The sequence below is a fragment of the Lepisma saccharinum genome, chromosome 5, assembly GCF_977018435.1.
Source record: "Lepisma saccharinum chromosome 5, izLepSacc3.1, whole genome shotgun sequence".
NCBI classification, from domain to species: domain Eukaryota; kingdom Metazoa; phylum Arthropoda; class Insecta; order Zygentoma; family Lepismatidae; genus Lepisma; species Lepisma saccharinum.
Window position 1 is genome coordinate 32,426,485 of NC_139233.1, and position 72,089 is coordinate 32,498,573.

At 38.7% G+C, this 72,089-nt stretch overlaps 2 long non-coding RNA genes across 3 annotated transcripts; both read left to right on the forward strand.

Moving 5' to 3' along the window:
• The first annotated feature begins 18,908 nt into the window (after positions 1 to 18,908).
• LOC145988281 (uncharacterized) lies at positions 18,909 to 30,491 on the forward strand. The gene is made up of 3 exons (XR_014441728.1): positions 18,909 to 18,973; positions 28,899 to 28,972; positions 29,926 to 30,491. It is a non-coding gene; the product is annotated as an uncharacterized LOC145988281 (long non-coding RNA).
• Positions 30,492 to 35,197: 4,706 nt separating this feature from the next.
• LOC145988282 (uncharacterized) lies at positions 35,198 to 47,820 on the forward strand. Of its 2 annotated transcripts, none has more exons than XR_014441730.1 (4): positions 35,198 to 35,294; positions 44,346 to 44,422; positions 44,977 to 45,095; positions 47,611 to 47,820. It is a non-coding gene; the product is annotated as an uncharacterized LOC145988282 (long non-coding RNA). The 2 variants fall into 2 exon arrangements; XR_014441729.1 differs by lacking the exon at positions 35,198 to 35,294 and adding an exon at positions 43,265 to 43,316.
• Positions 47,821 to 72,089: the final 24,269 nt, after the last annotated feature.

Sequence of the window (72,089 nt, forward strand, 5' to 3'; positions counted from 1 at the left end):
GAACCTATTTTCCGGATCAATTTAAATGCTGTCCAGGAACATATTTTACGGATCAATTTAAATGGTGTCCAGGAACCTATTTTCCGGATCAATTTAAATGCTGTCCAGGAACCTATATTCCGGATCAATTTAAATGCTGTCCAGGAACATATTTTCCGGATCAATTTAAATGGTGTCCAGGAACATATTTTCCGGATCAATTTAAATGGTGTCCAGGAACCTATATTCCGGATCAATTTAAATGGTGTCCAGGAACCTATTTTCCGGATCAATTTAAATGCTGTCCAGGAACCTATATTCCGGATCAATTTAAATGCTGTCCAGGAACATATTTTCCGGATCAATTTAAATGGTGTCCAGGAACATATTTTCCGGATCAATTTAAATGGTGTCCAGGATCCTATATTCCGGATCAATTTAAATGGTGTCCAGGAACCTATTTTCCGGATGAATTTAAATGCTGTCCAGGAACCTATTTTCCGGATCAATTTAAATGCAGTCCAGGGACCTATTTTCCGGATCAATTTAAATGCCGTCCAGGAACCTATTTTCCGGATCAATTTAAATGCTGTCCAGGAACCTATTTTCCGGATCAATTTAAATGGTGTCCAGGAACCTATTTTCCGGATCAATTTAAATGCTGTCCAGGAACCTATATTCCGCATCAATTTAAATGCTGTCCAGGAACATATTTTCCGGATCAATTTAAATGGTGTCCAGGAACCTATTTTCCGGATCAATTTAAATGCTGTCCAGGAACCTATATTCCGGATCAATTTAAATGGTGTCCAGGAACCTATCTTCCGGATCAATTTAAATGCTGTCCAGGAACCTATATTCCGGATCATTTTAAATGCTGTCCAGGAACCTATTTTCCGGATCAATTTAAATGCTGTCCAGGAACCTATATTCCGGATCAATTTAAATGCTGTCCAGGAACCTATTTTCCGGATCAATTTAAATGCTGTCCAGGAACCTATTTTCCGGATCAATTTAAATGCTGTCCAGGAACCTATTTTCCGGATCAATTTAAATGCTGTCCAGGAACCTATTTTCCGGATCAATTTAAATGCTGTCCAGGAACCTATTTTCCGGATAAATTTAAATGCTGTCCAGGAACCTATATTCCGGATCAATTTAAATGCTGTCCAGGAACATATTTTCCGGATCAATTTAAATGGTGTCCAGGAACCTATTTTCCGGATCAATTTAAATGCTGTCCAGGAACCTATATTCCGGATCAATTTAAATGGTGTCCAGGAACCTATTTTCCGGATCAATTTAAATGCTGTCCAGGAACCTATATTCCGGATCATTTTAAATGCTGTCCAGGAACCTATTTTCCGGATCAATTTAAATGCTGTCCAGGAACCTATATTCCGGATCAATTTAAATGCTGTCCAGGAACCTATTTTCCGGATCAATTTAAATGCTGTCCAGGAACCTATTTTCCGGATCAATTTAAATGCTGTCCAGGAACCTATTTTCCGGATCAATTTAAATGGTGTCCAGGAACCTATTTTCCGGATCAATTTAAATGCTGTCCAGGAACCTATATTCCGGATCAATTTAAATGCTGTCCAGGAACCTATTTTCCGGATTAATTTAAATGCTGTCCAGGAACCTATTTTCCGGATCAATTTAAATGCTGTCCAGGAACCTGTTTTCCGGATCAATTTAAATGGTGTCCAGGAACCTATTTTCCGGATCAATTTAAATGCTGTCCAGGAACCTATATTCCGGATCAATTTAAATGCTGTCCAGGAACATATTTTCCGGATCAATTTAAATGGTGTCCAGGAACCTATTTTCCGGATCAATTTAAATGCTGTCCAGGAACCTATATTCCCGATCAATTTAAATGGTGTCCAGGAACCTATTTTCCGGATCAATTTAAATGCTGTCCAGGAACCTATATTCCGGATCATTTTAAATGCTGTCCAGGAACCTATTTTCCGGATCAATTTAAATGCTGTCCAGGAACCTATATTCCGGATCAATTTAAATGCTGTCCAGGAACCTATTTTCCGGATCAATTTAAATGCTGTCCAGGAACCTATTTTCCGGATCAATTTAAATGCTGTCCAGGAACCTATTTTCCGGATCAATTTAAATGCTGTCCAGGAACCTATTTTCCGGATCAATTTAAATGCTGTCCAGGAACCTATTTTCCGGATCAATTTAAATGCTGTCCAGGAACCTATATTCCGGATCAATTTAAATGCTGTCCAGGAACATATTTTCCAGATCAATTTAAATGCAGTCCAGGGACCTATTTTCCGGATCAATTTAAATGCTGTCCAGGAACCTATATTCCGGATCAATTTAAATGCTGTCCAGGAACCTATTTTCCGGATCAATTTAAATGGTGTCCAGAAACCTATTTTCCGGATCAATTTAAATGCTGTCCAGGAACCTATATTCCGGATCAATTTAAATGCTGTCCAGGAACATATTTTCCGGATCAATTTAAATGGTGTCCAGGAACCTATTTTCCGGATCAATTTAAATGCTGTCCAGGAACCTATATTCCGGATCAATTTAAATGGTGTCCAGGAACCTATTTTCCGGATCAATTTAAATGCTGTCCAGGAACCTATATTCCGGATCATTTTAAATGCTGTCCAGGAACCTATTTTCCGGATCAATTTAAATGCTGTCCAGGAACCTATATTCCGGATCAATTTAAATGCTGTCCAGGAACCTATTTTCCGGATCAATTTAAATGCTGTCCAGGAACCTATTTTCCGGATCAATTTAAATGCTGTCCAGGAACCTATTTTCCGGATCAATTTAAATGCTGTCCAGGAACCTATTTTCCGGATCAATTTAAATGCTGTCCAGGAACCTATTTTCCGGATCAATTTAAATGCTGTCCAGGAACCTATATTCCGGATCAATTTAAATGCTGTCCAGGAACATATTTTCCGGATCAATTTAAATGGTGTCCAGGAACCTATTTACCGGATCAATTTAAAAGCTGTCCAGTAACCTATATTCCGGATCAATTTAAATGGTGTCCAGGAACCTATTTTCCGGATCAATTTAAATGCTGTCGAGGAACCTATATTCCGGATCAATTTAAATGCTGTCCAGGAACATATTTTCCGGATCAATTTAAATGGTGTCCAGGAACCTATTTTCCGGATCAATTTAAATGCTGTCCAGGAACCTATATTCCGGATCAATTTAAATGGTGTCCAGGAACCTATTTTCCGGATCAATTTAAATGCTGTCCAGGAACCTATATTCCGGATCATTTTAAATGCTGTCCAGGAACCTATTTTCCGGATCATTTTAAATGCTGTCCAGGAACCTATATTCCGGATCAATTTAAATGCTGTCCAGGAACCTATTTTCCGGATCAATTTAAATGCTGTCCAGGAACCTATTTTCCGGATCAATTTAAATGCTGTCCAGGAACCTATTTTCCGGATCAATTTAAATGGTGTCCAGGAACCTATTTTCCGGATCAATTTAAATGCTGTCCAGGAACCTATATTCCGGATCAATTTAAATGCTGTCCAGGAACCTATTTTCCGGATCAATTTAAATGCTGTCCAGGAACCTATTTTCCGGATCAATTTAAATGCTGTCCAGGAACCTATTTTCCGGATCAATTTAAATGGTGTCCAGGAACCTATTTTCCGGATCAATTTAAATGCTGTCCAGGAACCTATTTTCCGGATCAATTTAAATGCTGTCCAGGAACCTATTTTCCGGATCAATTTAAATGCTGTCCAGGAACCTATTTTCCGGATCAATTTAAATGCTGTCCAGGAACCTATTTTCCGGATCAATGTAAATGCTGTCCAGGAACCTATTTTCCGGATCAATTTAAATGCTGTCCAGGAACCTATATTCCGGATCAATTTAAATGCTGTCCAGGAACATATTTTCCGGATCAATTTAAATGCAGTCCAGGGACCTATTTTCCGGATCAATTTAAATGCTGTCCAGGAACCTATTTTCCGGATCAATTTAAATGCTGTCCAGGAACCTATTTTCCGGATCAATTTAAATGGTGTCCAGGAACCTACTTTCCGGATCAATTTAAATGCTGTCCAGGAACCTATATTCCGGATCAATTTAAATGCTGTCCAGGAACATATTTTCCGGATCAATTTAAATGGTGTCCAGGAACCTATTTTCCGGATCAATTTAAATGCTGTCCAGGAACCTATATTCCGGATCAATTTAAATGGTGTCCAGGAACCTATTTTCCGGATCAATTTAAATGCTGTCCAGGAACCTATATTCCGGATCATTTTAAATGCTGTCCAGGAACCTATTTTCCGGATCAATTTAAATGCTGTCCAGGAACCTATATTCCGGATCAATTTAAATGCTGTCCAGGAACCTATTTTCCGGATCAATTTAAATGCTGTCCAGGAACCTATTTTCCGGATCAATTTAAATGCTGTCCAGGAACCTATTTTCCGGATCAATTTAAATGCTGTCCAGGAACCTATTTTCCGGATCAATTTAAATGCTGTCCAGGAACCTATTTTCCGGATCAATTTAAATGCTGTCCAGGAACCTATATTCCGGATCAATTTAAATGCTGTCCAGGAACATATTTTCCGGATCAATTTAAATGGTGTCCAGGAACCTATTTTCCGGATCAATTTAAATGCTGTCCAGGAACCTATATTCCGGATCAATTTAAATGGTGTCCAGGAACCTATTTTCCGGATCAATTTAAATGCTGTCCAGGAACCTATATTCCGGATCATTTTAAATGCTGTCCAGGAACCTATTTTCCGGTTCAATTTAAATGCTGTCCAGGAACCTATATTCCGGATCAATTTAAATGCTGTCCAGGAACCTATTTTCCGGATCAATTTAAATGCTGTCCAGGAACCTATTTTCCGGATCAATTTAAATGCTGTCCAGGAACCTATTTTCCGGATCAATTTAAATGGTGTCCAGGAACCTATTTTCCGGATCAATTTAAATGCTGTCCAGGAACCTATATTCCGGATCAATTTAAATGCTGTCCAGGAACCTATTTTCCGGATCAATTTAAATGCTGTCCAGGAACCTATTTTCCGGATCAATTTAAATGCTGTCCAGGAACCTATTTTCCGGATCAATTTAAATGGTGTCCAGGAACCTATTTTCCGGATCAATTTAAATGCTGTCCAGGAACCTATATTCCGGATCAATTTAAATGCTGTCCAGGAACATATTTTCCGGATCAATTTAAATGGTGTCCAGGAACCTATTTTCCGGATCAATTTAAATGCTGTCCAGGAACCTATATTCCGGATCAATTTAAATGGTGTCCAGGAACCTATTTTCCGGATCAATTTAAATGCTGTCCAGGAACCTATATTCCGGATCATTTTAAATGCTGTCCAGGAACCTATTTTCCGGATCAATTTAAATGCTGTCCAGGAACCTATATTCCGGATCAATTTAAATGCTGTCCAGGAACCTATTTTCCGGATCAATTTAAATGCTGTCCAGGAACCTATTTTCCGGATCAATTTAAATGCTGTCCAGGAACCTATTTTCCGGATCAATTTAAATGCTGTCCAGGAACCTATTTTCCGGATCAATTTAAATGCTGTCCAGGAACCTATTTTCCGGATCAATTTAAATGCTGTCCAGGAACCTATTTTCCGGATCAATTTAAATGCTGTCCAGGAACCTATTTTCCGGATAAATTTAAATGCTGTCCAGGAACCTATATTCCGGATCAATTTAAATGCTGTCCAGGAACATATTTTCCGGATCAATTTAAATGGTGTCCAGGAACCTATTTTCCGGATCAATTTAAATGCTGTCCAGGAACCTATATTCCGGATCAATTTAAATGGTGTCCAGGAACCTATTTTCCGGATCAATTTAAATGCTGTCCAGGAGCCTATATTCCGGATCATTTTAAATGCTGTCCAGGAACCTATTTTCCGGATCAATTTAAATGCTGTCCAGGAACCTATATTCCGGATCAATTTAAATGCTGTCCAGGAACCTATTTTCCGGATCAATTTAAATGCTGTCCAGGAACCTATATTCCGGATCAATTTAAATGCTGTCCAGGAACCTATTTTCCGGATCAATTTAAATGCTGTCCAGGAACCTATTTTCCGGATTAATTTAAATGCTGTCCAGGAACCTATTTTCCGGATCAATTTAAATGCTGTCCAGGAACCTATTTTCCGGATCAATTTAAATGCTGTCCAGGAACCTATTTTCCGGATCAATTTAAATAGGGTCCAAGTTCCGTATTGAAATGAAACAACACGCAACTTGAACAGCATTTAAATTGTGCGAGAAAAAAGGGGTTCCGGTGCTGATACGGAACCCAATAGAACCCATTATACTTGTTGTGTTCCGGAGCCTTGAACAACCCTGCATACAGCACCATGTGGGTACCCAGACTCTTCCAGGGGGAGGAAGGGGAGGAAGACAAGTTGTTTTATTTTTTCAGGGAGAGCACGGAATATAGCCTATTGATGAAGTATTATGAGCAAAGTTAGGGAATAGGCTCGTTTAATGCTCTCGTTACACAGTTCATTAACTTGTCGATTCCGTCGACTGCCTCTAAGTTATCCCAGGAATGCGCTGCATCTCCTAATGCGATGCACGTACTCTGACAAGTTATGGACACTACTTGTAGATTCGTCTAGGACAGCACTCATCAAGAACAGCGGGCAGGTATGATAAGTGTGGACAGAGCATTCTCACTCAGTTATAACTCATCTTTCTCTTCATTAACCGGGGTGGGTCCCTTTACAGTAATTATGAACCTTAAACCTCTTGTTTTATAATTTGCTACATCCCAGTGACTCTAGATCCCGATGATTGAGTCACACTTCATGGTGAAGATGCTTTGGCTTTTCTTGTAATTTTGTACACTCCCGTGCAAAATTGCTCTAAATTCCAAAAAAAATTTCCCAGCCCCCAGAATTTAACCTCACCCGTCGAAACTTTTTATAACGTTCCAAACTCAAAGAACAATTACATAATGCTAAGAGTATAGTTCGAAATTGTGGCAATACTTTATTTTGAATTATTTGATTGATTGCTTTCGTTAATTTCTCTTCGCTTTTGTGCAACTTCTAATCGCGAAGATGAGGACGAGTGATGATATAATGAATTTGATGAAGGGACACTCACAAACACCCACACCCAAGACGGGATTCGAATCCGGGAGCCTTGACGTCGTAGCATGCTGTGAAGGCCGGCTTGAGTTACTAAAAAAATTGAATAACATTAATCTTACTTTCCAATGTGAAAAGAACAATGAACCAAGTGAAAATTTTCACCACTTGTTTTCCAGGGCAAGAAATAAAGAGAAAGGAAGACAAGAAAAGAAAGATAATAGTAATAGAAATAAAGAAAAAGAGAAAGAAAGATAAGACAAAAAGAAATAAACAGACAGAGAGACCGTAGAAAAAGAAAGATAAAAGAAGCAGAAAGAAAGAAAGAGATAGATAGATGAGAGAAAAAGAAAGATAAAAGAGAAAGAGAAAGAAAGGAGAAAAGGAGAAAGAAAGGTAAAAGAAACAAAGAAAGAAAGAGGAAGGCAAGAGAAACAGAAAGAATGGATGAGAAAGAAAGTTAAATTAGAGGAAGAAAGACAGAGAAAGAGAAAACAGAGAGAGGAAGAATGGAAAGGCAGAGAGAGAGAGAGAGAGAGAGAAAAGAGGCAGAAAAGAGTAACAGCAAAGAAGAGAAAGATAGAAAGAAGGAAATAGCTGAAGAAGAAGAGAGAAAAGGGAAAGAAAAAGTGAATATAGAAACACACAAAGAAGAGAAAGAGAAAGGGAAAAAGTGGAAAAGAGAAAGAACGAACGATAGAAAGGACGAGAAAGAGTGTGAATCTTGCAGTCATAATCACCGAAGCAGAGTCCATTTACAGCAAACAAGAAAGACTATATCACCAAGAAGAAATCTCTTCCTTCCCTCTGTCTCCTCACTCGCTTTTTAACTGCCACCATCACCGCATGCCTGGATAGGCAAACGTTGGAAGAACCTATTCTGTTCATAGCAACACAATAAAAAACAAAATATGCAAATTCATCATTTTCAACACTGACCCATTTACTAACGATGCACAGGCTAGTGCAAACATTCATTATCATGTCATCAAACACGCAACATATCACGAAAAGAATCGCGAACGCAAATCATCGTGCGAAAACACAAACAACCAACAATCATATAATGTTTTAAATATCCAAATTAATCTGCGCATTTCTTCCAGCACGTTAAAGGACAAAGGCAAGCTCGTGCGAATTTCCTGCTCGGAAACGGAAGGGTACACAGCGCACTCTGGGCGTGGGAAACTTTCTTCAAACGACGAACAAACATACTCACACGTCCTACAAAGGACTGTGATGTAACGGGAAGAAAAGGCAACTTCGCCTTGTCTACCAGCTCTAACGTGTGGCGCACGCCTTGATTGTAAAGAAGCAGCTGATTGGCAACACGCCACCTGTCGGTTTCTTGACAGAGTTAACAAGGTTTCAACATCAAGGCTGGCTATACAGTGAGACGGTGGAGTTATCAATGACGTCATGTTCGCACACACAAAAAAAAAAACATTCATTCAAAATAATTGTATTGCAACACTGTTGGCTACTTTCTTTGTTTTCGAAAATCTTTGGAAACATCATTCGAATTTCGGAATGGACACTCTTCTCTAGAAAATAAGACGACCTTTAAAACCGGATTGGTAGTCGAGCGCGTTAAGCAGTTCCCCTGTTAAGAAAAGTGAAAAAAAAATACGATATTTCAAGAATATATTTCATTTTATTTGATGCAGTAAATGATAATATCAAAACATGGTTCTCTAAAAACGTTTTTTCTCAGTGCTCAGGTAAATTTTGAAAGATTTCTGTCGACCGGTTTTCGAAACAATCGTGACCAAAGTTATTCCATAAGCTTACAAATTTAAGTAAAAGAAAGCAATTGCTTTAAGACTAGCAGAATCTAAGAGCAGCAGGACAAAAGGATACTCAAGATGGTATTAGTTTTCATGTCTTTCTTGCATTGTTTCTTCCAGACGGTCAAGAGCACCTACAGTGGGGCACAGAGGGTTAATTGCCCCCTCGATTTAAAATTTTATCGGGAGTTGGCCCTGGGCGCAGAACGATCTAAATTGTACAAAAATGTAAAAGAGAATGCCGAGGCGCCCCATGAATTTTTTTGCGCCCCATTAAATCAATATTGTTCTCAGTTTGCAAAAGATTGGAACTAAAATTTTTCTTGCTCGCTTCGCTTGCAATTTAATTCTTTTCTGTAATGTATTGTAAATTACTAATGAGAGAGAGAAAGAGAGGAGAGAGAGAAAGAGAGGAGAGAGAGAAGAAAGAAGAACTAAGAACTTCAGACTTGTAATCAAGGGGTCCAGGGTTCGATTCCCGGTGGATGCACATAGTGGTTCGGATCCCACTTTAAACTGTATGTCCAGTCCCGATTAGCCTTATTGTGCATAAAGTGGACTTAAAACAACAAATCAATCCAATCGAAGAACTTCAGACTGTTGCTGCGACACAGTTTTGTCTTAAATGCATAAACAATTGTTCGGAGGAAATGAAGCGCGCACATTTCAGAGGCAAATTATATCATTTTTGCTGTTGGTTTGTTATGGGGAGGATGAATTGATTATGTAATGTATTTAATATATATACACACACCCCCTCAATGCAATAAAACTAAAATGAGGTTTTTCTTTCCCGACTGAACTTTCATCAAAGCTTTTGCCCTACCTAATCAGAGGGTCTGCGCACGCCCATGATTATTTTACGCGAACCCAGTGCTGGAAGTGGGAGAAGGAGAAAGCGACGCATAGGCGTAGTTAGGTAGTGGCTAGGGGGGCTAAGCAACCCAGAACCAGCCATTAGCCCCCCAAACGTATGTGACATATGCATAAAATAATGAAGGAAAGAGAAACTGCACACAAGAATTAGAAAATTCTCATGAAACTTTCAAGTGTTACTCTTGTGGCGTGGTAGTCACAGATAAGGAAAGAATTTGAAATTATGCTAGTTTCCAAGTCTTTTGTGTGTGTTGCACCGCGTCACCAATTTGTATGCAGATGTGCCGGGTTTATTTGGATTTTTCATTGCACGAAGGCGGTCCAGGTGAAAGTTGCGTTCAACTCTCATGGTGATGGGCGAATCTTGTGAATCACTTCTACCAGAGATGCTGCTCTGGGAATGTCAGGTATATCTTGGAGTCTCTAGATGTATTCATTCTTCTGGAGGGAAGAAGCTTATTTGTTGTTTCAAGTAACCCACAGGAAGATTATCGTGGAAAGATACGTGCTTATGCTGGTTCCATAACAGCAAGAAATGTTAATAATCTTTTGGAAATTGAAAATTATCGGAAAATTATTATCACATGTGACAGAATGATCATTCCTTTAACGCAGAGTTTATTAATAGTAAAAGCCAGGCGTCGAGGAAACAAGCTTAGACTATTGAGTTAAAGAATGCATAGGCAAAGTGATCACATAAAACCTGCTTCGAATGTCATAGTCGGAATTCTTTTGAAGTCACTTGGCCAGGTTTATATAAAAGTTATTTGGTCCACGATCCTCATTTACGAGTCTAGTTTTCAGGGTAATTAAATAATATTTCGCCTATAAATAGCAACTTTCTACATCCTTCATGCCATCAATTATTAGTGCATGTTCTTTTGTTCAATATTTTGCTTCATTCATACCTTGTTTTCAGGCACAAATGGTAATTCGTTTAATAAAAAATGATTTCATCATTAACCCTACATAGAGACCAAGAATAGAGACCTATCGCGAAAATTCAGTAACTTGCGAGGTTCTCAATTTTGTAATAGTCCGTAATTCTTCATCTCCCGAATTCACTTCTTCAATTGACATTTCTTAAGATCCGAAAGTGTCATAATACTTATAGTGTTCCAGTTTAATGCACTTAATGTCAGAGTCCCATATAAAACTACACATTATTTCGTTAGCTTTTTTGTATTCTTTGATACGTCGCTGCTCATTAAATGTTGGCAAAACTTATACGTTGCTGTTCATTCTCATTTGGATTCTGATTTTCCAATAGGTGGTACTGGACTATAATCTGAATAAACTAAACTTAGAATGGCATTGGTTCCTGTTTGATTAGATATTAAGCACAAGGGCACCCGCAGAGGGGCTGGAGATATCTGTAGAGACTTCACACAAATAAAAGTTTGAAATTGTAGCGTGAAAACATGGACGAGGGGTGCCGTGAAAGAGAGTGCCTATGCAAATTATCCTAGTGGTGGGGATACTATATGAGAATTCTCTTAACTGAGGAAAAGCATCACCTTACGCTTCCTCCGCTTTACGTACTGCTGCCCCCCCCCTAAGAAAAATCCTGCGGGCGGCCTTGGTTAAGCAATTAACGTCCAATTATAATAATGCATAATATATTGGTAAAAAAGAAGATCCGCATGTGAGGTTTAAATGAATTGAAACTAATTACAGCATACTAAATAGTATTCTGGGGAGCTCTTTGTAAACATTTATATTATTAAGACAGCAAACCAACTAAGTTCGTCTCCTCTCTAAGTTCATCTTACTTTTCTTGCATAGAAATTAAGGAAATTTAATTTTTTACTATTCCATTGCCTAAGTAGATTGTGCTTTTAAATGCCTTGCAGCATTATAATTTGCTCAGTACCATGAACACAGGATTACCCATCACATATTAAAATTATACCTTCTTCATTTTTTTTAAAAAATGTGTTCTTTAATAACTTTGTATCCATTTATAATAGCGTATTTATTCCTTTTAATTCCATTTCTTTTGGATAACATCATGTGAGGATCACCTGTCTCCCAAGGAGAATGCCCGTGATGATTTTTGTAATGGATGAAAACATGAATACAGTTAGCCCCAGCTAGCCCCCCCCCCCTTTTCCCTCCCTCAACGGACGTGCAAAACTACGCCTATGACGCGACGGGAGGTTCTCCTCTAGTTAAGAAAAGTTTTCATAAAGCATCACCCCACTTATCTTTGTGGGCCAGAAATTCTCACTTCGAATACTGGACAACTCAGAGCAGAATGTTAAATGAACTGTTTACTTCTACATGCTGTAATGTACTCTTGGCTTAGAACTTGTGAAGAAACTTTCGAAATTCAACTATACTTTGTTGGCATAAATTGTTGACGTTCCTCCAAGATCAGAGATTATAACTTTCTTCTAAAATTGCACCAAATTGCTAATCTGCTCTTAATCTCAGATGTTCAATTGTTCGTTTATCCATCAGGGAATTGATTAAGGATCGTCAGCGCCATCTATTGACCAAGTGCTTATTTACAAGATCTTTGCCTGTCGACGGACAACTTGCGTGGTATTATCTTTGCATTCGACTGTACCATCGTCCTGTAAATATTGAGACAGTTCCTCGACACAGCCCTTTAGATTAACTCGTCTCGCTTTCTCTTGGGAGGACCTCGAGAGGGCTGTTGTGATTCAGATCACGCAGCAGCTACCTGAATGCACCTGACACGGGGATGCCTTGGAAGCTCAAGGTGACCCGCGGCGAGCTTCAAAGGGTGGGTGAGACATTCCTCCGCAGCCACCACAATCACGTAACCCTCCGGGTTGATCACCCAGACATTTTTCTTTTTTGGTTCCCCACTCGTCGCTCCCCCGGGCTTCCAGTTCATTCAAGCTCCTCTTCACTTTCTCCAGCTCAAGTCAAAATGGAAGTTTACACGATAGTGGATATCCTAGTACCACAGATAAGGGTATATATACACCCTTATCTGTGGCAGTACCCAGCAACTCATTGCTTGACTTAAACGTGACTTTACTATTTGCCGCCCGGTGGATGAACTTGAGTGGCGTAATCACGAACTCGTCACCGAAAGTTCCGGGTTCGAATCCAAGATTTCTGGGCATCCCTTCATCAACTTCATCCTCATCGTCGCTATTTCCCAAAAGTGGCGCTGTAAAGTTATATAAAAAGCCTTGGTATGTCTGAATATGTTCGATACCAAAGCAATTTTGACTTAAATCAGGGGTGTCGAAACTTCTTTTCTATATATGGCCAGTGAATGCTTGAAGATCAGTCGTGGGCCATATTGCATTATATTTACATTGGAGACCATACCTCAGAATAAATGCAGCGCCCAGGACGAGAATAGAACTTGGCGCACCCTGCAAACCCCCCCCCCCCCCCACACACACACATACACAGTTGGGACAAATGTTCTTATTCTTCTAGTTTACATGGCCTCTCCGATGGCGCAGTGGTAGTGTCGTCGCCTTGTAATCAAGGGGTCCCGGGGTTCGATTCCCGGTGGAGGCACATAGTGGTTCGTAACCCACTTAAAAACTGTAGGTCCAGTCCTAATTAGCCTTACTGTGCACAAAGTGGACTTAAAACACCAACTCAACCAATCAATCAATCAAATCTTCTAGTTTACACTCCTGTTTAATATTCACGTGCAAACAGCAACCCTTGACCAACGAGAGGAATCCATAGCAAAATGATCTTCAACGAAACTTTTTTTTTTACTTCTTTCCGTTTCCAATATGCCCATACGCATACCATTATTCACATCTCATTTCTTTGTTTATTTGATTTGTTGTGTCCACTTTACGCAGATATAGGCTAATCGGGGTAGGCCTACAGTTTAAAGTGGGATCCGAACCACTGTGCAATGTGCATCCACTGGGTATCAAACCCAGGACCTCTTGATTACAAGGCGACGACGTTACCACTACGCCAACGAGGAGGCCCGGTCATAATTCGTACCGTGCATATAACAATATAATGCAATAACGATTTTTAAGCAATGAGCTTAATTCGGCTGTAGCGAAGCGAGCAAGGACATTTTTAGAATATTTATTGACCAACCAACAACAATATTAACAATTTCAGAGGGTGCTGTGATGTCTATTCTCTTCCAGGGGGCCAAGATCGACGACCCCCCACTCCTCCTAGATACAGAGTAGTTTACTACAATTACTGATTTTACATAGTTTTTCTGCCACTTTTGGCTAATCGCGACGATGAGGATGAATGACGACAAGATGCAACTTATGGAAGGACAATGACAAAAGACAACACATGCCCCGCCACAGAAAATTGTTGCGTATTTCCTGCGAGTCGAGACGCCAGAGCCTCGCTAGCCTTCAAAATGCAATCCACGGTGTACTATTTGCCTTCCGAAACGATCGCCCCTCTTACACTTGTAGTTGACTACAGTATATCTCTCGAACGACTTTAGTAATGACTACACAACTGACTCGATTTTGCTTCCACCGCCCTACTTAAAATTACGCACGATATTACGTAAAACAGCGACGTTTAATCCAGGCCAACCAGGCAAGACCGTACAGGCTCACTATCAACAGTCCTTGTGCCACTGGAGCACACAGCGTTGGGTCACAACCATCATCGTAACATTCGCCACAATAACGCGCCTTCAGTGGCAAAATCTCAGGCCATTAGTCACACAAAACTTACGTCCTTCGTAGTGTCACGCAAGAAGCAAGTGATCAACATGATCCTCGTAATCTGTTCCCTTATGGCAAGAACTTACGACAACGAGAGAACTTTCGAATTTGTTTTCTGTAGCGTACAGTCCAACCTAAACGCACACAGCACATAATTGCAGAGCTAACTCACTAACCTGTGTTTACCCTCATATTACGAAGACTGTAAGACGGAGAGAATTTTTAAAAGTCAAGGAAGTAAAGAGATTAAAGGACATGCTCTTCCTTCACTGATGTAACGTTTGCGAAACATATATTTTCCACTTCAATTTCAATTTACAACCTAAATTATTTTTAGTATTTTATAAATCATCATTTTCGTACTTTGATAAGTTAACGACACTATCTATCTATCTGCTTCACTGGCGTACCCAGGGGGAGCTGTGGGTCTACAGATCTTCCCGAAATATTGAGAATATCAACATTTTCGAATGAAGGCAGTACGGAACTCGAGAAACCCAAAGTCGTCAAATCAATGCTCACTTTCCTTAAAATGGCCTCTGTTTACTATTTTTGTATTTTAACAACTTTTGAAACGATGGTTAAAAACAGTGAATGCAAAATATTTCATAGTTATCCCGCGTCTACCTAGAAAGAAGCTATGTGATATCCACTTTTACAACCCCAGTCCCTTCCGAAAAAATAAATCCTGCCTACGCTAGGGTCTTACGTTCATAACAACAATGGTGACAAATTATTAGATGAATTAATATGCAGATAGATATAGTACAGGGTGGTCACAAAGTGGGCGTAGCCCCCCTTTTATTTTCGACACTACGATGGTAATAGTTGGATTACTTGATATGAACACATACTCTGGGACTTCTTGGAGGCCCTTCAGAACGTCACCGCCCAGAAAAAGGTCTTATTCACAATTGCATCGCGAAGTGTGCCACAATATGGCACAGGGTTCGGTCGTGCTACGAAAAAGACGGTCTCCATACCGATGTTCCGGACACTTAAACCACCAGGTATGTGTTCATATCAAGCATTCAACCATAACCATCGTAGTGTCGAAAATACAGGGGGGTACGCCAACTTTGTGACCTCCTTGTATGTTAGTATACTACAATGAATACTTTTGCGTCGCAATTAGTACATAAAACAAATACATTTAATTATTTATCAAATAATATAAACATATAAAACATATATTCTGCTGCTTGTTTTGGTAATATATTTTTGTTTATATTTATTTCTGTTAGGCTCATGTGACTAATGTTCAAAGTGCAAATTAGCACATATTTTATTACCGTACTTTAAAATACTCAAAATAGTTCACACAACGACCGCTCTGGATTTTGAAAATATTTTGTGTTTGTTATATTTTCTCAGCATTGATTGATTGATTGATATTATGGACTCATCAGGCCCCTAACGAGAAATTAAAATATCTCTGTTAAATACTTCCTTACTCAATTCTTATAAACGCATTCATTCATTATTCAACAAGACCTAAAATTATACTGTCTGTGAAAACTTAGATCTCCTCACCTAGGTTAAAAGCTGATGCTGTAAAGGAGCACTCAACACACCAAAGGACAAACCCAGGACAACACAACCCCACAGATGATTATCTTGGCCGAGGGTTCAGGCGCCAGAGCCTCGTCGGCCTGCAAGAAGCAGTTACCGGGGTGTATTAGGTACAAGTGAGGTTGACGTTTTGGTACCTTCGCAAAGAGTCACCCCAATTTCTCAGTATTTGTACACTGAACAAATATGTTGTGTATGTGTGTATATTTATTTGTTCATGATGCTACTTTTAAACGTCTAATTAGATTCTCTGTCGTTCTTGCGATAAGAAGGTTTTACATTTCGTGAGTTTTAACTCCCAAACATCCCTTTCCGCTAAAGTACGGTCGCCTTAAAACATGGTTGTTGTTTTTTTTGTCTGTGATAATAACTGTGTTGAATGCATGCTTACAGGAAAGAGGTTACATTATGGGATAATCAAACAGTCCATCTTCCTCTTCTTTTAGCCAGAGGTAGGCCGCATTCCAGACAGAGGGTGAGTCTAAAAGTGGGTCAATAACTCTCCTGCTGTAGTTTTGAAGTTATCTGAAATTTACGAGAATCTACAGAATTTTCCTCTCGCTTTTTTAAGCATCAGGGATCTGTGTTAAGAGCGATTCGAAAACGACTTTGTTTCTATCAACTGACTTTGACAACCTTGACAAGCAAAGTTTATTAAGTTTAAACATTCAAAATACTCTTCAAGAACCTCATGCACTTTGAAATACACTGTGGAACACTGCCTTCGTGCTTCCTTTTTCTTTACCAGTTACGGAACGCCAATGCCCAAATTGTGCCATGAGTTATCTGGCAACACTACAGAACAATTCGCGAACTACAACACACTCCCAAAAATCCACCAATAAAGAAACAAACAAATGTAACAACTATTTTGAAGTAGTACTAATTATTCAAAGGCCCAGTGTTATGCTCATCACAATGGGATATTTATCCTATCCTAGCGAGAGAAATAAAGTCTCACAAAGTCTGGTGACGTCATGGCTTCGTGATGGCCAGGCAAGCCAAGTGGCGCTGTGGCACAGGTGACCCAAGACCAATTCAGCGCCCACGGGGAAAAAAAAAAACCATTGACATATTTGCTTACTGTTACGGCATAATTGACAAGATCATGCTGAAATCAACGTCACTTTTAATTCTAAAGTCGCACAAGAGGGGAACAAACTAGTCCACTAACATGTCCAGACACCGATGTTGATAAACAACAACAACACAAAAATAAAGGATCAAACAACCCTCTTCTGTCACATGTGGAGGGTTGTGTTACAACCCCTTGCAAAAGTGCGACATTTCCTTCGACCAAAACACCACATTTCATGATCCAGAAGCACTATCACATTCGTCAGAAAAGATAACTTTATAGCGCTTTGATACTCTGTCAAGCACCTGAAGCATTTTGGAACGAACATTACCCCTCCCTCCTCTTGAACATGTGAAGGTCGATATAAGCGCACCTTTAAGCAGTTTCCCGTATTAGTTTGCACTGTCGAACGAGAGATATTCTTCTGCTCTGTTTAAATGTCTACCGCTTCTTACCTTATCCTTTGCACTAACTGTGGAGTTGAGTTATGTTCCGAACAGAAAAATGCTTGTTTCGGAGGAGCATCCCGTTGAAAACGCTTCGAGAGGTCAGTATACGCACTTCAGTATTCTTTCCTGTTTCATGCACCCAACCGTGATTTATCCACGCACCCCAACATCCCCAAAATTTCATCAACATTCCCATAATTTTTTTCGATAACACGTTCTTCAGGAGCGTAATCAGAGGTTTTAGCTAACGTTTAGTTTATTGTGTGAATTATAATTTACATAACGGTAAATGAACCATTTATATTTATTGACTAAGACAACTATGGATGGAAACTCAAGGCTCTAAAGCGTACATAAACTATCTCTGATTTCGAACTCTCCGTAAGATGGCAGGTCAGACGTTTCAACTTATTTTAATCATTACTAAAATCTAGTAATGACTTCAAATTTAATTGGTCTGATTAGTTTCTATAACGAATATTAATTTTCTGATCTATTACTAATGTTGTTAAATCTTTCTGTCTTGAAACTACCCTGCTTCGTAATTAAACGATTATTTTAAAATTCATAAAAATCCGACAAATGTGATTTTTATCCAAAACATTTGTAAGGAAATGCCAAATGGGTAAATTCCCATGGAAACATGTGTTGCATTTTGTTTATAAAAACTAGAAAAATATAGTAACTTGAGGGTTAGGCAGAGTTATGAAGTTGCATGAAATTATTTAGATCCCAAAGAAGGTAAGAGAATCGTTCAGGAGTGTAGCTAAGATTTCTTTCGCGAAAAAAGATTAAAGATTAAAAAAAATATCCAACCGGAGAGGGAATTCGCCCTTATCCCCCCCTTTACAAATACCACTAACTTACCATTGCTAAAGATTCGTATTTTTAGTTTTGTTATTTAGCGTAGCTTTTCTACCACTTTTGGCGCATTGCGACGATGAAAATGAACGATGATGAGATTAAACTGATGAAGGGACACTAACAAATAAACCCGTGCTCACATCAGGATTCGAACCTGGGATCGTCGAAGGCGAGGTCACTTTCACTACAATGAATCGTACAACACACATAACATTAACGTACGATTTACACACACGTGTCCAAAATATCCAAGATAAACAAATGAATTATGATGTTTAGGTACGGCAGATGTTCAAAATAATCACCTAACAACCTGAAACACTTCCCCACCCCATCCTCCAATTCCATCTCTACGAGCATAAAAATTCCTTGAACTCCTCCAGCCCTTATCCGAAAAGAAGGATAACGAAAAAATGGCTTCTTCCTCACTTTCACCTTCTCAAGGGCAGCCAGAAGAAAGCTCCCGAATGAAGGGATATAAAGGGGTGGAAAAGCTGTCTCGCGTGTTTTGTTGACCCGCCACACATACTAAAGAGTGTTTGAAGGAGCAAGCATGGCATCCCGTGTGAGGGTAAGTGATCATCTTTTATTTTCCACTTCGAGTATGAATGGTACCGAGACGAGACAAAACGAGACCGAGGCTTCAAGTTCGAGATGTGGAAACTTGCTTATTGTGCGATATTTTTAGTGTAAATTTCACGGTGACATTGTAGATGAATTTATTGATTGATTTGGTTCATTTTACTTCGTTTTCTGTTACTAGAGAGTTGGAGTTCGTTGTTCACTTTATGCACAGAAAGGCTAATGAAGGACTGGACCTCGAGTTTAACCGAACCGAACCACTATGTGCCTCCACCGGGTACCGAACCGAAACCCCAGTAGCTTCTCTTATCCCATCTGATAATTTCTCCTCACATTGTAACACATAGTGTTGTACAGGCAGCGTAAAACATACGGGACAATTAAAACGATAACTCTTCTTATATATTTGCCTCTGGTGCGATTACAGCTAACACTGAGACCGAGACGGCCTTGAAAAAATCAAGACCAGAACGATACCGAGCAGACGTCTATGAATCGAAAACGGGACAGACACTCTCCGTCTTCTTCGAGACTTTGGTACGAAAATTTTACCTGAATGACTCTGATAGGCGACTTCCTTTGACATATTTAATGTATATCTGTCTGACAGGCACGTATCTAGAAATATATTTCGGGGTGGAGAACCAAGTGTCTCAGCAATAATAATAATACTACTACTAATAATATAAATGTTTAAATTAAAATAATTAAATACTAATTAAAGTATGGTTTAAATAAATATATAACAGCACATATTTATTATCTACCTTTCGTGTACTTAAATTCGCCAAAATGTATCCAAAAACTCTTTCTCTTTCTGGCTCTACAGCCCTTGGTGGGCCTTGGCCTCCTCCACAATCAGCCTCCATTCCAATCTATCATCAATTCTTCTCCTCCATCCTTTAATCTTCATTGTCCGCAAGTTTGCAGCTACGTCATCTATCCATCGAAGTCGTGGTCTGCCCTTTCTTCTTGCGTGGTGAAGCTTTTCTTTCAACATTCTTCTTGGCATCCTATCGTCCATCATTCTCTCCACATGCCCCAACCACTTTATTCTCTGGGCTTTGACAAATCTCACTATATCTTGGCCTTTTATTAAATCATCTAGCTCTGCATTATATCTTATTCTCCAGTCGTCATCTTCCCTCACAGGTCCATATATCTTTCTTAATATTCTTCTCTCAAATATTCTGAGGGCATTTTCATCTGACAGTTTCAAAGTCCAATTATCTGATCCATAAGTGACAACTGGTCGTACCAGTGTCTTATAAATTTTAAGCTTTGTATTTCTTGCGATCAGTCTATTTCTAAACAACTGCATATTTGCAAAATATGCACGATTGCCTGCCTGTATTCTTTCCTTTATTACTTTACTCATATCATTATCACTATATACCATTGTCCCCAGATATTTAAAACAAGGAACTCCCTCAAACTTATTATCTCCAATTGTCAGATCTTGAGGTGCTCTTCTGATCTCAGAGTTAGACATTCTCATATACTTTGTCTTTTTTTCATTTACATTGAGCCCTATTTTTATTGCTTCTCTTTCCATTTGCTCATAGATTTGCTTAAGTGTTGTTATTGTTCTAGAAATGATTGTAACATCATCTGCATATGCACATATTTGACTGGATTTTCCAAATATGGTTCCCTTTTGATCAACTACATTCATTACTTTGTGCAATGCTAGATTAAATAATACTGCCGAAAGGCCATCCCCTTGTTTCACTCCTGTATTGAATTTAAACTCTTCACTCAGTTTACTACAAACTTTCACTCGTGCCTTAGTACCACTCATAGTCATTCTTATTAGTCTTATTATTTTGATGGGAATATTATACTCTTCAAGTACCTTAAATAGTTCATTTCGATTAACACTGTCAAAAGCCTGCCTGAAGTCAACAAATAAAAAATGCAAATCCACATCATGTTCATAAAACTTTTCCATCATCTGTCTAATTATAAAAATCTGATCAGTAGTGCTTCTGCCAGGGCGAAATCCACATTGGTACTCTCCCAGTATATCTTCTGTGTAACATTTTATTCTCTCACTGATCAATCCTGACAAGATCTTATAGACCACACTAAGAAGTGTGATGCCTCTGTAATTTCCGCATATCAATTTATCACCTTTCTTATAAATTGGGCATATTATTCCAGATTTCCATTTATGTGGCATTGTTTCATTTTCCCATATCATTGCAATCAATCTATGTATTGCTGCCAACAATGCGTTACCACCAAGTTTGATAAGTTCAATTATCACCTCATCCTCGCCTGGAACTCTATTATTACTCATTTTCTTCATTACAAATTCAACTTCTTCAATACTAGGTACTTGTACCTCATGACCATCCCTATTTTGTATATTCCTATTATACTGCTCTTCTTCTTCTTGGTCTTCCACTTTATTCAAAATCTCTTTAAAGTGCTCTGCCCATCTATTGAGTATCTGATTCTCTTCTACAATTACTTTCCCATTCTTATCCTTACATACTTCTATTCTTGGCTCAAATCCTATTCTCATTCTATTTATAGCTCTATAGAATTTTCTTATTTCACTCTGCTGATTTAGTTCTTCTATTTCTTGCATCTTCTTTTTATACATCATTTTCTTCTTTTCCTTGCATACCCTATGTGCTTTCCTTCTTAGTTCTTTATACCTCTCAGTATTACTTCGAGTTTCCCTCTGTAGCATTCTCTCTCTAGCTTTATTCTTCTCATCTATAACCTGTATGCACTCTTCATCAAACCACTCATTCCTTTTAGTTTTCTCTTCTCCAAAAGTTTCTTGTGCTGCCTCCTTTATCACTCCTTCTATTATTTCCCATTCTTCCTCAACCACTCGAAGTCTGTTATTCTCTTTCTCCTTCAGTTTACTCTGTACCTTACTTACATATTCACTAATTACTTCTTCGTCTTTCATTTTTTTCATATTCCACTTCTTTCTCTTGGCCATCTCGTTTCTTTGCATCCAAAAACAACTAAATTAATGTCAAATAGATAAAGATTTGAATATTTATTGAGTAATAAAAAATGTTAGATTCAGTTGACGAAAAGTAAAGTTCCTGATTAATATTTTATGCATATTATGACAATTAGTAGTGTGCATAAATCTTCTTTGGTACTGTCCTCCTTCAAAGCAGTATGATCCCAATATATTAATTCTTTTCTTCCAAGTTTAGAGGAAATAAATAACTATCGATTATGTTAGGCTACAACAAATGTTAAAAAGTGCATTTTCATTATTTAATTTTAGTACGTGGCAAGTCTTTCTGGGGGGCGGATCCCATAAATATGTCCTTGCTGCCTCATTATTTATATATAAGTCATACATGCACGAGTTTGTTTTGTAATTGCGAAGTCAATCCATTATGGTGAGCCTCTGTTGTCTGGTTGCATAAATTCAGGAGAAATCAGTTTTTCGATGGCCTGTAGAGTCAGAATAAGGTATAAATTGTTTACAATAATTACCTTTATACGCTGTGAAAGTTTGTTCGGTGACACACTGTAAATTGGTATACTATGTATTACGAGACTCGGGCCGAGATCGACGTAAGACCGGAACTTGAATTTCGAGCCCGAGACGAAAACGAGATGGGTGCTTATAAATCGAAACGAGCCACCTGTCCTGGGATCGAACGAGACAGCTCTCATCGCACCTAAGGGAGACGTGACGAAACTTGGCAGTATCTCTGTTCTATCTCGAGTTGCAAATGCCTGTCTTAAGAAGTGTTATTTACTGTATGCCACTGGTTGTCTGCCTAAGGTTATCGGTAAATTTTTCAAGGAGGTTCATTCCTCGTATTGCTTGGGGGGAGAAGGTATGAATTAGGGCTGAGAAGATTCCACTTTGAACCGATACCGATGCCGATACTCTTATCCATTCCCACCGATACCCGATACCGATACTTGAAAATTACAATAGGTCTAATCAAAACTTGTTCAAAATATTGATCAATATTGGGTGCATCAGAATATTAAAAATAGATATTATGGAATCACAAAATATAGTTTTCCGTGCAAAATTGCATAATTTCTAGGATAATTAGACTCGGCGAAAGTATCGCATTTTTGCGGACCCCATGAATGACCCAAAATGCCGGAAAAGTAGCGACTGGTATCGGTGAATTCCAACCGATACTTTCCGATACCGATACCGATACATCGGTATCGGCTCAGCCCTAGTATGAATGGTTACTATTCGCCCCATCGTGCGCGCGTGTGTGTGAAGGGGGGGGGGGCAGTTTTCTTGAATGTATAAATACCGGGTTTCGACTAGAACGGGAAGTTGAGTTCAGCATATTGTTGGAGACTTGCGTCGCCATTTTTGCTTATGATTTTTTTTTACATACGTCAAACAGAGAATCATTTTACTAATTGTGATAGTCTGAAAAAAGTCAATTAGTAACACCAGCAATGAAAATAGAAGTCCAGCGATGCTGAATTATTATGTATTGTTCTTTAAGACACTTATTCACAACATCGAAATAATTACATTTTGAAAATCGCAAGTGACGCAAGCAAACACTATGTAAATATTAGAGTTTTCTTAGCTCCGATATTTTATCTTTGAAAGCACCTATTATTTATCTACCGTGTTCCTCAAGTTATAATCAAATTAAACGAGCAATTCAATATAATTACAGTCCGTTCGGTATCGAATACTCAATGTATTTAAACAGAAGAACTATTGCCTACCGCAAGGTACAACTATCATGCTGTCATCTGGATTTAGCTTTTACTGAACCGCCCCATTGTAGGGAATGATAGGTTTGGTTTGAGTTGCTGTTTTAAGTCCACTTTATGCACAGTAAGGCTAATCGGGACTGGACCTACAGTTTAAAGTGGGATCCGAACCACTTGTGCCTCCACCGGGTATCGAACCCGGGACCCCTCGATTACAAGGCAATGACGCTACCACTGCGCCATGGGGGAGGCCCGTAGGGAATGATAGGAATTTGCCCCAACGAGACTCAATATCCCTGATAACAGAGGTAATTTTTCATCCCTCTCCACTAAATTTCAAATGTAGCTGTTTCGTTCCTCATTTTCCTTTCTTTAGATAGACTAGAGAAGGGGATCATCGTGAAAAAGGTCTTCCAACATTGAAGGCTTGTTTTTGTGTTAATCTTGTCCGTTCTTGTGCTGTGCAAGCGTGTTTCAGAGATGGAAGATTCCTAAACCGAGAGTCTTGACACTTTCACTTCTGACGCCCAACGTGGTGAGAACGCAACGCTCCATTTGCCCTTCGGAGACGGTTAGGGCTCTCTTTAGTTCTGCGTGTGTCACGCGGAGTTCGAAGAGCAGTGCTTCGGGACGGAGGTGGTGTCGATTGATTGATTGGTTTGGTTAATTTTACTTCGCTTTTCTGCCACTTTTGGCTAATTGCGAAGATGAGAATGAGTGATGATATGACGAAATTGATGAAGGGGCACTCAGATGGAACACCCATGCCCAGGACGGGATTCGAACCCGGTACCTTTGGCGTCGAAGCGCGCTATGATAACCACTCTGCCACGAAAGCCGGCAGGAGGTGGTGTCGACACGAGATTTGGTATGCTCAGATAGGTTGTTTGAGGCTGGACCTACAGTTTAAGGTAGGATCCGAGCAACTGGGTAATGTGCTTCCACCGGAAATGGAACCAGGGGCCCTTTGATTACAAAACGGTCGCATAACCACTACGCCATCGCTTGCCTCGTGCGTGTCACCTTCTCGTCCTCGTCCTCGGTCTTGTCTCGACTGTCGAAATATAAAGCAGCGTGGTATTTGAAAAAATTCCAGCTGGACTGTATTACAGTAGCTTCTGTTGAAGCATCAGGATGATATATAAAGTGCCAAAAATGAGTAACTAGAAGGGAGATGCATGGGAATTTCCCTTCTCAATATTCAAATTCCGCCAGGAGTATAATCAACATATACACTTATACAGTGTGGCAGTGCACAACCTTTCAAGGCGTATAAAGGCCATTAAAGGAAACACTTTTTCTGCTTGATGCCTCGTGTCGACGGAATTTTAATCTGAATGTATGCAACCACGCTTAGCAAGTTCAAAATTATCCCTAATGGATTGGATTGATTTGATGTTTTAAGGCCACATTTTGCACAGTAAGGGTAATCGGAACTGGACCTACAGTTTAAAGTGGGATCCGAACCACTATGTGACTCCACCGGGAATCGAACCCGGGACCCCTTGTCTACAAGGCGACGACGCTACCATTGAGCCAATTGAGAGGCCCTCCCTAATGGATTGATTTTGCAATTACTACATAAACAACTACATATGAACGACATATGCACTACTCTATAAACGAAGTATATATCTGTAAATAATTAGGTAGGCTAAATATCTTCTTGGTATATCTGAATAACTCGCATAGTATAGTAATTAATTTTTCGAATTATACTTTAACAAAATCTCGAACGAGACAAAGAGCCTGCGACACAAAGTATCGGTCTCGTTACGATTTTGTAGAGATCTGTCTCGTTCTCGTTCTCGTCTCGATAAGCAGGGCCTCCCCGATGGTAGTAGCGTCGTCGCCTTGTAATCCAGGGGTCCCGGGTTTGATACCCGGTGGAGGCACATAGTGGTTCGGATTCCACTTTAAACTGTAGGTCCGGTTATGATTAGCCTTAATGTGCATAAAGTGAACCTAAAACACCAACTCAATCAATCGTCTCGATAAGCCTTAAAGGCACTGACCACCTCCTCTTCCTCTCGGTTTTAAAAAAACTGTATCGGTCTCTCTAAACTCGGTTTACTTAGTAGTTGCGCAATTCACTTCTTTATACACCATTTTTGTCCAAGGCGCAGTTCAACCAACATTGGATAAATAAGAAGATTAAGGCAAGCATACTATCCCTACCTCGGGGTTCCCCGGCTCTACTCAACAGCAATGTTCACATTCAAAAGTTGTTTAATTACAGGGTGTTCGTGAAATCACTGTGCACTTGTTGGAAGTGTCTCCCATAGTTCACTAGCCCTTAACGGGCGTGGCGTGGACCCTTGGACCTAGAACAACGCTCTCGTTCTCGGAAGCAATAACACACACTTCCCTCTGCTTTTCGGTAGCTTCATACTCGTATAGCACGTGTTCCCTAGCTGATTTTTAGTTTCAGAGCAATAGACACTCTTGGGTCCCATGGACCACGCGGCGCCCTTTGTGTAAGTCTTTCCTAAACCTAGTAAACCTAGTATTTTGCTTGTTAGAACGTATTTTAGGTATATGCGTCTAAATCAAGCCTTTTTTTTTAGGTTTTTATATATTTTTGAAGGTTTTTACAGGATTTTTATGTCGCACAGAGGATTTGCTTTCTTTTGATCACGACAAAATTCAATGACGAACGTGTTTGAAACGTACTCTCTGTCGATTTTTCTTCCTCCAAGTCCATGGTGATTTTTCAAAGCCCTAAACAAAGCAAACTGTCTGGTGCTACTGTTACCTTACAATCCAAAGTGGTGTGATCTGTGTGGTCTTGCTCAGTTTCGCGTCACTTCGGCGCTTTGTGGCATCCACGCCTTGCGAGCTAACGTTTCAGCATTCAAGTTTGCACCACTGACTATGTTTTTGTTGAAAGATTATTTTCAGCATATAAGATGATCCTCACAGACAATATGCGGAGTTTGACTGTGGATAACATGAAAGAAAATGGTTGCCTAACTATACGGCGAAGAGTGGTTTTTAATAGCAAATTTCCAATGGTAAGTTCTGCTATCACCTTAGGATTAGGCAACACACATAGGTGTCCCATTCTCATTGCCGTGACTATACCTAATCAGGAATTTTGAAGTATTTTAAGTTTTATTTTAACCTACTTCAAAATTTTTCGAGCCTAACAAGATTTTTATGACCTCTTTTAGGATATTTAGAACCTATTGTAGGGTTTCTCGAACCTATTTTAGGATTTTAGAGCCTATTTTGGGAACCTTCAAGCACACTTTTTAGAAACTAAAAATCCGAGGTCTTTATGAGATATGGAGTCTGATAAGACTGATAATGAAGCATTTTTCGAATGACTGTTGCTACGATCAATGAGCTTTTCCCCCCTCATTTTGACATTGTGCAAAATTTTTTTGTGTGTGAATTTCATATGTGATTTTGATTTCTCTGAGTAACTGCGTGAATGTTCTGTGATAATTGAACAAAAAAAGCATTTATTGTATCTTACAGTCACATGAAAGTGAATTTATAGAGTCGTTTATGAGTATGTGACAGATTTTTGTAGCGTTAGATGAACTGAGTAATAAAAACGGTAATAACGGAAATAATGGATGAAATATTATCATATACAGGGTGGGAAATAACCTTTTGCTAGGGGTCCACAGTAAAAAGTAACAACAATTAAGAAATTATGGTAATACCAAATGTTTACTACGACAATTGTGGTTACAAAAACAAAATTAAAAGTTAGTATGTCCGCCGTTTGCTTCTCTCACAACACGAAGATGATCAGGGTAGGAGCTCAGAAGATTCGCAAACAAGTTCGTATTCCATTCCATGTCACGAAGGACTTGTTCCAGATGTGCAAGGAGTGTTGTCCGGGAATAGCGGTCCGGTCCACGTTCCACTATCATCAAGGTCTCAACTGCGTCCTTCAGAATAGCCCCAAAGTGCTCCGCTGCATTCAGGTCCGGTGATGCACCCGGCCATTCAGAACTGCTGAAGAAGTCAATGTCACTTCGCGAAAAAGGTCTTGCTTGGGTAGCATTTGCCTTGAAGCAAGGTGCTTTGTCGTGAACTAACTTGTAATTTTGTTTTTGTAACCACAATTGTCGTAGTAAACATTTGGTATTACCATAACTTCTTAATTGTTGTTACTTTTTCCTGCAGACCCCTAGCAAAAGGTTATTTCCCACCCTGTATATACATAAATGGATGTATGTGCGTGTGTGCGTGTGTATGTGTTTGTTCCGGCATAACACTCGAACGCCTAGTGCGATTTCAACCAAACTTGGTACACGTGCCACTTGCAATGTCGAAAGAAATACTGTGGAGGTAAGAAACCCCTGGCACCCCTAGGGGGGGGGTGGATAGGGGTGACATGTAAAAATAATCGAAAGCGACCGGTATTAGTGTGGAATCCATAGTTTTCGGGGTCGCTAAGATGAATAGTGACACTCCCTAAGCCGTTCAACTCCAAGGCTCCTCTGGCACCCTTAGGGGTGTCTAATAGAACATTGTGATAAATAAATACCCAGGCAACGCCAGGTACTAATCAGCAAGTAATTCAATAAAGAAAGTCCAAAACATATTATAATTTGTGAAAAAGTTCGCTAATGATTCGATAACTCGTGGAATTAATAAATTCAATTTGGTCGTCCACGGGACCACGCCACACCCTTTGCGTTACAAACTGGCACGACGCCCGTTACGGTCTAGATATGCCTGGGCACGCTTATATTGTTGAAGACCTTCTGCAAAGTAGTTGGTGAGGTGGTTGAACGTGGATTGTGGCTGTTGGCGTCAGCTCATCAATATGTGCGCGGATTGTTCTCGTAGGACTTACCTTTATGCGCACCCCACAAAAAAGGCCTGGAAGAGTCAGATCAGGAGAACGAACAGGCCAGATTCCATGCAAGCATATGCGATTGTCACTGCAAAAACTTGACTGATGAAGAAACTGTGTGTGCAGTTGCACCATCCTGTTGAAACCAGGCTTCACGCCCGATGAGCTGGCGGTTGGAATGGACTTTATAGCCACGCTGTTGCTTATTTTACTATGATTTATGGTACGAATCTGTGACGCGCGGTTGTATACACACAGGACAACATTGCAGGTTTCGCAGGTTCGTAAGAGGCGAGACGAGTCTTCAACGAGTCGGATGTTTTTAGAAAAAATGTTTCGGTGTTGTATACTCTACAATTGTGTTCAAAGGGAAGTACTTAAAGTAATATCTTCTTTATTTCAGGCATTCGCTACGATTTTCATCGTCTACCTGTTCTTCCTTTCCTGCACAGCGGTCCCCCTCTGGTTGAATAAGTTGTAAGTATGTTTTTCTAACTTTTCAGACTTTGCATTAAAACATAGAAACTTCTGCTTTATGCAGAGAAATTCGAATCTCATTCAGTAAGTACCTAAATATACAGAAACATAAAAATGCACTGGCAAGGAGGTCTCGTTGAAAACAGCCTAATAACATTTTAAATTTGCTATTGTCTTGTGGTAACAGTAACGGTAACATGTTCAAGTGTAATTCACAACACCAACAGGCCATCATTCTCCCTGACGGAGTGGTTAGCACAGCACGTTATCACGCCAGGGGTCCCGGGTTTTACCCGGCATGGGTGTTCTTTGTGAGTGTACCTTCATCAATATCATCAAATCATCACTCATCCTCTTATTTACGATTAGCCAAAAATGGCAGAAAATCGGAGTAAAATAAACCAAAGCAGTCAATCAATAAACAACACCAACAATTAGATGTTTCAGTTGCTTGCAATGTTTTACCTTAAAGCTGCAAGTTTGTAAGGCACAGAAATGAGCTGTGTCTTATACTTGAATTAGTCCCGTGTACAGTAACCGGCAATAACATTGGAGACCCATATCCTGAAATTCTCTCTTCCGTGCAATGTTTTACGAAAATCTACGGCAATGAGTGGATTCTAATAGCAAATTTTCAATGGCAATTTCTGTCATTGTCGTTGAGTTAGGAAACACACAAGACGCTTTGCAGGGAAGCTAGTATTTCAGGATGTAGCTGTCCCATTTTTTGCCGGTGACTGTACAATTCAATCTGATAAGTGATAACACACTGCAGTTTTTCGATCCTCCCTTTAAACTGTCCCAGTCACAACGAGCAGCAAACTCAGATTCGACTTCTTGAGATTTCCAAAGCTGTAAACATTCCCGAAACAAAAGTTGTAATTTTTATAATGTTACAATTACATTACGATTTTCATGTTTGTAATCTGTTTCAACTTTCTATATTTTAACAGCAGCAGTACCAACTATAGGCAGCCTCCTCCAGAACCATCCTACATCGCTGTTTACCCTACCCGAACGCCTGTAGTGCATGCAGTCGCTGCCGTTCCTGCAGTACAAGAACTGCCTGCAGCTCCTGTACTCTCGTCTGCAGGTTGCCCGTGCAGCAACAATCCATGCGGCTATGAGTGAGGAATTAGTGAGTGAAGTTGAGTGTCGTAACAGCAACAACAAGGATTCAAGATACACTTTTCTACTTAATAGGACTTAAGTTCTATATCTTTTTGTACCAGGTGTGGAACTTCTGAAAATGTCTATGGATTTGGTCTTCTTTTACGAGTTAGTGAAGTTTATATTGTAGCAAAAGGTAATGGAAAACTTATGTGTGAAAAGTAATAGGAAAGTAAATTCTGTTTCGTGGTAGCCCTAGTACAAATTATAGTAATTATTCTCTATTTACAGTTTAATGTAGGACGATTTTATGCAACACAAGATTACATGAGAGATGCATTCAAGAATTCGTTATGTGCAAGGGTAATTTCTGATACCATTGATGTGCAAGTACTCACGGTGCCAATATGAGTTTAACATGAAAGAGATACTACTCAAATTTAATAGTTCTTTAAAAGCGAAATTATTATGTTGATTGTATTTGAAACAATATATGAGTAAACAATATATCAATTTTGTCAACTGCGGCGCATACTGCTTCAAATACTCCACATCTTATCAATAAGAACAAGAATCCTTACCTTAGTTATGTTCAGAATTTCATTACTGTTATCTCCACGAATGAGGCTTGGAATGCGCTGAAAAAGAAATAGTTGAATCTGTGTTATAATAAAAAAAACACTAAAATGTAAAATATGATGCCTAGTTGTAATATCAAGTTTAATTCTTAATTGTGCCTTAATTATAAATTTTCACCTTATCAATAGTTACATTTAGTGCAGACATTTTTAAAAAAATCTGTGGATTGAAAAAGTTTCTCTAATGCAACTGGTGTCATTGACTTATTTTCTCAAATATTGTTTTAAAACATAGAATAATATTTATGGGATTACAACCGAATCATATCACAATGAATTGTTATGTGAAAACATTAAAGAAACAAGCATGTTACATAAATACAGGTTCATTTATCAAGAAAAATACAGACAAAGTAAACTAAAAATATTATTATTAAAGGTGTTTCTAAGGTTGTAGCTTCAATAAGAACGTTGAACTATTAGTAAGTATTTATAGCTAAGTAAATGCCAAATTTCAGTTGTAGATTAGTAAACCTATTTTAAGAAAACTGTTTTAGTATTTAGTTTTCAGAAAACTGCATTGTTGTCAAGATGGAACAGGTTGAAACTTTACAACATTATGGTTTTTAAACACGTTACAGAACAGAAAGCAGCTAAAAATGACAGATAATTCACTCATTTAAATTCCCCCCTTCTTGAGTCTCAATATTGAAACTTTCCAAATATATTGATAACATATGACTTATCCATTGTTACAACTCGAACTGGGAAAATTATGAAATAATGGCATTAAAAATTGCAAAGTGTTCCTTCTTTTTATTCCTATGCATATGTTAATGAGGGGTATCTTACAACTATATATTATATTGTGTGTATGGAACGTACATTTTTGTGTCAAGTACTACTATCATAAGCATATTCAATAAATATAGTTTTCTCGCTAAGATATAGCCGATCATTTCTAAGATACAATGCTTCATTATACCATGACATAGCGTCTTATATACACCATTCCTATCGACTATTTCCAATATAAAATAGTTGTCAATCACCTTCAAACAGAAAACCGTGCATTACCTTATAATATAATATATTTGTAACTGATTTGGACATTCTAGGATGAAGATAATTTCAACACCCCACCTGAATTTCTTTCCGTGACCGCAACTATTTATAAATCTGCCTAAAAATATTAAAAATTCATTGCTACGTGAATTATAGTCAAATCACTTAGATTAAGTTCTATTAGGTAGGTTACACCACTTTTAAAATATAGAAATATGGAAAGAGAAAGTGTTAAAGGTTCCATAATATATTTTTTTTAAAAAATAGAAGCACTTCAACTTCCACTTGGAAATTGGTTCTCGTTCTTTGAAATAGAAGGGAAGACCGTTGTACTCAATCACTGTGGTTATTAAATGCTGAAAGAACTCGTCCACAGCAAGAACATGAATATAAATGTGTTTAATGGCCGTTTTGCTTTTGTTTACAATGAAAAACGGTGACATCTCTTTTTTTTTAGATTAGCTTTTTCTTCTGATACGCAACAACACGTTCCTCAAGTTTAATCAAGAAGAGTCAGAGAACCCGAGCGCCCAAAAGCCTAACATCGTGAGTGAAAGGGTATTCCCCACCCCTCCCCATTCCATCAACTGCTTTTCAACGTGAGAATGTGAGGAGATACGGTGAACTTCAAGTCCTAACCTTCAACATAATTTTTCTACAATGTTCCACTTCGCATTCGAAACCAATGCAGCGAATCCAGCGCCTCCAGTGAACGGTGGCAGGACGGGAAAGCGAAGCTAATTGTCTTTTTGTGCTATTGAAAAGACGTAAAACGATTAATCGGTTCTTGTCAAGCTAGCGGTTTTAGTAGAAATCAGGTTGCTGATACTTTAGCTGTCTTCTGCCTACTTTACGAGTAACAATAAGGAACCATGTTAATACTTCGTTTAAACGAATGTAAGTAAGAACCAATGACGATATTGTACTAGTATTATCAAGCAAATTGCCCATCACCACGTTTACTCCCTTTGTTTTATGCAATGAGAACTTCAAGAACTGACACAAAACACCAAACAAGCTGCTTACAACCTCTGAACCAGTATACGTACAAATACAGTCCTTAAGAATACGTAGGGTGAAGATAAAAACAAACGAAAATAGTCATGGACAATTTGCTGAGCAATACTTATGGATCCCACTGCACGTACTACAGCCATTAAGGAACTTTTGTTCTAACCATAAGTAGGCTAATTTTGTAAAATATAATGAATTTTTCAAATGAATGAGTTAAAAGGAGAAAAATTTCGCGAAAATTTCCTCAAAGTAAAAAAGCAACATTTTTATGTTCAACATACGTTCACATATTCTCTACATAACCTTCTTCTAGGTATAAGACTTGTGTAAAGTAATAGGCAGTACTTCGGATAACCCACCCTGCATGTTCTGCACTTTCAAATGACATCAGTGCTTTCGTTGAAAACACAAATTGTAACACAACTGACAGTTATCAACAAACAATAAGCTCTATTTTAAGTCTTATTGTTGACTAAAATAATAATATATTCAGAAATTCATAACTTCATTGGACGAAGTAATTGTCATTCTCACGTTAAATCGTTTCAGAAAGAGATGCAGGCCAAAAAAATGTGATTTTAAAAAAAATACTGATATTTGTGAAAAACAAGTAATTTTTATGTAACGAAGGGTGACCAAAAATACCTGGGAAAGTTGAGAATTCAATAAAATAGCGATGGAAGAAACTGCACACTTGAGAAATACATTTGCGATAGAAATGAATGTGATTTTTGTGTAGTTTTGATATTTCTTCTTGTTCTTCTACTTACTGTTACTACTACTAAAAAAACTAATGCTACGACAAGAATAATGATACATTCTTCTTCTTTATTGTTATGGCTCACACCGCGTTTGCACTTTCTAGCCAAAGTTGCTGATTTCAGGTTCTATTGTTATGTTCCAAACTGTTGTTGAATATCATTCACTTTCTTCGAAACACTAATGTCTTCCTATTCTTATGGTATAACAGTTTTGTAGGTTATTAACTTAAATTGTAGTGATAATGATACAGTCAACTCCACTTACAATGAATCTCTAAGGATTCATAATAATTGATTCACTGTATCCGAAGTTTACTAAAACAGAAAGGCCTTCCCTTAAGCTGAATTGAGTTTAGTAGTGACAGAGGATATAAGAGACCTTAGTCAGAAGTAGTTTGACTGGCACAGAATTTATTAATGAAACATAGTCAAAGTTTGTCAAATATTGTAGAGTATCTAACACAAAATCAGTTTTACTCTTACCTTACTGCACGTTGACAAAAAGTCTGATGTCCTTGACTGCTGAAGTCATATCTTTTTAATAAACATTTTTTCAATATCTTTCTCTAGTCTGTGCTTTTACTACACCTGATTTTACAATGTTCACGCACTCTAGAAACCTCAGAACACTCTCAGCACCTATTTCACTGTTGCTAACAATGATAATTTTTCATAGACATTTTTAGGTTCACTATAACAGAAGTGAAGGGTTCACTGTGAACGAAATTTGCAATGTACTTGGGTCTGGACTAGTGACTTAGGTTCACTAAGCCGAATGTTCATTACAATCGAGTTCACTAAATCCCGAGTTGACTGCATAATGATTATCCAAAAGAGTGGCTTTCCTACATAAATAGGTGTTAAGCTTTTCCTCTTCATACCTAAATAGAACACTGGTAGCATCCACCCCCAAAGAAAAAAAGTTTATTCGCATGCTAGCTGTAACTTCCCCTAAAACCCAGATCTTCTGAAAATTAAGTCGCATACATTAACCGACTGTAAAATTCTCTTTTTCGTTTATGGGTCTATTCCTATTATAGGGCGATAGTGTAATGAAGACGGTGACTGGAGAATGGATTTTAGATATTTTCTTTCTATTTGGGATATTTTACGTCGCTTTTCTATCGTTTGGTTTAATCGCAACGGCGTGGATGAACTGATGAAATGGACGATAGAACAAACTCAAAGATACATCTATCTCTTACCAAAAAATCGAAGCTTTGTAGCACATTACGCTAACCATTCCACCACGGAGGCAGGAGGATTTTAGGAATTTCCCATGATGTAAGAATTGGCTCGTGTGCCGAATGTGGCAGTGTAGACGACAAATTTGTGATCAATTCTCCTATACTATTTACCTTTATGTAACACGATAATTGTAAAGCAAAAAATACATTTCCCGTGTACTTGGTACCGTTTTGCGACAAGCAGTGCATCAAACAGTCCATAACGGGAAAACGAAAGCGAGCTAGTTTCGAAGATTGCAGAAATAGAGGAAGAAACAACGAAGCAGCAAAATGTCCACGGTTGAGACGCTATCTGGACGACGAGATCATAATAATTGCACATGCTGTACGATTATCGAACGTATTCGGATTACGACTCTGCCATAGTGGACAGGGCCATATGGTGACGTCACTGTCATCGGAGGATGCGTTCTGTGCCAATGATTCCGCTCCAGCAACCAATAGTGACACGGCATCTTCCTGTGTTTCTCTGGATAAAAGAATGCCGCGGAAAAGACCGGGGTTAGTGTGATAGTGAATGTCAACAGACATGAGGACTCGTCTGCTGGTAAGTTACTTTATTACATATAAGCTTTGTTTTTGTATAGTAATTCCGGAAACAGGTGTTCAAAAAGTATCTATACAAATATATTTTTTTTAAATATGCTACAACCAATGGTGTTTTGCGCAAAAAAAATCTGGTTTTCAACATCTTTCTATACAGTGGACAGCGGCAGTTAGAGTTTCAGCGAACCACGATTTTTTTTCGAATCAAATAAAAAAGATAAGGTTATTGCTCCTTTACTTCTCAATTCTTAGTTTTTGACATACTATCATGAAGGTGTGGATCTAAAGGTTGGGCAAGCACTTATCCCAACTTCCAGTCAAAAGAGTTGTCGAAGTCTAATTGAACTTTATGCTCAGAAGGCCTAATCGTGATTTGACCTACAGTTTAAAGTACCAATATACAATGTGCATTCACCCGGGGACCTATTATTTACTGGGTGCCAACTACTGTTAAAGTTTCATATAGGCCCATGTGATTATGATCAATATTTTTGGCGACTGTAATGTTCTATCCCGCTTCCTTCCCCCAGTTTAACATGTTAACAGGTTCGTCGTTCTTTGCTTTTCTTTATATTGGATAGCTTATCGCAATGGTTGATTGATTTCATTTACTTCGATTTTCTGCTACTTGTGGCTTGATGAAGGGACACTCACAATCAACACCCATGTCCAGTTCTGGATTCGAACTTGGGACCCTTCGCGTCCAAGCGCATTATGCTAACCACTAACCCACGGAGGTCGCAATGACAGGAAGTATGATAATAATAAATTATTATAATATACATACATTCGGACCAAGGACTCCATATCTCTGTATCATTTAGACCAGACCGGTCCCTGGCTACTATGTATATTGTTTATATATAACAATGAAAAATTCTGTTAGAATATATTCTCACCTTGGTGAGGTTTCCTCAAATGTATTATTTCTGGATCCGTTTCTGGGTCCTAATGTACAATTTCAAAGAAATCGTGGAATTAGTAGACTCCGTCTGTAGCACCGTGCTTTCAATATACGAGCATGTCAGTTATGCAAAACTGCATGAGAAACGGGACCTCATTCATTCTATGGGGCTACTTAAAGAACAACGTTTACCAACACCGAGTACAGTATCTGGATGAACTGCAGCATTCATTGAGGATTAAATGCTGTTCCAGTTGAGTTTTGCAGCGCTGCGTGTGAGAATGTGGAACTAGACCTTCAAGCTTGCATTGACGTTGAAGAGAAAGTTACCTAATCACCTCATGAAGACTGACTTACTGTGTTTACTGCTTCTCATAACCATATATAAAAATCCCATTTAAACACTTTACGCCACGTGGTTACAGCTCTCACCCTTGTTGCGAGTGGTTTCGGGTTCGATCTCCGGTGGGAGCTCCAAAATGTCTGTGTCGATCAAGCATCATGAGGACAATTGAGACTAGGAAAGAAGAAGTAAAAGATTCCGGTCTCGAACCCCCCCCCCTAAAAAAACAAAAGGGTGGTGGGATAATGCGCTGAACATGCCTTATCCAGTGAAAGACTACTTGACAGGCCTTAGCACTAAGCGGGCTCGAGTATAGTTTAGATCAGTTTATGTACAAAATAAAGTTACCGGTTTCTTCTAACAATAGTAAGACTACTTATACTACATCTGGTATAAAAAAAAAACTTGGGTCTTCCCAATATAAAATCACAAACACGTCAGTACTTCTTGGGTGGCCGCGGTGGCTCAGTCGGTAACGCGTCTGACTACCATGCTCAAGGTCCCGGGTTCCCGGTCCCCGGCCGGTTCAAATCCGGAACTTTTCTAACGGTGGAAGCGGCCCCGGCGCCTACCCAGCGTCGAATAACATGGGTACCTGGGGGAAACCCTGGAGGGTAAAGGCGGTCAGGGGCGTGATGCTGATCACATCACCCCCACTCACGACCGGATCAAGAAAGTGTGGGGCGTTACCCCCACACCCCCTATACGCCTTAATGGCGTGGTGCTATGCACAGGGGAACACTTTACCTTTTTTTACCTTTTTTGTCAGTACTTCTACCAACTTACTGAGCTTTGTTTCACTGTTAAGTCTATCTATTAGCTGAAAAAAGGCAACTTCGTAGCGCAACAGCATCTGAAGATCAGGGCCTGCCATACCGGTTTGCATTGTGTAACACGTTGTCAGAGCTTTCAGTCCCATCTTCATTGTTTTCTGGCTTTGGAGACCGTCTTTAACTAGCTGATTGGTTGGTTTGATTAATGCCCCCTTTATTTCGTACTGTTGTTACGGGTTCGAGTAGCTGTTCTGTGCATAAAGTGGACTTAGATACAAATTCAATCGAACCCCTACGGGTTGTTTTGATGGATTGAGTTGGTTCGAACAGGTATTCTCGGGTTACCAGCCAGGTTAAATCGGCGTTAGCTTCCAACGGCTCCAGTGCATACATTGCTCTAATCTTCAGGATCTAGATGTTCCATTTATATTGCCAGTGACTGTACCTATTATTCATGTTTTGGTTCTTAAAAGTCCTTGTCTTAGTTATTACACTGTACAATTCCGGCATACCATACTAACAGAAAGGGTAGCTAGCCTCCTTAGTACCTTCTTAAAATATTTCGTCGCCTTGTAATCAAGGGGTCCCGGGTTCGATACCCGGTGGAGGCACACAGGGGTGCCCACAGGGGGTATTCATGACGCGTCATGGGAATTTTTGTTGAGGGACAAAATTTTATAGTTTAGCTGCCACTTCTACATATCTTTACACAAAAATGGGGGCATCCTTTCATTTGCTTGACTTGCTATTGATTTTTAGTTATGGTTACGTACAGATTTTGTACCTACTTGTGGGTGATCGCTGCGATGGGGTTGAAATCAAGGAATATAGAGATTAGGTAAAGCCATCCGAAGATTGCCGATCTTGCACGAACGCGTGACGTCACCGGAGAAGCAGTGAGCTCGGCTGAAGCAGACGGCCCCTAGCATTTATATGGGAGATTCAGAGAGCGAAAGTATATTATTACTTTTAGGAGGGGGAAAATAATAATTGTCATCCTCCAAGATGGTATTGAGGCATCCTTTTAATGATTAGTAACATAATTGAAAACGCGCTACTTTTAAAAGGGGGCAAAGTACATGTGAAAAAATGTATTTTGAAAATTCATATTCCTGAAACTTTCTGACCGATGCGCTACAAAGAAAGTTGCGTGTTCTCCTTTAGAATTTCGTCATTTTACAAATCGTAATATAATTTTAACAAAAACGTGGCATGCTAAAGAAGAATTAAAGAGTTTAAAAAATAATTGATTAATAGACTTAGTTTATTTTACTTCGCTTATCTGTCACATATGGCTAATCGCAAAGATGAGGATACGTGATGATATGATGAAATTGAAGAAAGGAAAGTAGACCCATGCCCGGGCGGGGATTCGAACCTGGGGGCACTTGGCATCGTAAAGCGTTGCGCTAACCACTACGCCACGGAGGTCAGCATTACAAGGAAATAAACAGAAATTGGCATCTATGTTTTAATATGCGAGACGTTGTGATGAAAATTATTAATATATCTGAAATATCGGGAGTTGACCTTGCAGTCTCTAAATGTACTTTTAGGGTTACGCAAAACCTTTACTCAAAATTGCTAGTGTAAATTTATAAGCTATTAAAATTTAAAACTTATTCCTGTTCCAAAAGAGAAACTGCCAAGTCAAATTAATATTTCGTAGAAATACATATACAGTATTTGTCTTTCATGAGGCCAAGAGAGTATTTGGAAGGGACGCTGGCTTGGGAAGGCTATCCCCGGATCTCGATCTGCAAAGGGGCTTCCAGTGGGAAAACATTCCTATGAAATAGTCCAGAAGAAGGGGCGAAATGATTTTTTTAAATGGCTCAAGAATACAAAGATATAAGTGGATATTTGACAAGCTTAGTCTAAAACTTACAACTGAAGTCGTACGTGTGTGAGGGGGGGGGGGGCTACGTGAGGTAACACAGTGGAATATGATTCACAATACTAAAATTAAAATAAATATGTGGGAACAATAGAAATCAAAATATGTTGTAGCTAGTGACAGCGCAATAGTAAAGATTTTTATTATTCCGTTACATACGACACAAAAATGCATATTTTGGCTAAAAGAGCATTCATTCATTTATTTATTTTGTCGTTTTACTGGGGGCAGATAAGAGAGAGAGAGAGAAATTGTCGAACGAGAATTGGGGGGCGTTCCTGCAACCCCCCCCCCCCCGTAGTGTGATCACTGCCTATGGCTATGCTGGAGAAGAATGCACCAATTAATACGCTATTAAATAAAACAGATACTTTTAAAACTTTTAATGAAATTATTTGTGAACTATGATTTAAATTTAGAGAGAGCACATACCTGTTTAATGTAATTTGGATGAGTTAACTTCTGAAGCCTGCCATTTCCGAGCCTTCTTCCGGTGTAACTACACTGCCCTTCGAGCCGTAGCTGCTGCGTTCAGGTGGCGGAACGAGCAGAATACTAATTAAAACAAATATGTGACAAATATATATAAAAAAACAACCTGTTGAAGCTATTGACGGCGCCAAAGAAAAGACAGAAGAAGAAGAACGTGGAGAGTGCAGTGATATTTTACGGGAAGCAGCAGGCACGTATCCAGGAAATCCTTTCGAGGCGGCGGCTGAACACCATTTTTTAAAGGGGTATCACAATTGTATGTTTAAGGCCAGTGGTGGCAATTGGGTTCCAAAATGTGGGGAGGGGGGTGGACAAGGAGACAAGTATTAAGAGGCCATAGTGTGATAGTGTGGAGGCAAGAGAATGGGGAGCAACTATCTCCTAAATCGTCGCCACTGTTTAAGACTGTCATTTTAATCAGAACGTGAAATCGGGACATTTTCTACCACTCAACTCCTCTGTTTCCATGCATTAATATTGTGTGCCGGAACCATCTCAGTATGTATGTTTGTCCATTTCTTCTCATCAGGCATCAAAACATCTATGTACCAGAAGTGTTTTTACGAAGGTGTTACACATGCACGGAATGCACAATCCACTCGACAACGCAAGATTCAAACTGTGTGCTGGGAACTGGAATCAGACAGTTCACGAATATTTCTCTCTCATTCGAGCCTGAACACTACTAATGTGTCTTGTCCTCCCATGTTTGCAGCTCTTATAAAAGCCGAAGCCCACCAAATTGTTCATATTCATGCCTAAGCACTCGCAAGTGTCCAAAATTGTCTGTTGAGTGTGTGTCGAACCAAGTAGCCTTAAACAAAAGTATTTTTTTATGCCATGAAATTCTCTGACTGCATACACAAAATTTGGTCCTGGCACAACCAAATCATCACTCAAAACTTTGATTTTCAGTTGATCTGTGCAGCTTTCTTTTTTAATAAATCGCTCCAATGCCCAGCCCGATACTGCCGAAATATTCACTTTAGAGAGATCTTCGATCTCTTCGTCTTTCGACCCGAACTACTCGTAGCACTACTCGAAGTACCGCTGTCGTCAATGTCTTTAGCTTTGGGACCGAACTGGAACTAGTGGTAGACTTCGTTACTTTACGGTATTTAGTCCATTTCATTTTCGAATAACTGGATCTTATAAAGCAACCAATGGACACTGACTGATCACAAATCGACTGTATGAATTGTCACACTTACCTCTGAAGTCTCCACCTATTCTGTTGTACAGATCAACCGGGAAATTGAAGCCGCATATTAATATCCTCATTATATTCTAGAACGTTTCGCAGATAAAACGATTCGTAAATATTGCCAGTAGTTCGACTCCTCTTTTTAAAGAACGTTCCCTCTCGCGCTTTCCAGAGATTAAAAAATTACAATGAATCCGAATCGCCCTACCTGCGGCGCTACCTTTGTTGTGCACCTTCCAAATGCTGACAAGTCTCTTCTACATAGTGTTCAAGTTCGCTACGACAACACCGAAAGCGTAAGAAAAGTTTACGATCAATATTATCAACAACAGGGTTATAGAACAATCTCCGTCTTGCCTTGATAAGTATTTCTCTCCTAAAATTATCGTCACATTATTCAAGAAGACAAAACCCTAATTTAATCTAGTGTAAAATGAAAACTTTCCTCGTGGGGGGAGTCCACGAGTTACGTTCCCCACCTTGGATACGCACTATTAACAATAACAGGGTTATAGAACATTCTCCGTCTTGCCTTGATAAGTATTTCTCTCCTTAAATTATCGTCACATTATTCAAGAAGTCAAAAACCTAATTTTATCAGTGTAAACTGAAAAATTTCCTTGGGGAGCGGGGGGGGGGGGGGCTCGAACCACCTGATCCCTACCTTGGATACGTGCTATTAACAATAACAGGCTTATAGAACATTATCCGTCTTGCCTAGATAATTATCTCTCTCAAATTATCACCATATTATTCAAGAAGCCAAAAAGCTAATTTTATCTAGCGTAAACTGAAAATTTTCTGAAGGGGGCTTGAGCCCCCTGATTCCCACCTTGGATACGAGCTGTTACCAATAACAGGGTTATAGAATATTCTCCGTCTTTCCTCGATAATTATTTCTCTCCTTAAATTAACGTCAGATTATTTTATTTGACACCACAAGAAACAAAAAATCTCATTTTATATAGTGTAAACCGAAAACTTTCGGGAGGGCTTGAGCCCCCTAAGCCCCCCCCCTGGATACGTGCCTGGGAAGCAGTCACGTTTATTACACCCTTACATTTACATACAATATTATAAAGTTCTGCTTTTAGATCTCGCACAATGCCTTTTTCACAAAAATGGCAATCTCGCATGTTTTTATATCAATCAAGCTGTGATATTTTAGATTTCTTCCGTTAGTTTTCTGATAATAGTTTTCACAGCTTTCCATAGCATTTAGGCATGATTTCAGTTGACAAGAACAAAATAATGTTATTTCAAAACATAGAGCAAAAAGAAATCCAACGCGCTTACATTGGAAGCCTGGAGAGAACAAAACAGTGGTTCCTTCGTAACACGATTTCTTGAAAACCATTTTACACATTTGAATCAACTTTTGTGATAAACTGATTAGAAAGGATGAATCTTAACAGTAAAAGTTGTAACTTTTCCCTTGCTACTATATTTTAGAAGATATTCGTTGTCAAATTTCTCAATATTTGCATAAGGAACCAGCCTTTTCCGTGCCGAGTGTTTCGATGATGACGTCATGCATCCACGGACAACTGCGCATACGATCTGCGCCGCCGAACGAGCACCCCCTGGGTTGAAATGAAGCACCACCCGCCGCATATGCCTTTTGAATCAGTTTGGAAAGGGGGTGATGCGCTGTTCGCATAGTCAAGCAGACAAAATGTTAAAAATACGGTTCAGTATACTAACAATGGCAGTGAGCCTAGGAAGTTTCGTAAACATGAATGCGAACCGTGCTTTTTCTTTCTTTACTCTTTTCATTTCAACTGCAATGAAAGGTTTCGAATGTTATGCACCTTTCGATTGTTGGCATCTTGGCCAGTAGTAAACAATGTCTGGTGTTTTTCGGACACTGCAGACTTCAGTTTTAGTGTTGGATGATTTCATGCACGAATTGTTTCGCTTGCAGTGGCGGCGATTGGGGGGGGGGGGGGGCGTTGGCGAATTATCACCTCCCTCTTTTGGACGCTTTGCTCCCCTAGTTTTGGAACCCAATCGGCGCCACTGTTCGCTTGTTGTGTTCCTGTGCTACGACTGACTGGATAATTGTAAGATACTGTCAGTTTTCGTTGTCTAAACAAAGCTTACTTTTGTTGACTATGTAAATTGAAAGGGGAACATTCATTCCAAAGAGTCTTAGAAGACAGTTCAAATACATGTGTGTGGAGTACACGTGTAATACCATTCATTGCCAGGATAAGTGGAAAAAACACTATGAACTTAAACATGAATATAAAACTAAAAATAATCTTCCCATAAAGTACAAAACTGTGGAAGTTAAATTTGGAAGTGGGCCTTGGCAAAATTACACCAATGACGAAAGTGCTTTAAGTTTAGGTTCAGGACCAGGTGAACAGAATCAGCCTAATGAGACGAGCCACGAGAAACATGAACGGTAATTATTTTAAAAGTTCTTTATGCTATCCTTTCTGTTTAAGTGTTTCTGATGCTTTGCAATGGAAACATTATTATTAATATTGAGTTTTTTAACGTTAGGTTTTTTACGTTGTGGTTAATCGCGATAGGGAAGATGGGATTGAGAAAGTTAAAAAGTTCAGGTACAGACGACATGACGGGTTCTGAATAAGTTATGGATCTACAGAAATGGGTTAAAAATGGATTTCTTAAACCATACCGTGTTGTCCAGTTTTCAACATTTCCAAATTTGCATGTATTATATAAATAAGTTGACAAATTGCTCTGCAGAACGCACAATGAGTGTAATTAGAACCATTAAAAACCAACTACGTTCTTGTATGGCTGATGAGTGGTTAATGTCTACCTTCATTCCATTCTGAGTGTCCGATATTTTAAAGTCGAGCCAATCGAGAAAATTATCAATAAGCTTGCTGCAACAACGTCAGAAGTTTTTTATTATTTTTGTGTAAAATGTTATTTCAATCAGTGTCAAGTAATATACAATATAGCCTACATGTAATTGTCTACATTGTAAACAATACGTGAAGTAAACACATATTGCTTAAATATGTCTGTGTTACGTACATTGTTCCGCAAATTTTGTCTGACCAAAATACTTTGAGTAAATAATTCGGCATAAAGGGGGGATGTTCTACTTTTTTTGGGGGGGAGTGCGTCATAGGGCTTGGGGGGATGGGCGTCCCTGGAGGCTAGTGGTTCGGATCCCACTTCAAACTGTAGGTCCAGTCCCGATCCGCCTTACTGTGAATAAAGTGGACTTAAAACACCAACTCAATCAATCAAACAATTTACGATAAATTATTTATTTTTGAACCTGTCGTTATGAATTTATTGTGAATATGTATGGGTTTGTGGCAGAGTAAGTATTAGTAAAATTTCCTTGCACTGATGCACTGATGCTCAGGGCAGAACCTTAAATTGTACAATATTCCTCCAAAGTGAATAAAGAAATATCTTTGCTTACATTATCTTAATTTTCCTTCAGGTATCACTGTTCCTTCTGGGTTCGCTGTACGCCATTGCAACAGAAGCCTTTTTCTTTCCAATTTTTGTGAAGAAGTTGTAAGTATACCAACATAGATGGGTAACATTGAAGTATAACCTTCTTTGGACAAATGATTTTATGACTTAATTTTTATATACAGAGAAATTCCAAATTATTCATATATTTTGAGCTTACCATGTCATATTGGTAAGAGATACATCATTGTATAGAGTAACGCCTAAAGTTCATCTCATACCGTATAAATACTCCATGCGAATTCTCTGAATAAGACGATATCTGCACTTTATAACACACGGTCCAGTAGTTCTTTTCACACGGCAGTAGGAATGTGATTTTAGAGTTTCTCCACATTGCTGTGGGCAATGGTGCCATTGCATCATACAGTTACACTCTTGCTGTTCGGTTACCATTTTTTCCGTTGAATTAAAGTGGCGACATGAAGCGATGTGATATGGAATTCCACGAGTTTTTAGTTATCATATCTTTAAGAATCACTTGTCACTTTGGCGTTGTAAATTCAGATGGCCATTTCAAATATGATAAATTATTTTGAATTGCCCTGTATTAATATGAAAGAATATTAAGACTGTCACCCTCTTGTTTCTTCTAGCGTGAAGACGGTGTACCTGCCTCCGAAGTACAAGGGACATGGTGGCTATCACGAGCATCCACACTACCCACCATATTATGGACATTGGCACTAAAGATTGGATGTAGCCTTAGCTACAGGTAACATGGTCCAAGGAGCAACAATGTATAGTGTAAATTAAGAGTAAAATCTTTGTTGAAAATTTATTAATCATTAACACAGGAGTTGATTCCATATTCTAGGAATCTTTACAACTTGACAAGTGGTCATATGTCCTTCGCCACAGAATATACAGTGTGTTCCGTTCAAATCTCCCTAATTTCAATTAATTACTGTGAACGAAGTACGATGAATTGTGAAATGACTATAACACCAAATGAAAGGCCAGATCTTCAAGTTTTGTTTTCATAACTTGAAGTTGTCCGTTTGCTCACTACGCAGCGCCACTGTCGCATAAATTAAAATGGCAACTGTTCAACAACGAACGCAGGCAGTGGTGTGGTATGCTGAGACAAAATCTGTGATTGCAACGCAACGAAATTTCAGACGAATGTACGGAGCAGTTGCACCTGATGCTAAATCAATTAGGCTGTGGTTTAGTAAGTTTCTAACAACCGGCAGTGTGCTAAAACAACCTGGTGGAGCTCGCTGTCGTGTGTCAGAGGAAAAGGTGGAAGAAATTCGAACGGGGTTTCCATACCAAATTCTATGCGATACGGCTTTTCTTCTGGCTTCAATTGTTGCACAATCTGCACTCTATACGGATACAACCGAAGCCGCTTGTGCAGAACTCCATGCATTCTTGTTGGGAGGCACATTGAATTGCCTAGATGCCTGGAGGATGGATGCATTTACTTGGGTTTCTCTAAAACCCCGCTCGAATTTCTTCCTCCTTTTCCTCTGGCACACGACGCCGAGCTCCACCAGATTGTTTTAGCACACTGCCGGTTGTTAGAAACTTACTAAACAGCAGCGTAATTGATTTAGCATCAGGTGCAACTCCTCCGCACACTCGTCTGAAATTTCGTTGCGTTGCAATCACAGATTTTGTCTCAGCATACCACACCACTGCCTGCGTTCGTTGTTGAACAGTTGCCATTTTAATTTATGCGACAGTGGCGCTGCGTAGTGAGCAAACGGACAACTTCAAGTTATGAAATCAAAACTTGAAGATCTGGCCTTTCATTTGGTGTTATAGTCATTTCACAATTCATCGTACTTCGTTCACAGTAATTAATTGAAATTAGGGAGATTTGAACGGAACATCCGGTATTAAGATGTATTTTATACTAATAAGATTTATATTTAGAGCTCGAATTAATAGTGGCCCTAGGTTTGATACCTAATAGAGGCAAATAGTGGTTAGAATCCCAATTCAAACTGTAGGTCCAGTCCCTTATTAATTAGCCTACCTGAGCACAGAATGGACTCAAAACAAACTCAAACAAACTAGCGCTAAAAGCTAAATGTGGTGGCTAAAGGTACTAAACGTTTAGGAAATGCTCACGAAACTAAGCATAGGACATTTTAAAAGCTCTTGAAATATTGTAAAAAATGGAAAGCCCCAAACACTTTCTGCTCCTAAAATCATTTCTGAGGCACGCACACCACACAACATAGTAGAATACGTCATTCTTTTCAATAGAGCACAGGCTGTAATTTGAATATAACTAATCGATCCGTATGTAATAAGAGAAAGCAATTTGACAACGTCGTATCAAAGGTTACGGCCCGTTTCGCCTTATTGCGTTTTTACCTCCCCCAATACAATTTCGCGTGGTTTATGTGACACTAACTTTCTAAGTCGAAACGGGACATCCCATTTCGCATTATCCTGTTTCACCTTACACATAAAAAAATTTCCCACCAGGGAATATTATCGACATTAAGGGTCATTATTATTAATGTATTATTAACCTAACCTAACCTAACCTAACCGACAGGACAATGGGAGCCAAGGTAGGCAACATCACTAGCTCTGCGCAACAATTATGAATTACCCTTCAAGTCGATAATATTCCCAGGTGGGAAATTTTTTGTGTGTAAGGCGAAATGGGATGTCCCGTTTCGCCTTAGAAAGTTCGTGTCACATAAATCACTTGAAATTCTATTGGGGGAGGTGAAAACGCAATAAGGTGAAACGGGAGGACACGGTATGAAGCATCTTTCTTCCTGAAAGGAAGAGGAAGTAATTATGATTATGATAATAATGTTTTCTTTAATTGGTTTCAAGATTAAATGAAAGCGTTGTAAAAATTAATTCCAGCTCTGAAATTTGTATTTTTAAAAAATTGCGAACATACCGTTCTATGTAGCACATCACGGTGTTACATCCTTGGGTGTAAAAAGTATTCGCTGTAGAAAAATGGAAGTGTTCCTTGTTGTAAAGAATGTACGTGCCTATAAGTTATGCCCAGGGGATAATTTCATGTCTTATCTTTTCGAAGCGATATATCCTGTAATGTTTCAAAATAGGGAGCTAAACAGGGAATGGTGTAGTCGTGTAAAATACGCTAAAATATCAGCTCCGAAACAAATCTCTTTTTTACTGGTATATTGGAAAGTTGTTAAAAAATGTTTCTATTGACTATAAAGTCATAGCTTTCTTCACATTGAATTAGTTCACTTAATATCTTCTATCTCTTTATTATTTAGATTGTTGCCAACATGTAAATTACCTCAGCTCTTTAAATTTTAATTACCTTATGGAGGACAGAGCCATCTAGGGAGCAGCAAAGGAACTATGTACCCGGAAAGCATAATGTAACAACATTGGACCAGGAAAGAATTTGTTTGACATTAAGGATTGTTGTGGATGTACAAAACTCATCAATGAACACACTGAAATGCCATAAATATTTTAATACAAACTGACTGTAAAATAAATAAATAAATTAAGTCATAATAAAAAGTTTCCTTATTCGTTTATAATTTGAGGTAGCCTAGTAGCTATAAGAAGATTAATATGCTTGGATACATCCCAATCACAGACGGGATTTGATGGTGGCAAGAGGATCATCGGCGTGCCAAGGAGTTTGGAAAAGTTGGGGGAGGGGGGGATTCACGTATTCATTTTTTATTAGTCAGTCATTATTTTGCCATTATTTCTTGCCTTTTTAGGTACACTAGGTCAAAGGAGGGGGGAGCGTATGGCTCCCACCAACCTTGGCCACGCTTTTGAAGGGGATGCAATCCTGCTCGCCCTCTCCAATCGGATACAGGATCCAAGGTTCGGGGTTGCGATATCGGATTACACAAACACACTTACTCATACACACAGCTCTACCAAGGTATGAAAACCCCCTGCAAACTCGCGAACTTAAGTGGATAGTAATTTTTTTCTCCTCTCGCTCCCCTTCGCTTGTGCCACATCCATGCCCCCTCCCTGAGATTTCTGGAAAGAGTTAATGTAATTAAAATTATAAAATTGTAGAGATTTTTTATAACATAAGGTATTGTTTTCTGTGACTTAATAGACCAGACCGTAAGTTACAGTAATTATTATTATTATTATTTGAAATAGGGTTACATTTAAGCTTAGTCTATTTTACACTGATTTTACCTAACTGTAAAAAAACAGCTTTTTGTCCTACATGAATTAATGTTAAGTACACAGTTATCCAAATTGTATATAGATATACTGAATGTGGAAATTACAAATGTATGTAATTAAATGAAACATAAGTAGTAGTAAAAGTAATGTAATAATAATAACAACAAAAATAAAAACAATAATATCAGTAATAATATCAGTAATAATAATAATAATAATAATAATAATAAAAGTTTCTGTGACTGTTGTGTTGACATGGTCAGTTCAGAATCGCGAGAAAATAATTTACTGCTATAGGCCTTGTCCAGTCTTACGACGGGCGCTCTATATGCTGGCAAGGGAGGAGGGGAGCGGGGAAGCGACCAATCCAGCGCGATAAGAAACGCAGCAGCCTGTAGAAGGAGGTGCGCGCAGAACTTCCTTCCGCCACGCCGTAACTCTCGGCGCCACCGCTGCGTATTCCCCGCTCACCACTTCCCTTTCCAGCGTGTAGGGCGCCCGCCGTAAGACTAGACAAGAGCTATGGAAAAGTTCACGAGTGAATTTGAAGCGGAATATAGAAACTCTATAAATAAATTGATGGCATTTCATTTTGAAGAATTTTGTTATTGTATAACGGCTTGAGAAGAGCGTGTATCTGTGTAACGATTTTGTTTTGTTTACTTACAAATTGTGGTTTGCTTGGTTACTTTGACCAAGTCCATTCAATTTTGTATTTACAGTAGTGGACCGCAAAAAGGTAACAGCTGATATTCAGGATATTAGTCTTCCAAGACTTTTTTACTACAAAAGGGTTTAAAGGTTGTAAAGAAATCTCTAGGAATTTTATTCTCTAAACTTGGCAAGCCTAGATACAATGTGCCATAAATGTATCGTGGGTATTTAATATTTTCCCGCCTCCTGGCTCAAGTAACGAATTTACTCTGGGTCGCGTTCAAAAAACTTCTAAGATTCTATCAATGGCTTCGATTGTGTCCGTATATAAGTTACTGTTATACATATTAATGTAATGTTTCATCAGATTTTCCTCTAAGTATAAGTATATTAAGTTTGAGTCTACTTATGTGTTCAACATACGCGTCAAGAGTAAACAAATATGATCGTTGTTAGTATGCATACAATAAAAGTAGTAGTAATTTTGTCATACCAATTTACTTGTAGAGGATCTTCAATTAAAATTGTAGAATGCTTTCAAACCACAAGTGAACATTTTTCGTGTACATGTGATAGTGATATTATAAAACAGAACAAATATTTTAAATGTAATGCTAATCAAACCGTGAGAAAAACCATGTATCTCTGTACCAAATCGTAGCACACAGTTTCGACTGGCCTCTGTTGGCGGAGAATTGACTTACAAGTTACAAGAAGAGGTAATTCTAGGAGCACCTGATAGATGGCAGCAGAAGCTGACAAACTTTGGTCGAGGTACAACGGCTTGTAGTCGAGGGTTTTCTTCTCTCTTTGTTTATAATATTTTATTTGCACGTGATATTTTTTACGTGTGCTGTGCCTAAACAGGGGTTATGGCCCCCTGCGATTTGCCTTTTTGACGGAGTGGTCAACGTAACACGTTACGAAGCTAGAGGCCAAAGAGGTTCGAGTTCGAACTCTGCTCAGGCATAGCCCATCACCAGTTTCTTTAATTCGTAATTCATCTTCTCATCGCCGCGTGTAACACAACACAAGAGGTATGCGGCATAAAATAACCAATAGAATGGAATATGATTCGAACTGCAATGATTATTTATACGTAAGCTGTAAAATGATAGAGACTGGTAGCAAGTAGTGTTTTCCCGCCAAATATGTTTTTAAGTTATGGGAACTGACCACGCAGGTTACGAGTTTTTAAATGGGTCTGGTGCGGGGCACACTAAGCTTGCAACAAATGCTAAGAGCTCTAAACGTGCCGATCCTAACCTAACAATTCCTAATCTACAAATCTGCTTAGATCTAATAATGTATATGTTGTTATCCAGGTTTAGACCTCTCGCAGCAATTAGTTTTAGCGTTTGATGGAAGCCCACTTTTTCTTCGGCTCCCTGCACACAATCGGGAAGAAAACCTGGTCGTCAGAAGGATGTGATAGAACGATCAGTGGCGTGCATATATTGGCCTTTCAGTTCTTTAAATAATTCACTAAATTTCTAGAAGCAAGTTTAAAAGTTTGCATAATAGTCTATATATGGGGCAATTACTTATACTATCCGGGGGGATTCGCCACTAGGCTATCCTAGAGGCCGAATCTCCAGGAGGGGGCACACGTTTACTTGTTTATTTCATGAAAGAAGGAAGAAAGAAGGGCTTTCTTGTATTACAGTTTTAGGTGGGTTTTCTCTTGTTAAATCGAAGTGTAATGATTAGGGACGTGAAGTTTTCGTTATAACGATAACACCAAAAAGTTGAGGAGAGCAAAATAAAGTGTTTAAAATGTATTTGGCTAGGTTAAGGAGGCGAGTTTTCGGTGTTTCGGAATCACGAAATAACGCTAAAGCGCTTTTATATCTGTCATTCTAGTCTACAGTTGCTGAAAGTTCGATTCAAAAGAGATCGTTACTCTTAATTTATTGCAGTTTGGTGCAGTTTGCTTGGGGGGCATGTATGTGTGTGTACACAAAACGGAATTTTGAGATCGCAAAGGGACTTTCTGGCATGGTTAGGGAAATGTGATGTGTATTTATTTATTTATTTATTTATTTACCAGAGAATTCCAAATACAGTTTGGCCATTTTACATTCGAATGTAATAACAATGGAAATAAAAAATAACAATGGAAGTAACAATAAATAATAACAACATAAACGAAAATACTTATATGAGATAAAGTGAATTACACGTTGTTACACAGTTCTATGACTGTATTCAAGGATTTGGGTGTTATCATTCAATAAAAAATTCATATTTAGTGGCTGATGAGTTGAAATAGTTTTCCAAATGGAAGAAATTTTGCCCATTTCCTGCAAAGGTAAGTCATAAATTTATTATTTTTGTCACTGAAATTAAAATTTTGTCTCAGTTTTCCAGAACTAAAACAATGTGAAAATTTTAAGCATAGAAGGAACAGTAACACCGATTTTAAATTAATAACACCGAATTTTGCCCTAAACCGCGAAAAATAACACCAAATTGCAGTAAAACATAACATCAAAACTTAGGGAAAAATGAAACGAAATCTTTGTCCCTAGTAATGTTTTAACGAAGTTTAATGGAAAAATTCTAATCAGATTTGTCTAAATTTTAAAGTTTACAAGTGCTATTAATACAGAGCATGCAATTAATTGTCATGAAGTACCACGATAACAAAACTGTTAATAATAATAATAATATAATATATATATATATATATATATATATATATATAAGTTACGAGCATGGTATGACAACCAAGTAATAATAATAATAATAATAATAATGTCGGCAGGACACAGAACAAAAAATGGCCTAGGGGCACAAATTTTATAAATCTCTAAAAATATGTGAAGAAGTTGGTTTACGTGCGGTAAACGCGATAACATGAAGAAATACGCTACTGTTTCAAAAGTGCTTACTTGTAGTAGTTTCATTGCATGATAGTCGAAGAGAATTTGGTGTTTGTTTTGCAGAGGATATCGCTGTGAAAGAGACAGCAAAACTCGCAACCCGGGCAATTCGTGGAAAGAAAGATGGCGCCTCCTGGTGAGCGTAGAATGCAGAAAGAGAAATGACGAGCCGTAAAGAAATCAGGCAAAACAAGTTCTGCTCCGTCTTGCGCACCGAAAGTGACTCCACGCAAGGGATGAGACGTGGATCGTCTCGCATGACCACTTTCTCCCGTGTGGGACCCGCGGGTGGTGCTCCCTGCGTGAGAAAGCTATATTAACTAACCATGTGATTAACGTTCCTCCTTTTGCTGCGGTGTTTTTTCTTCGAGGGGGAGGCACCGAGCATGAGATCGAAGCGCGTGTTACTGGTGGGTGCAGAGTAGAATAATGACATGCAGGCAATTATAAGCCGCCACTTTTCCTTTTCGATGCCTCTTTCGACCTTTTGTTAACCCGACTGACGCCTAAGCCATTCTCGTCTTCCCAAAAAACGTTCGTTCATTTCATCAGTACTCTCCTCCGCCTGTCCATCTACAATAGAAAGTGAAAATCCATTAGCATTATACTCAACGTATGCTCATATTTTCACCATCAGATGTTTTCACTATTGGTGACATGCCTCAAGATAACAGTATCAAAGTCGCCCGCCCCCTCTCCTCGGTAGCGGATCCAGAAGTTGGAGTTTGGAGGGGCGAATTTTCGCAGAGAACCTCACCCCTCCAAGAATCAATTCTCTAGCACTTTTTTTTTATGTATAAACAATACAAATATCACATTGTAAACAGGAACCAAGCTGTCTTCCATGTTGTAGAGATTAGAGTATTGTTTTTCAAAAATGAGGTTCAGTTTTGGAATTGATGGTATTATCGTATGCCGTTATAATGATTACTCTCATTGCCACAGTAAACTGTACGATACAACGAAGACTAATGTATATAAACAGAGAGACAAAAACCTATTCTCTCAGGGGATCTTGTAACGAACCTGTCTCGTCACAATTTGTACGAGTTGCACCTCTATTTTTATGACCTTTCTAAGAATCTAAGAAATTGAGAATTGTATAAATTTTAAAAAATGAGTTCCACCTCTATTTTGGAAGAACTTACTTTAGGAATATATTTTTAAGAGTTTATTTCTTCTCCACCCGTTTTCGCTAGCATCGCAGACCCTATATAAAGGCAAAAACTTGGTTGGAAAGTTAGATTCCGCCTGCGGGCGAGAGTAGGTGTGCTACTGCGAGAGACCAAACACCAGAAAGGGAGAAGGACTCCGCTTTCGGGCGAGAGGAGGTGAGGTGCGCTCCGCTCCGGCGAGAGACCAAGCACCTCAAAGGAGACTCACTCCACCATATCCAGCGAGAGACCAAGAGTAGTAAGGGCTCCATCTTCGGATGAGAGAAGTTACGCTCCGTCTTAGGACGAGAGAAGTGAACTTGGCACTGCCAAGAACACACTCCACCCTCGGGTGAGAGAAGTGACTAATCAGCTTTCCTTTTTCTTCCCCCCAGCCTCCAACCGCGAGGTAGAAATTTATAATATTATTTTAGGAGATAGATTAGTAACGGGTTTAATATGTAAACGTTGGGTCCCTATGTATCAAGGTAAATTGAATACGGACTAAGTTTATCCATTGTATTTCTGTATCTAAAGTCCTGTTACCTTAATTTAAACTCATAACCTCTCTGTATTAGTATAAGTTTTCTTTCTGAACTTTGTTGTTGAATACAATTTTATATGTTAAAGTCAATCCTGTGTATCACTCTGGTCAGCTTTGGCTACCTTTTTTAACTGGCAACATACACTCGAACCCTGAGAGCAATTTAGAGTCTCATGACACCGCTGGAGGAAAAGGTTAGTATTATGGGTAAAACTGAAACTAGTCCTATCTCTGTGGAGGGCGACGACTGAATACTGCTATGCAGATTGGACTAAATTATAGTAAACATTAAGGAGTCGGTTCCAGAGAGGCCCGTGCTAAGCCAACCTTGGTCCGCGACATAGAACGTCACAATATTTTGCTCTATCCCCTTTTCAGGCATATTGCACAGTGGTTCTCCCCATCTAAATTTAAACTGTAGATATAGGTATTCAGCCTATTAAGGATGGTGGTAAAAATAGAACAATTCCGTCTTCGAGAATATTAGGCATAATAATTTGTAATAATTTATCCAAAAACCTGGCAGTTGGGAGAGGCGATCGCCCCTATTGCCCTCCCCGTGGATACGCGCCTACCTCTTCTCTAGGTAGTTACATTGACGTAATTGAAATATATATTATGCGATGGAGCCGCCATGATTGTGAGCCTGGCAGGTACACAAACGCGACCTAACATTGGATCGGGTAAAATTTAAACGTAATGGTTCATTGTGCAATCATCGGTTGCTTAAATAGAAGGTCCCAGTTGTCATTTCATTAATTCATTATTGGATACATTACGCTTTTCTTTAAATAACACAATGTCGACCTTGATGAAATAAACAAAAAATAGCGAGTGTGCAGTGAACATTTCATCTCGCGTAACGTATTTCTCTGTATTCGGCGAAACGGAAGTAAATCATTTCGAAAATATTCAACCTCTAAATGTCGTGCAACAATGCATGAATTGAGTGATGAGGAGTTAATCTCAGAGCTTTTGTTTCACTCTGTTGGCCTCTCAGATAGCATGACCATGTTCCCATAGAGTACTAATATTATATATACACAGCCCTCTACAGATTGATCACACAGAGAAAACCAACATGTCCAATTTCAGGAGTAAAAACATGGGCCAATTTAATCTTTGATCACGACGTGGTGTTTCCACATTTTAGTCCAACCCCTGCATTTATTCATGTCATGTTTCGCCTACCCATGATGACGTCACTCACCAGTGCGCGAGCTAGAATGTAAGAAGGCATAGGTTATGCTGAGTAGTGCACTGAACGGAAAAATACGACCTAGATGAAAACATTAGATAAGGCTATCGAGCAGCACACCAACTGGAACCAACATGTTAAAACTCTGGCAGGAGTTTCACATTTCCCGATGCCTTGTAAGGAAACATGATCCAGTAGCTCCGGAAGATGTATCTCAATCATATTTCATCTATTTCGAAAACTGAACAGCAACATATGTTGCCTTGAACGTTAGAAGACCGAGAAGGTAAACAGAGACAAATGATGGTAACAGACAAGGAAAAATATATGGAAAGGAAACAATCAATCAATACTTTCTAGTTTCATAAACTCTGGAAAACAAACAAAGAACACAAACGCTATATCATTTATTCCAACGGACAGGAACAGCCTTCTCAGATTAAAGAAAGTTAGTTTGTTATCCTAGGCAAGGGACCACTGAGGAAAAATATTACTTCTCTTTGTCATAGTTATTATTTCTTCACTCATTATTATCATTAGAAATCTGCAATTTTGTGTAGATATCATTCCTCGAGTATTATTTTTCCTCTGCTTCATTTTTTTATTGATATGGGTTGGTTGTATGCAAGCCTAAGATGCAGAAAACATATGCTTTAAAAAGGATTATATGATTAAAGAGTGTTTTGGTACTTTTTCTTCTGGATATATATCATTGCAATGGATTTCCAAAAAATATTTTTTTTCTAGTCTTCTTATTACAGTTCTTATATGATTTGTTTTCTATTCCAACAACTGTAATGCTAGACATTTTTCTCTAGTTACTTTTTACAAACAGTTAATAACAAAATATTAATCCTTGCATATATTGCACATAAACCTTTGAGCCATTCATGCTTTCTATGCTATCGGAATTAATTTACTGAAATGCCATCTATGAAACATAAAATACGCTTGCGATATATCATATGAATGTAATTATTATTTGGCATCTAAAATTTCTTATTTTGTATTTGGAATGCTACACAAAAAAATTTGGTTTAAGTAATCTCCTCCAGACAAATCGGATGGTGTACTTTAACTTGCATTCATTGGCTGCTTTTTGCCGATGCTGCACCAATGCATAACTGCAAATAGGGTAGGGCCACAGCACGCACTTCATTGGTTTCTTACTGGATGCTGAACGGGATTCAGTGCCAAGTTTATAAGATGTTAGTTCAGTAGTTACCCAGTAGGGCTATTAGTGGTGGTGGGGGGCAGATATTCTACGGAGAAAGTAAGATTATATTGACTGCTCAAACAAAGAAAGGCCAATGGTAGTCATTTTACGTTATTAGTGTACAAATGATACTGTGAACACCACTCCCTACCTGTAGATAAAACTTTTGTCATTAGTAAAGTCGGAGGAAGGGCTTCGCCATTAGCTGCGTAGCTCCTGTCCATCTAAACGACTTATATGAGGAATTTTCAGAATAATTTAGAGTAAAGTAAGAATCAAGCAAGAAGCGAAGGAAAGAAACAGAAACCAATGGAAAGAGATAGAGAAATACACGAATAAAGAAACAGAAAGGAAGAAGTGAGAAACACATGAATAGAAAGAGAGGAGGAAAAGATAGGAAAAATAGAGATGGAAAATAATAAAATGGGAGAGAAGAGAGATAGAAGGATAGAAAGAGGATACACAGAGAGGGGGGAACGGGAGAGAGAAAGGAAAAAAGTAGGGACAGAGATTAAAAGACACAGGAAGAAAACATAAACAGAATGAGAGGGAGGAAGAAGAGATGGAGAAATATATGAATAACAGATAGGGAGAAGGAGAACATAAAGAATCAATTGAATAAAGAAAGCAAGAGTGAAAGAATAAGGCAACGATAGAGATGAATAAAAAAGAGAGAGGAGGAGGGAGAGAGAGATAGATAGGTAGAGAGAGACACACGCACACACACATAGGCGAAGAAAACGATAGAGTGAGAAACAAATATACAGATGTAACATGAATAACAAAAGAGAGGACGAAAGAAATAAAAAAGTTAATAGAGAGAGAGAGAGAGAGAGAGAGAGGGATAAGATAGGGAAACAGACGAACAAAGAGAGAGGAAGAAAGCATAGAGAAACAGAATAAAGTAAAAGAGAAATAAGGAAGGAGAAGATAGAGAAGCAGAGGTAGAAAGAAGCATGTAAAGGGCGAAATCGATTGATTTATTGATTTGTTGTTTTAAGTCCGCTTTATGCACAGATAGACTAATCGGTACTGGACCTAAAGTTTAAAGTGGGATCCAAACCTCTGGGTGTGTTGGCTGGGTATCGAACCCGGGATCCCTTGATTATAAGGCGGAAAAGGGAGAAATAAAAAGAAATAAAGAGAGATAAATAACTAGAGAAAAGGAGGGTGAGAAAAGCAGAAGAGAGAGAGAGAGAGAGAGAGAGAGAGAGTATCCATGAGCACCGAATCAGAGGTCACCTGAAAATTATTCGATTTCCCTTAAGGTTCCTTTCCGAATGAAAATGTTTGGGTTATTGAAATTGAGCCTCCTTCCATTCCCAATCCATCCTAGCACCCCAGAAATGAAATTGGAAACGCGCCACTGGCCCTCAGCGAGAGCATGTCGAATTCCTTGCAAAAAGAAAATCGAAATGGGTGAAAAACGAGACAGTGATGAGACAATAATATGTCATTGAACTTTCCCATACAATTCGGATTCTTTTATTTTTCTAGGAAAAGCTTCCTTTCGGGTCTGTTTTTTCAGGTTATTATCTTTCCCAATAATGCCTTTCACATCCGCCGAGTGCCTGTATCGCATTTTCCTTGACTACTGCACTGCGGTTGGCAGAAACTGCTTTCTTTCATTAACCAAAAAAAGAGCATGATCGCATAATGACATGAACGAGGCGAAATTCTACCCGATGGTAGTGCATTAGAAACCATAATTAGCGATGGGTGCGCCACGGAGAACGGGGTGGAGAAGTGGCAAACTAGCACACGATCATTTCATACCAATTTTAATTGCCAAGTACTTTGTGCGCCGCGAAATAAGGTTGCTGTGACAATCAAAGGATGGTCGTACAACGGACCAAAAACCCTTCCCATTGCTTAACATTTTGCATTAATAATGAATGAAAAACTTGACAGATTCTGCAACGTTAAAAAAGGACTTGATATTTTTTATTGTTAAGTATAGCATAACCCCACGCCTTCATAATGTGGTGCAAAGCACAGGGGAGCACTTTACTTATATATATATATATATATATATATATATATATATATATATATATATATATATATATATATATCTTTCACACAGCTACTCTTGCACGGGGATATATGGGTAGAGCCCCCACACGTTCATAATCAATCACGTCTATTTTTGTGGAAGTGATGTGTTCACAGCATGGGTGAACCTCAGAGGCGCTATTAGAAAAAAATCAACTTGAAATCACCCATCCCTGGAATCGAAGCCAGGTCCCGAGATTGCAGGTTAGACGCCATACTGAACTGAATCACCGCGGTTCACCATAATTGTTATGGAATACTTACAATTTAAAAATAAAATTCCAAATAATGAACACTAAATGTAAAAATAATCCAATATTTTGTTTCACGCTGTTTAGAAATGTATAATCATGAAACTGAACAGTTAACATTAAGAAGAGTTACTAACAATAATAACAACATCAGCTATGACTACATTAGTTTCTATGGACGTCCGAAAGCCGCCCCTTCTAATTCCTTATGAATATATACGCATACAGCCCTGTTTTCTCTTCCCTTCCCTTTAATAGCCACTTTTAACTCGATCTTTCTCTCTCTTTCGTATTTCTGTTACTATTTCCTTCTTGTTCTGTTTCTGCATCTTTGTTACCTCATCTGTTTTTAAATTTTCTTCTTTCGACTTTTCTTTCCACTCTCTTTTCCTGTTTCTCTCTCTTTCTAGCCCTGTTTCTCTGGGTCCTTTTTTCATCCTCTTGTTTCTCTTTCTTCCTCACTCTTTCCCTGATTCCTCTTTCTAACTTTCTTCTTCCTCCTCTCTTTCACTTTACCTATGTGTAGATCTCTCTCCTTTCAATCTTCATTCTTTTTCCTCTCTTTATCTCTCCCTTCTATTTTTCAACTTTACTTGTCTTCCTCTCTCTGTGCGTTCCTCTCTCTATCTCTCTGCTTCTCAGGCTTCGCATCGAGCGACTAAATAAAATCCACTAAAATTCAGTCAGAATGGCTGACACTGGGGATTTAAACCGGGAACTATCGAATAATACCATTCGCGTTTAAGTCTTTAGCAAAAGATAGACGTCAGAGGGTGTGGAGTGCAGTGACGTATACTGAGACCAATATCTGGGCTATCTCAATATGTCACGTGGTCCTAGGCTATGAATAGAAATAAATTTACCAACTCCTAAGAAATCAGGTTTCCAACTCATAAGAAATCAGGTTGCCGACTCATAAGAAATCAGGTTGCCAACTCATAAGAAATTAGGTTTCCAACTAATAAGAAATCAGGTTGCCGATTCATAAGAAATCAGGTTGCCAAATCATAAGAAATCAGTTTGCCAACTCATAAGAAATCAGGTTGCCAACTCATAAGAAATCAGGTTGCCAACTGATAGGAAATCAGGTTGCCAACTCATAGGAAATCAGGTTGCCAACTCATAAGAAATCAGGTTGCCAACTCATAAGAAATCAGGTTTTCAACTCCAGAATCAGCATCATCATCTCACTGATATGAATAATATTATTTACAATTTGTGATCGATTTTTCTCCTGTATTTTATTCTCTAGACTTCTGGCTTCGCAGATCGCCTAGCTAGCCTACAATATACACTTCTGGTGGAGTGATTGCTAATTGGCAACTTATTACTACTTTTGTGAGTTGGGGGTGGGGGTAATGGCCCATTCGAGCACTACGTACACTAAGTTTCATGGTGTGTCAGCCTCTAGCATCAGAATCCTATACGTACAGTAAAAATAAACAAGGGCGTGTGGCTACCATGAGAGAGTCCCGGGTTCGGGAAGAACGGGGAATTTTTCCATCTGTTCAAGCGGCTCCGGCGCCCACCCAGCGTCGTATAAAGTGGGTACCTGGAGGAAACTCTGGGTGCTAAAGGCGGCAAGGGGCGTGGTGCTGATCCCATCACCCCCACCTTTGGCCGTGATCAAGAAAGTGTGGGGCCGAAAATCCACACTCCTATACGCCATCATGGCGTGGTGCAAAGCACAGGGGAACACTTTACTTTACTTTTTTGTGATAATGAATAACAATTAGTGATTACAGGATATTTTTACTCCATATACTGATTTCTGAACACCGGAAGGAAATTTGCACATACTTGTATTAGTGTCGACGGAATTTAATATAACTCTGAGCAAAAACTTTAGAAACTTCGAATATCTTTTTTTCGATTTCCGGAGTGTCAACATTGTTTATACTTAATTACAAAAAAGCACGCTACGACGCCAACGATTCCGGGTTCGAACCCCGGCATGGGCATGAGTGTTCTTTGTATGTCCCTTCATCACTTTCATGATATCATCAGTCATCCTCATCTTCGCAATTAACCAAAAGTGGCAGAAATGCGGAAGTAAAATAAACCAAATCAATCAATCAATTTAATTACAAAATTAGTTATATTACCATACTCTATTGTTATAGGTGCCACATGATCAACTTCAAAGTTAGTTTTCTAGTTTAGCGTAATTTTTTACTCATTTTTGAGTTTTAAATGTAAAATGTGCAGTATGAATTGAATGACCTAATTGTTTTCCGTAGCCTATACAACTGAACTGACAAGTGCCCCTATGAACAAACATCACTTTCACATACACAAGTTACTTAAGCGGATCAAACCATCACGAAATGATATCCGAATACGAGATTCTGCCAACAGTGAATCAAGACATCGCACAACAATACTTGTTCATTGTTGAGGAACAGATATGCATCTTTAAACAACGTTGTGTCTTGAACAGATTCTCCGAATACGTTGGCAGGACAATAATTATCCGACAAGAATTCTGAAATTCAAAGAGGGGGGAAAAGTTTATGTAGAAAGCGAAGAATTTCACTTTTTACCTTCGTTAAGATCTGTTTAATTGTTCATCTTGTGTGTTTGAAAAGTGGCCACTCCCTCTTATATGTTCACGACATATTCCTTTCCTCTTTGTTGTCTTTCTTTTTCAATATCATTTCGTCTTTTTCCTCTTTCAACTATTTTAATTGGCCGATTGCAACGGATCGGTGAACAGATTCACAGTTTCTTTCTTCTTCTTCTTCTTTTTCTGACTCATTCGTGTAGCTTCTTGCACCGCGTCGACCACAGCTGGGACGGAGAATTAGCCTACTTCCTCACTAGAAGAAGAAGACGAATCACAGTTTACAAAAAAATGAAGAGTCTTACGTTTTTGTCTATGTCAAACGACGCAGTAAGAAGCATCGAAAGGGAAAATGTTTTCGACCTTGACTCTGCGCGCCTAAAAGTAGTTCATTGCCAGAAAAATAAGAGCATCGGATGGTAAAAGTTCCTGGCTCCATTTTTGCTGTCATCGCCTTGTGTATGCACAAAAATGTCGCATCGCTTCGCTAGCCATGGCTGCAGACCGCAGCGTGCAGGAAGACTGGAGCATGTCACAGACTGTGACCATCTTATACGGTGTTCAGGGGAGTTAAGAAGTGTCGAACCGTTGACATTCGATTCAATGCAGTCTCAATTTTTGTACTGAGAGAATCGCATTGGTATGCATGTTAAATGTTCATTGTTCTAGTGTTTTAACTACTCACACATACATTACGTTCTGAGAAAGCATTTCTTCGCTCGTCTACGGGCAGTGTTGGGAGTGAGGAGGAATGGTATCCATCTAGCAAAATTTTAGCATTTGTTTCATTGTCAACATGTTCAACCACAGAAGCATCCCGCCAGCTAACCCCAAGGCTCGATCAATCTTCTCCCAGCTAATATTTTCCACTTCAGTTGCTGCATTCAGGTTGACAGTCTCTTTCTCCAGGTGTGGGAATCAAAGACGTATTTAGGTGGGGTTCAGGGGGTCCGGACCCCCTCCTGAAAAACTTACTAAGTACAAAAATTAAATCATGAAAACATTCTTGTTGTTTTATAGAGGTTTATTTATTTATTTTCGCCACACTCATTGGAAGGCAAGGATTATATTGTGATCATACTACTTTGAATGGCAGTATCAAAAAAAGATTTGTGCAAGATTTATTACTAATTAAAAAGTAACATTCATAAAATATCACCAGGAACTTTACTTTTCGTCAACTTGATCTAACATATTTTTTTTTATATAATCAATAAATATTCAATTCTTTATCTATTTGACATTAATTTCCTTACCAGGGTAGTAAGCTAGATAATGAATACGTGCTGTAAATCACTATTCTTATTTCGTCAGTTTACCTATTCATGTAATAAGAACATTGAATAATTTGAATAATTTAATTAATAATATTTAATTAATTGAATTATAATTACTTTATTTTAAACATTATTATTTTTATTATTTTTTTGAGACAACCCCCCCGAAACATATTTCTAGATACGTGCCTGGTGGGGATCGAACCTACGACACACTTTCGATTGTACTACAAATCAGTTGCGCTAACCAACTACCCCTCGGCTAATCGAAAACCAAGTGAAGGGGTTAACATAAGATGGGCACGCTAAGACGCCAGGCGCTCTGGGTTCGAATCCCGGCCCTGGCAAAAGTGACAGATATCGCGAAGATAAGGATGAATGATGATGAAATTGAGCAACAGTCACTCGCGATTGTCCAGGCCGGAACTCGAGGCCGGTATCAATCGAAAGTCGACCATGTCACGCGTTCGGTCACAGATCAGGCTGGCTATAGTTTTCATAACACAATAAAGCGTCGAAATGTTGACATTCAATTGCATGCAGTCTCGATTTTTATACTGGGAGAGTCACCTTGGTCGTTTAGTTAGTGTTTGAAGTCCACTTTATGCACAGTGAGGCTAATCGGGACTACACCTACAGTTTAAAGCGGGATCCGAACCACTATGTGCCTCCACCGGGTAACGAACCCGAACCCCTTGATCGCAAGGCGACAAATCTACCACTGCGCCATCGGGGAGGCTGGGAGAGCAACCTTGGTGTGCGATGCAATGTACGTACCTGTAATACGACACACACCAGTGTTTTGAAACTATAAACTGGGCAAAGAAGAAGTCTCTGGTACTTTAAACTGCTTCAGATGTCAAAGTGCCATGTCTGGATCCTGTGGCATGGTGTTAACACGAGTGACTGTAGTTTGCTGACCCTCGCCTTGGGATATAAAGTTTTATGATTCGCACGACAAGTTTTTCCCACGGAGAAACAAGACGGTAAAAACTGATCGCTAGCTGGGGGAGGAAAGGAAAGGGGTTATGAACGATAAAATCCTGCATCGCTCTGTTTCACTTCCGTTACTGCAGATGCTCCATTGTTTTGTTTATTTAAAGAAAAAAGAAACATGCGAAAGAAGACATCACTAACCGGACATGAACAGCCGCAGTTAAAAACTGAGAAACTTACCTGAAGGAAGTGTTAGAGGGACTGGTAGTAACAAGTGCAGAGATCTTGTACAGTACATCACAGATTGTTGATGCGTATTTTTGTGTGGGTGGGTTTAGGGGGAGGGAGGATTGATTATTCGTTAAGTTGATGATCTCAAGGAGGAAAGTTACTCATCCGAGCCTGCACCAAGAACCCAAATAGTAAAATATTAAAGTGCAAAAACTGCAAATGATACACTTTGGTGCATCAAAGAGTAATTTTATCAGCTGCTATTCCGATCATTTTAAAGAAACCAAAATTATATGTTTAACTTTGCCACACGATGCATCAACCGTAATCTAATGCATTTCGAATTCTGTTTGTATCCGACGGCGTAGTGTCATACACTGTATGATCCATATTTTTGTGACGTCATCATTTCAAAGTACGTCATTGGTGTAATCTTTTATGATAGAAAGCGTAATTTTTTGTGTTATTGTACGTAAATTGCACCTTGTTTGTAATGTATATCTCTTGTTTAATATTTATTGTATTTTATGTTCTATTATAAGTAATTAAATCTATCTTCATATTTGATAAAATGCATAGTGTGAATTTGGAATCTAAACTTGTGTAGATGTCTGTTTTGTTTGTAGCATCTATTTGTAATTAGCAAGTGATACATCTGTATTTGATCTGTGATCTTGAAATGGAGGATCTATAAAATCGAGGATATCGCGTAAGAAATATCACATTTTCGCCACTGATCGACGAAGCTTTTAAACTTAAAAAGAACTCCTCGGTGTTGTGCATACATCTTGGTATGGTAGTTCGGGGCGCAAGCTAGGCCTATGCGACCATAGGTACGCCGATAGAGATGCATTGAGGTTATGTGTTATAGTTGAGTCAAGACACAGTCAAAGCGAAATCCTCACATTCATAAGAAGTATTTTTGCATTATATTTGTAAGAAATAAAGAATAAATCCTTTCATTTCATCTACGGCAGTAAAGTGGTTTCATTCCTCTGTGCTGTGAAGTATTGTCTTGACCTAACACTATCCCTGTACCCAGGGCCGTATCAAGGTTTGTGAAGGCCCCTGGGATTTTTTTTTTTTTACTAGGAGCTTTTTTAGCTCAACATGTTAACCACCAATTTTCAGCAGTTGAAATGGTAGAACTGATTTTAGAATCAGTTGTCATTGACAATCGAACGTATCGCAGATAGGTTTGCAGGGAGAATAGCGCAGTAAAATAAAGTTACAGGAAGAAAATTGTAGCGCTATAGCAGCAGTAATATTCTGCGCCTAAATGTCTACAGTATATTATGAAGAGTGAACACCGTAACTACAATATATAGTAAATACTAAGGGAGTTCAGACGGAAACAGAGAACTGAGCAGTAGACTTTACTTACTTACATAATTTATTATAAATGATATTATTTACAATTAAGAGTAAATATGTCACTACATATGCACGGTTCATCTACTGCACAATTACTGACAGGTTCATTGTGGAAATTGTAGTAACTACAATTTTTTCAAGAAAATTCCCAAAGGCTTAACATTTATAGTAGACACACTTTTCTTGCCTTTTTCACCGAAAATGCATCTACTATATCATCGAAGTCCAATTCACAAAGAAGTTCATGTTCAATGCTTAATAAACAAAAATTGGATAAGCGATCCTGTCCCATGGCAGCACGAAGCCTGTTATTCACTAATTCCATTTTTGAGAAAGATCTTTCTCCGCTGCAATTTGTTACCATTAAGACCAAATACATTCTAAAGAGAATTTCGACATTGGGAAATGTACTGGCGGAACCGGTCCTTACATACAATATTATACATAGACAGTTCCATTGGGATGTCTTCCTGATGTTTGACATTACTACTGCTTAGAACTCATAGTTCTAATACGATTTTATTAACGAAAGAAAGTTATGTACTTCGTAGGATTATTTTTTATCTTAATCGTATCTGAGAATTGATTGTTTGAATAAGTGTGCCTTTTTTCCACACCACAGCCAAATCAATCCATGGTATAAAGTATACTGAGCTTCAGATATCTACAAACAGATCGACTGAGAGCTGTGCTACAATTGGATCCAGAAGAGTGTAGACATACGACCATATTGAAGTTTTATTTTTATTTTTAAAATACAACTTCTTATGTAATTTTTCACAAGCATAAGCAGCTGGTTAAAATATTTTTTTGGTGGGGGCCCTGGGGCAATTGCCCCAGTTGCCCATAGGTTAATCCGGCCCTGCCTGTACCTGAGAGGAGTCTGTGTACTTCACCGAGTCTCATCGTTCACCGCTGAGAATTATTCAGTTATTATTAGTACACATAAAATACAACATTGTTAATGCCAAATATAATAAAACGCTTAAACGTATCAAGTGGTAACGTTGACGCCTTTTAATCAAGGAATCCCGGGTTCGATTCTCTGGAAACGCACGTTCACAGTGGTTTGGATCCAATTTAAAATTCTAGGTCCAGTTTCGAGTAGTCTATCTGAGCACAAGGTATAATTTGATAAAAAGTTCACTTTGCTCTCATGAGACAGATTTAATGGTATTATAACCTATTGAGATTTCCGATCAGATTCATCTATAAATATCCCCTTGTTTAGTTCAAAATTCTGTCATTTTATTAAATTGAGTTTGAACATAAACATATAATACATATAATTCGAGTGTAAATAATTACTCAGTTTCTTGTTTTAAAGTTAAAAAAAATCATTGCAGAATATCGTTACATACATTAAGAATATGAATGAACTATTCATGCTTTTCAAAGAATATTTGAAATTTTATATCTGATCTGATCGGTATAGAATATCAGTTATGGGGCATCAGTAAATTTTATGTCGGTATTTTATACGTCCTGATAAAATGTACACATTTCTCGAATTCCTAATTTAAACAGAATACTGAAGAAGGCAGATTTTCTTGCGTATTGAGTTTGAGTTTTGTCATAAATCCATTTTCGTGCACAGATAGGTTAATCCACACTGGACCTACTGTATAATGTGGGATCCAAACCATTACATGACTCCAATGGGTATCGAATTCGGATCCCCTGATTACAAGGCGACAATGTAGACGATTCTATCTCAAGAAAGTATATGTGTAAACAAAGTGGTATTCTTAGAGAAACCTCATTTTTCGGTGTTTTTATACTTTTATCATCTGAATATGTTTTGCATTTACTGTAACGTTATCATTGTATTCATTTTGCATATATGTCAATTTCGAAATAAATTTTTAATTAAGAAGTTTTGTTTTCAGTCCAGTTTAGGCTACACACAGATAGCCTAATCGACAATGGACCGGCATGCTTCCACCGAGTATCGAAACCGGCACCCCTTGATTACAAGTCGACGACGTTACCACCATCCGAGAGGCCCCTTTAAATAACTACTATTACTTGTTACCACACTTTTCAAAATATATAGGTCCATGCAAAAATGATCGGTGGAGATCTTGTTCATAGTGTTAAAATATAAGATTAAATTTAGTAACAATATGTTCTTATCATCAAAGCGTTCAATATGAATTGATAAACATCTTCTTTTTTTTTTGGCATACTTTAACAATTTTATCTGCGCTCAAGGCAATAAATGCTTTGATAGGCTCCTATATGTTTCTAACATGGTAGCGTTCGTCTCAAATATCTATAAATAACCGAGTGGTTGGATGGCCCTAATCAGGCACGCATAGACAATTTCAGTACTAATAAGTTTCAGGCCAACTAATTTTTATGATTAGTAAATTTTTTTATATTTTCTACATTTTTACCATAAATTTATCATTTTTCTTCTTTTCGTCGCGTTTGCCAAAGCAAGTTTTTCCAGTCGAGGCCCGTAGAGACGTGGGGCTATAGCCCACAGTCCCCCTTATATCCAGGCACTCCCTCGTGGTTTCAAAAACTTCGGAATCATGAAGTTAGTAATGTATAAAACCAACATTGCTCCTCCCTTATGGAGAATTATTTAATCATTTAAACCTTAAATAAAATTTAAATTTTAAAGTATCCTTTTACACGACTAATACTTTAAGGAGCTTTCAGACCGACGTGGCAAGAACAAGACACAAACAACAAGCGACATTTATCTCGTAGAACGAACCTTTATAAACTAATGCAACCTTTCATACCGGAGTGAAACGACAGTGCACCGTGTCTCCTCGGGCTGTTCGTCGCGCATGCGCAGTAAATGCTTTCTTAAGAGAGTTTTCAGACTGAAGCCAGAGCGACATTTGTCAATTGGAAACGAGCCTTTAGTATTAAATGCAGTCTTTCGTACTGCAGTCGCATTGCAAACTGCACTGTCGCTTGCGTATCACTCGCACGGGGTCGTGTCGCTTCCGCCTCTTGGTCGCGCATGCGCAATGAATGCTTGAAGGGCCATTATCGCTTGTCGCTTCTGTGTGAAAGCTCCCATAATCATAATAGGCAACCAACCCAGCAAGGTCGACCGAGAAAGACAGATTAGCTCTTCCCCGTTAAGAGACCGGCGAAACTCGAGAAATCTCACGTCTCATTAGCCCCACAGATTTTTTTTTTTAACTTGTACCGAAAACTCATTTCAAGAACGGGGCGGGAAAAAACAAAGTAAGTGATTCAGAGCATGGTTTCCTTACGTGAAGATATTCCCTTTCCCACCAAAATCTGACAATAATTGCTCCTTCGCCCTACTCACTTTCTCTGCACTTTTGCTCCTTCTGACTAACTGAATCAGTGTTGCCAGCTATTTGTGGGAAATGTTCCCACAATGTAAAAATATATCCACACGTAGATATTTGCCACGGAACAAGAATGCAAAAGTAATCCTCTTTTTTCTCATAAAATGCATATAAATCTAATAAACATCGTGTATAAGTTAATATTTGATTTTAATTTAGTTAATAATTAATATTTACAAAAAATATTAGTTAATAATTTTAGTTAATTAAATTTTATTAATTCTTGCTTTTGTCAATGAAGTCTCTACTGTGTGACTTCTATAGAAATATCAGTTTCTGCAGTGGAAAATGTTTAAGTGTCTTATCGATGTTGTACTTGTAACATTATTGCTTTGTAATCATGGTACACCAGGTTCGATACCCAGTGGAAGCACATAGTGTTTCGGGTCCAACTTTAAACTGAAGGTCCAGTCCCATTTAGCCAATCTGTGCGTAAATTGACTTAAAATAATTGACTGGTTGATTGATTTTGAATGATTTGGTTTATTTCGCTTCGCAATTCTACCACTTTTGGCTAATCGCGATGATGAGAATAAATAATATGATGAGTTTGAGGAAGGGACATACAAATAATGCCCGGCCCGGGGTTGGAACCCGTGACCCTTGGTGCCGTAGCGCCGTGTGATAACCACTCTGTCACGGAGGCCGACATGAGTTAAAACAAAAACTCAAAAGGTAAAGGCTTTTTTTAAAAAAAATCCTACGCGTAGTGGCATGTTCTTGCGGTTGGAAACACTGCAGCTGATGGCCTCTTCCGGGCTTCTGAATCCAGGGCGCTCAGGTAAACTGACAATTACAACTCCCAAGGCTGCAGAGATTCCTTCAGCACAGGCGGGAAAGAAGGCAGCAAAAATTACTGTGGTTTGGTGGTGAAGAGCAGCTTCCCCACACCCAGTGCCGGATTGCAATGCGAACTTTCACTTGAGATGAGTTCATGGAGGCGTGTGTGATTGTTTTTCCTCGTTGACAAAGCATGCATGGGTGTGGTAGTCCTGTCTTGAGGCTTTGAGGCCAGAGGAGTTAGTCTGCTTCTACCAGAAACGGACATGCAGAGATTCTTGTTCGTGCAGTGGTTCACTCCCAACTATCCCTTCATTGCAACACTAAACCTCTTCGTTTGTAACAAGCTGTCCTTCCCGAGATAGCCAAGTTAAGGTAGCTCGTGTGCCAATGGGAAACAAGAAATAAGTCGTCTGCTAGACAGTGAGGTGATAATGGAATTCCGAGGAATGGACTTATGTATTCGCATATGCTTCGTGCCTTGCTGAAGTTCGTTTTTCACAGGTTTTTTTTGTGATGTTGGGATACGTTCACTAAATTTGTGCAGTCATGTGTAGCTTATTATACTAGCCTGGTCCACCAAAACTCTGTGGCGGCAAAGCAGTATGGTTTCGGCTCGAAAGCTTTCACCACGCGGGAAGTACTACAACACGCTAGAATCCTGAAAGATTGGGTTCCCTGCATGAGGGCGGTGAGCGAACTTGAATGGCAAGCTCGAATCCCGCCGTACAGTTAGGCAACACACATAACGCTAAGCGGAGGAGTAAGTATTTAAGTGGCTCATTTTTGTCCGTGATTGCAATCCTCCTTATGAAAACAGTTAAAGGAGGAATATGCAATGGTCTATTTGGGAAATATGCTATATAGCCAAAAGTAACCGGATACCCAGTGCTCATTCCAAAGACACCAGCCAGGTAACTGATAAGATATCGGATTCCCCCTTCACTATTATTACGTTCCAAATTGTTGCCACAGTGTGGGCAGCATGCTATTGTCTAAAATACCCTCATAAATACCCCTGTTGTTCATGTTGCCATTGACCAAAACTATTGGTCCGAGCCCAAACCAGTAAAAACAGCCCCTGACCATGACACTACCGCCACGTTCACTTGGGTGTCCGGTGACTTTTGGCCACATAGTGTAGTTCTTCACATGGGCTGAGACCTCTAAATCATGCTCACCATCATCATCATTCAAACTATCCAATCTCTGGCTGGATCGATAAAGAAGTCAAGGCTATCCCATTTATTCTCTTCTTCCTCTACTCCCCACTATTTGCTATCTTGGTCTTCCCTTTAGACTTTCCACACTCCTTGTATAGTCAGGGAAATATTGCCGTTATTAGGGATATCTTGAAGAACATGCTGAATTCCCGCAACTTGCATCCTGATCTGAACGTATGACCTCTTGATCTTCAACAAATGAATATAAATTGTCGCTTCATTTTTTCCCTATGACTGTGCAGAGTGTGTGCTTCCAGTGTCAGTCCTTGTGGTTTCATCTTCTTCATATTACGTCCAAACTCACCTCTGCCTGATCTATTCCGTCCTGCAAGTTCACTACACGTGCGGTGAAGGAATGCGGAGTGAGGCAAGGTCATATTTCCTTACGGTATAAGATATTGTGAAAGAAGTAAATCATTAGGGTATTTCCTCACTGATATCTTGCTCCTTTCTGGTTTATCCATGATGTGGTATCGTTGTCTCCACTATCTGGAAGTGAGTTATCATCCACTTTACAAATCACTGTTGCTACGAACTCCCAGAATTCAATTTTATTTTGGCTACTAGAATCTTGATACAACTCTTCGGAACTGATTTCAAATTTCAAAGAGTAGCACAAGAAAAATGTTCTAATTTCAATTGGAAATTAATTTATATCTTTGGAGTGTCTTTAATTTAATAGCTGATACTTCTTTTATATTTCGTTTTTAAATGCAGTTTTTCTATTTCCGTAGGATAATTGTAACGATGAGAACATTGTAGAGATAGAAAACAAATGAGAAACTTCTCTATTTTTCATTTCGGAGATTAGAGAACAAACGAGAAAGGATGGCATCAGTTTTCTATTTTGGAGATTAAAGAACTAACGAGAAAGGATTGCCTCAGTTTTCTATTTCGGAGATTAAGGAACTAACGAGAGAGGATTGCCTCAGTTTTCTATTTTGGAGATTAAAGAACAAACGAGAGAGGATTGCCTCAGTTTTCTATTTTGGAAATTAAAGAATTAACGAGAAAGGATTGCCTCAGTTTTCTATTTTGGAAATTAAAGAACTAACGAGAAAGGATTGCCTGAGTTTTCTGTTTTGGAGATTAAAGAACTAACGAGAGAGTATTGCCTCAGTTTTCTACTTTGGAAATTAAAGAACTAACGAGAAAGGATTGCATCAGTTGTCCATTTTGGAGATTAAAGAACTAACGAGAAATGATTCCCTCAGTTTTCTATTTTGGAGATTAAAAAAATGTTTATTATATTTTTGTTTTTATGTTTAATAAGTAGAACTAACGAGAAAGGATTGCCTCAGTTTTCTATTTTGGAGATTTAAGAACTAACGAGAAAGGATTGCCTCAGTTTTCTATTTTGGAGATTAAAGAACTAACGAGAAAGGATGACCTCAGTTTTCTATTTTGGAGATTAAAAAATGTTTATTATATTTTTGTTTTAATGTTTAATAAGTAGAACTAACGAGAAAGTATTGCCTCAGTTTTCTATTTTGGAAATTAAAGAACTAACGAGAAAGGATTGCCTCAGTTTTCTATTTTGGAGATTAAAGAAATAACGAGAAAGGATTGCCTCAGTTTTCTATTTTGGAATTAAAGAACTAACGAGAAAGGATGACCTCAGTTTTCTATTTTGTAGATTAAAAAAATGTTTATTATATTTTTGTTTTTTTATGTTTAATAAGTAGAACTAACGAGAAAGGATTGCCTCAGTTTTCTATTTTGGAGATGAAAGAACTAACGAGAAAGGATTGCCTGAGTTTTTTTATTTTGGAAATTAAAGAACTAACGAGAAAGGATTGCCTGAGTTTTCTATTTTGGAGATTAAAGAACTAACGAGAAAGGATGGCCTCAGTTTTCTATTTTGGAGATTAAAAAAAATATTTATTATATTTTTGT